This window comes from Chelon labrosus (genome assembly GCF_963514085.1).
Source record: "Chelon labrosus genome assembly, chromosome: 20".
NCBI lineage: Eukaryota > Metazoa > Chordata > Actinopteri > Mugiliformes > Mugilidae > Chelon > Chelon labrosus.
This window is the reverse complement of record NC_140353.1, coordinates 11,125,877-11,194,235: the sequence shown is the minus strand read 5'-3', so window position 1 is coordinate 11,194,235 and position 68,359 is coordinate 11,125,877. Positions and strand designations below refer to the sequence as shown.

At 42.0% G+C, this 68,359-nt stretch overlaps 8 protein-coding genes across 11 annotated transcripts in view; 5 read left to right on the top strand and 3 right to left on the bottom strand.

Moving 5' to 3' along the window:
* Positions 1-12,756: 12,756 nt before the first annotated feature.
* Positions 12,757-18,202, bottom strand: mtfr1l (mitochondrial fission regulator 1-like). 2 transcript variants are annotated; one of them, XM_084568402.1, is made up of 8 exons: positions 18,095-18,202; positions 17,154-17,321; positions 16,932-17,039; positions 16,716-16,825; positions 16,126-16,337; positions 14,753-15,134; positions 14,501-14,661; positions 12,757-14,353 (listed from the first exon to the last, which is right to left on the bottom strand). In XM_084568402.1, the coding sequence occupies exons 2-7, from the start codon at positions 17,166-17,168 to the stop codon at positions 14,544-14,546; spliced, it is 945 nt and encodes a 314-aa protein (XP_084424528.1). In that variant the 5' UTR covers positions 17,169-17,321; positions 18,095-18,202; the 3' UTR covers positions 12,757-14,353; positions 14,501-14,543. The 2 variants fall into 2 exon arrangements, with proteins under 2 accessions (XP_084424528.1, XP_084424529.1); XM_084568403.1 differs by having other exon boundaries at positions 17,154-17,235; positions 18,095-18,185.
* A 2,178-nt stretch (positions 18,203-20,380) lies between these two features.
* On the top strand, positions 20,381-33,589 carry LOC311505676 (oxidation resistance protein 1). Of its 3 annotated transcripts, XM_084569365.1 has the most exons (16): positions 20,381-20,608; positions 21,355-21,571; positions 22,744-22,940; positions 23,231-23,304; positions 24,323-24,460; positions 24,925-25,092; positions 27,545-27,676; positions 27,766-27,950; positions 28,040-28,419; positions 28,492-28,651; positions 29,806-30,004; positions 30,193-30,309; positions 32,040-32,192; positions 32,293-32,388; positions 33,246-33,319; positions 33,443-33,589. In XM_084569365.1, the coding sequence occupies exons 2-16, from the start codon at positions 21,477-21,479 to the stop codon at positions 33,576-33,578; spliced, it is 2,304 nt and encodes a 767-aa protein (XP_084425491.1). In that variant the 5' UTR covers positions 20,381-20,608; positions 21,355-21,476; the 3' UTR covers positions 33,579-33,589. The 3 variants fall into 3 exon arrangements, with proteins under 3 accessions (XP_084425491.1, XP_084425492.1, XP_084425493.1); XM_084569366.1 differs by having other exon boundaries at positions 20,381-21,571; positions 24,928-25,092; XM_084569367.1 differs by lacking the exons at positions 20,381-20,608; positions 21,355-21,571; positions 22,744-22,940 and having other exon boundaries at positions 23,113-23,377.
* Positions 33,590-35,802: 2,213 nt separating this feature from the next.
* On the bottom strand, positions 35,803-40,559 carry selenon (selenoprotein N; the record flags this gene model as incomplete). The annotated part of the gene is made up of 12 exons (XM_084569368.1): positions 40,148-40,559; positions 39,380-39,497; positions 39,153-39,283; positions 38,771-38,983; positions 38,549-38,673; positions 38,006-38,143; positions 37,835-37,916; positions 37,230-37,418; positions 37,032-37,137; positions 36,633-36,745; positions 36,449-36,550; positions 35,803-35,970 (listed from the first exon to the last, which is right to left on the bottom strand). Exons 1-12 carry the CDS (start codon positions 40,334-40,336, stop codon positions 35,803-35,805), a joined length of 1,674 nt encoding a protein of 557 aa, XP_084425494.1. The 5' UTR covers positions 40,337-40,559.
* Positions 40,560-41,673: 1,114 nt separating this feature from the next.
* znf593 (zinc finger protein 593) lies at positions 41,674-43,438 on the bottom strand. Its single transcript, XM_084569864.1, has 4 exons — positions 43,417-43,438; positions 42,862-43,077; positions 42,258-42,320; positions 41,674-42,152 (listed from the first exon to the last, which is right to left on the bottom strand). The coding sequence occupies exons 2-4, from the start codon at positions 43,059-43,061 to the stop codon at positions 42,026-42,028; spliced, it is 390 nt and encodes a 129-aa protein (XP_084425990.1). The 5' UTR covers positions 43,062-43,077; positions 43,417-43,438; the 3' UTR covers positions 41,674-42,025.
* Positions 43,439-44,085: 647 nt separating this feature from the next.
* Positions 44,086-59,518, top strand: rlf (RLF zinc finger). Its single transcript, XM_084568960.1, has 8 exons — positions 44,086-44,274; positions 46,263-46,417; positions 49,785-49,866; positions 51,392-51,527; positions 51,625-51,827; positions 53,588-53,724; positions 53,878-54,019; positions 54,364-59,518. Exons 1-8 carry the CDS (start codon positions 44,095-44,097, stop codon positions 58,978-58,980), a joined length of 5,652 nt encoding a protein of 1,883 aa, XP_084425086.1. The 5' UTR covers positions 44,086-44,094; the 3' UTR covers positions 58,981-59,518.
* Positions 59,519-60,548: 1,030 nt separating this feature from the next.
* zmpste24 (zinc metallopeptidase, STE24 homolog) lies at positions 60,549-65,336 on the top strand. The gene is made up of 9 exons (XM_084569731.1): positions 60,549-60,969; positions 61,809-61,955; positions 62,153-62,356; positions 62,707-62,859; positions 63,006-63,147; positions 63,247-63,422; positions 63,543-63,647; positions 63,778-63,921; positions 64,002-65,336. The coding sequence occupies exons 1-9, from the start codon at positions 60,862-60,864 to the stop codon at positions 64,224-64,226; spliced, it is 1,404 nt and encodes a 467-aa protein (XP_084425857.1). The 5' UTR covers positions 60,549-60,861; the 3' UTR covers positions 64,227-65,336.
* An 820-nt stretch (positions 65,337-66,156) lies between these two features.
* atp5if1b (ATP synthase inhibitory factor subunit 1b) lies at positions 66,157-67,612 on the top strand. The gene is made up of 3 exons (XM_084569756.1): positions 66,157-66,267; positions 66,832-66,944; positions 67,090-67,612. Exons 1-3 carry the CDS (start codon positions 66,199-66,201, stop codon positions 67,229-67,231), a joined length of 324 nt encoding a protein of 107 aa, XP_084425882.1. The 5' UTR covers positions 66,157-66,198; the 3' UTR covers positions 67,232-67,612.
* A 608-nt stretch (positions 67,613-68,220) lies between these two features.
* rpl13a (ribosomal protein L13a) overlaps positions 68,221-68,359 on the top strand; it is a 2,789-nt gene continuing 2,650 nt past the window's right edge. Inside the window, exon 1 of the mRNA XM_084568784.1 lies at positions 68,221-68,280. Coding sequence (XP_084424910.1) covers positions 68,260-68,280 — 21 coding nt within the window. The 5' untranslated portion in view covers positions 68,221-68,259. The remainder of the gene's footprint in view (positions 68,281-68,359) is intronic.

Sequence of the window (68,359 nt, the reverse complement as noted above, 5' to 3'; positions counted from 1 at the left end):
TAACAACATCTGTTGCCAGACACCACAGGACACCCTCAGAAGGCCGATGTCCATTCTCTGATGAGTGACAACTGTTTTGGAGGCACAAGGGAGACCTGCACAATATTAGTCATAATGTTATGCCTGATCAGTGTATATCCACAGTAAATCACTTGTTGAGTTGAGGCTACAGGTTGTTTGCATGGTGCTTTATTTGTCCAAAGCTTGTTGAATCACTGCCATAGAACAGATTCCCTAATACGTCTATTCATTTATTAAGATTCCCCCTGAGCATTTAAGATCAAACTTCAGCCCATATCTGGCCACAAACGAGCTGAGGTCTTGCGTCTTCAGACGATCGCCCACAACCCGGAGAGAGCACAAGACAATCCCCCGACGTAGTCAATCAGAGCATGAGTCAATGTTACGTTTGTCCCTGTATGTCCATGTGGTGTGTGTGCGGTTAGCGTGAATCATGTGCAGAAAGAACCAAACGCGGGGCCATTCGTGCCAGGAAGCCAGAGGAGAGCGTCGAGGGTGAAAGAGAGACTGGGAAAGAACATTATAATTTCCTCTCTCAGCTGCCGGACCGCCACAGTGGAAGGAGGGCGTGAAAAGATGAGGGAGGAAGATGGAGCGATGAAGGAGGATGAGGACTGGGAGCGATAGGGGTTAATTATTCCAAATGAAAGGTTTCATTAAGGCAACATAAGGGATTGCGTGGTGCAATTTCTTGGCTCACAGTTGTCGGATTTAAGTATTTTTCTTTCTTTCTTTCTTAAAATTACTGTATTACTCCACTTTATATTTTGTTTCCATTTACTTCTAAGACTTCTCTTCACTTTCTCAGGGAATATAACTATTTTATATATAAATACATACAGATCTGGTGTTATCTTACACACAATACTTCAAATTTGCTATTAAAAGGAGTTTAACATGTGTAATACTGTAAAATATCTTTAAATGTCTTTATTTGCAGCTGTTTTATGTTTTTATGTTAACACAGAAGCTGATGTCACTCAAAACACTGTAACGGCGCACATACGGTATGCACAAAATTGAACTCTCCACAGTGAGCCATTATTTGATCACACCTGCCGTCACACGTGTGTGGCAGACCCGTTGATGAGGGTGTATTTGAGGATGTGCCGGAGTGTTTGTGTCTTTCTACTTCACTAGCTTTTTGCAGGTGGCTGCCACAGATTTGTAAATGGCTGTAATAGTGTATAACCTCACTGCATATAGAATGATTTCACACACAAACGTGTCAAAAAAAAAAAGCCGCCACTGCAGATGCAAATACATGTCTTCGGAAGATTGTAAGGATCTACAGATGTCTGCACCGTTGCTGGCTAAAGTTCATGAAATTTAACAGCTGACCAAAATGATGACTTTCCTATAAATTATAAATTTATCCTGGGATTCTACAAATGCATCCAGTTTTCTGGATAATACATTTAATTGGACTGCTACATGCTTTCAGTTGTATTAGACATACAGCCTTTCTACCAGAGGCAGTGGTTCATGCTATCATGCTGATGTTTAACAGGCGTAATGTTCACAACCAGTTTATTGTGTCAGCATGCTGATATTTGGTAACCGTCACTAAACCCCTGTTCAGACATGAAATATACATGCGCTCCTGAGTGATCTAATCACAAGTGGCCGCCTTAAACCACAGGTGTGAACAAAACCAAGACACTTTGAGGACACACTCAGGCTCCATTCAGACCTTGCATTAGCATCCGTGCCGGGCAATCAGATCGCAAGAGGTCAGCTAAGTGTTTTCACCTGACGTTAAAACATGCGCCCCCAGCCAACACTTGAGATCCGATCTCAGTTTTCTCCCTCTATCTCTACCGTTATATCAGAACCACAAACAGTGCTGCTTGTTGCGCGTGCATTATGACTTGGGGATATGATACATGTTTTGGAACAATGCTGACTCTAGACTTAATAATGCAGATTACTTGTTAAATAATGATGAGCTCTATGAATATATGCTTCGATACTGACTTATAGCGACTGATTCGCTCAGTTCATATCGTAACAAATTAAAAAGGCTTACAAAGGTTAGTCTGATCCACGGATGCCACCTCCCCTCATTGTCTCTTGAACACCAGGAGGTGTCAGATTTTGTCACACTTGCATGTGCCAAACTCCACATTTTGCTTCTTTATGGTGCCGTCTCAGCTCCTCTGGGAGACTCAACATGTCAGGAAAGCTATTCTTGGAGTGTAGACTGTTGCTCACGCAAAGAGCGTTCGCATCACTTTCTGGTGCCAAGAAGACACGATCACTGTGGAATCCTGTCATCGGCTTTATCACATTCAGGGCTGAAGAAAAAAGGCTGATAAAACTAACGTATGGCTGTATCATTTATAACAACCCAGACTTTTAACAACACGGTGGAAAACTGAAAATGAAGGTGGCTTTATAGGAGCCGGGTTATTATCATCATGCTTTCTGATTTAACACAACAGCAATCCTACCATTTGCGTGGATCACAAGGCATTGCAATGCATTTCTACAAAGCATATGTAATGGAGTGGTTTCAGAGCAAACAGTAAATATGTGAAGCACATTAACGGTTGAAATGGCGCCTGTCATCTAAAAGCGAACACCATCAATTCACTCTCGGAGCTCTAAGCGAAACTGAAAATGTTAGCAATTACCAATGACCCAGCCGGACATTATACATTATTAAATACGTGCACACATGTACATGCAGACACACACGCACATGTCCCAGCATGTGTTACAGTAATGGGCAAATTGATTCCCCAAGAACCAAGGCTAATTAGCCCTTCTTATTATAAGCCTCCCTAGGACTAGTCTCTGCAGGGTGTAACAAAGTAATGAGGAATGGGAGTACAGTATGTATGTGTGTGCATATGTGTTTGTGTATGAGAGATTTCCCTTTAGAATAATGTTACTTTGTGAAATTGCAGCACATACTTTAAATAAATCATTTACACTCTCATCCGGTGTGCACTCCTGGCAAAAATGCAACTGGCGACGAATCCCTTTCAGTGGAATTGAAGTGACGTCTGACGCTTGTTTCGATTCCCTAATGACGCACTTTCACCAGATCATTAACAAACACGTGAGGACATAACAATGTCAACGAGCTCTTTAGCAACACTTCAACGCATCTCACGGACGAGGTAGCCGACATTGCTCGTTTTGGAACTTTTGTCGCTCGTAGGGCGAACGCGGTATTAATGTCACAATGACCAAATTAGAAGAACCGCAGGGATTTGGACTTGTCTGACGTTCTGGGGAATACAATTATCACCCATGCAAAAAAATAAAAAAAAGTCACTCTGATGTCTGCTATAGCCAGGAACCGGATATCTTTTAGATCAGTGGACCTGGACTCAGGCAAAACAGGAAGTCATCACACCCAGTCAACAAATATTCTGATCTGCGTATATCCATATAGTGGGAGTGACTGGGGCACCGAAACGCAGCCTCTAAATAACGCATTATCTGTCGCGAAACTCGTTCATTTCACCAATATTTTGTTATGATACGCTAGTGCTATTCCCCGCTGAGTCTGGAGTTACAGATAATGTGTTATTTAGTGGCTGCGTTTCGGTGCCCCAGTCACTCCCACTATATGGATATATGCGGATCTAAATATCGTCCGAACGATTCCAAATGACACCAAAGTTATATGAGGGAGTAAACGATCGTATTTTATTCCAGTAATTCCCCTTTAAAGACTGGAAACTGAAAGAAAATAGCCTTGCTCTGTCCAAAGATAAAAACAAAAGGAAAATAAATCTATGATCATCTCTAATTATTTCTTTTGGTTAACCTTTACAAAAAGCAAATAAACAACTAGTCATGGCTTTATGTTTGAGTTGGTCTTTGGCCAAACCTAAACGACTTCCTGGAGACTCTGCTGGTTGCCTGGCAACCTCCCATGACGACAAGACTTAGAAGAGTGGTGTCAATCTTATCCTCAAACCCTAAAAAGGAAACCAACATGGCCGTGGTGTGTGTGTGTGTGTGCTTGCAAGCATGCCCAGGTTTATATTTCAGGAACACCAGGTTTTCAAAACATGCTTCATCTGTCTCGGCTGATTCACAAATCCCCTGCACCTCACAGGATCTCACACTCCGGAGGTGTAAAGCTCAGCTGATCGGGAAACTGAACATCCTGTCCTTTCTTCCCGGCTGGACGCTGGCTGAAGCGAGAGCGCTGCTGATCATTCTTTCATCATCGTATTTAAATCCAGTGACGTGCTGCTGATCCCCGTGTAACTGGTCTCCTGCTGGTCATTTCTAAGTCCCAGTGTGCGCCAGTCACAGCTAATGAGACAACAGAGACTAAAAGGAGCACAGAACAGCAGCTGGCCCGCCGCCTCGCTGAGAGCCATGACCCTCTGGGAGGAAGAGTGAGGTTAATCAGTGTAGCAGAGGTTTTGATTGTTTTAGTTTTGATATTTTTAACATGAAGTATATTGTTGTTAATATTTGTATATTGTGATATTGTGCAGTCGTTTGAGATCAAAATGTTTCTTGATATAAATAAACCATTCGTCGGGTGTCATTTCCAGGAATTTACTGAGTCATTTGGATAACTTTGCTGAATAAAATCACTCTGACATTTGTCCATTAAAGACGAGAGTGTGTAAGATTTAGGAGGATGTCTGTCATAATAGGTAAACTGTATGTTCCTGTGTAACCGTGCCACTGACTTCAGCATTGGATGGACCAATAAAATATTTTTTCTACGTCTCAAGAAGTGAGGGAGACCATAAAATCCTCCTTAAGTCTTGACAACTCAACTCTTGCTTTTGTCTCGGTGTTTGCGATGAATGCAATAAATTTCACCTGGCTCACTGTTGAGGCCTTTTCTTCTCCATTCTTGAATTAGCCTGGAGGGATTTAGGCGGCGTTAGGTGCAAAATCCAAAATGGCGACATCCAGAGCCACTACACTGAGCTTCAAAACAGCTCTTTGGGAAACTTATGGGTTTTGTCTTGTAGGGTCAGTGTTTTTGACAACAATGGGGGTCTATGTGGCAGATTGAAAAGGGTAGTAAGACTTCGGGAGGTAATTAGTTCAGCATATATCCATGTAGTGGGAGTGACTGGGGCACCGAAACGCAGCCTCTAAATAACGCACCTTTACCTGTAATTTGCTACTGCTGGTTTTGTACAACATGGCTGAATATTTTTCCGATTCTGAGGTTGTGGACGAACCAAAGCAGTAGCAAATTACAGGTAAACAAGCCGACCGTCGCCGGTGAGTGTGACACTCAGAGACGACAGCATCCAGGTCAGAAGACATCATCTGGGGTCTGTAGGTCAATCTACAGATCCCGGATGATGGTAACAGCTAACTCCGGACTCAACGGGGAATAGCACTAGCGTAAGATAACAAAATATTGGTGAAATGAACGCGTTTCACGGCAGATAACGCGTTATTTAGATGCTATTTAGAGGCTGTGTTTCGGTGCCCCAGTCACTCCCACTACATGGATATACGCTGATCTAATTATCTCCTGAAGGAATACAAATTACACAAAAGTTATATGGGTGAATAAACGATCGTATCTTATGCTAGAAATAAGGTCCAGGTTATAAAAAACAGTAGTTCCCCTTTAATTCCCACCTGAATTGAGATGCTGGTGGAGGTCGAGGTTGATGGAGAGTAGGAACCCCCTAGACAACCAGGATGAAGGAGAGATGTGGCAGAGGAGGACTGTACGACAGACAGTCTGAAAGGCAGAGTACCAGAGTTGTAAAGAGTAGTCCACTATGAAATTGAGAATGAAGTGATTTTTACTGTGTGTAAAAAGAGCTTCCTAACTGAGCTTTCATCTTTTTTTCCATCTTTTCATTGAATTTGTCGTTAGAAACATGGTTTGTCCAACAATTAACAGATAAAACATAAGACATGTCAGTTTATTTCTGCTTTGGTGACTTTCACAGAGTGGAACGCTTTAAAATATATCACCACGGGCCACCGTTTGACTATTGCACTGTAAGGTTTGATCACAGGGTGCACAACACATCACACAACTCACGCAGAAAGCAACACTCTTTAATTCACACTGTTGGCCTCAAGGAGGATGTTTTATTTATAGTACGTGATCAGTCCAGCCAAACAATCTGATTTATTAAAGACGGATTCCAACCGTGCTGTTAATCCCCACAAAGCACGGCTAGCTCCGTTTTACCGGTTGCCATGCCAGTTTCTATGTTAACAAGGGAGCACGTTTGCTCTCTGTTTTTCTTTCTGCCTTTGATTCATATATATTTATATTATTTCTGAAGATGCTTAACATGAGCTTCAGGACATTCCCCCTCCAGTGAAAGCTTCAGCGCTGCAGACGCACGCAACGTGTATGCAATACCCGTATCCGCAGTCTTTAAAGTGAACTTTAAAGCGAATGACAAACACATTCCACGTTGTTTCCTCAAAGTTTAGGTCTTCCCTTTAATACTAAATCATGTTTTATTATTATTATTATTATTATTTTTTTGCACTAGTGGTCTATTTCATCTATTGTTGTAGCGTCATATTCAGGGCTGGATTACCCACAAAATGGGCAGCTGTCAACTGCAGGTTTTGTTATTTGAATATAGTTTGGTAATCACAGAAAAAATTTAATAAAATCTCAATTTATGGCTCTGTATTTGCACTTTTGTTTTCCCCAGGATCACATTGGCAGGTTAATCTGACCTGCGAGACATAATTATTGTTCCAGGGTTAATAATTTGGTCATATTTGGGTAAATTGGTCAAAATGGAGCAGGCGAAGAAAGTATGAAAAGCATAAAAATAACCCATCAGCTTAGCTTATTATTATAAATGAAAATGTATTAGTGGCAAAGGCGCTTGTAATTTTTTATGTTGTTTTGTTTAACTTCTCGGTAACAGTCCATTTCATGGAAAGCCTTGTTTATTTCCAATCAGTACCTGGGAATTGATGGACTCTAATTGAATTAGATTTTTATTTTTTTTTTTTTTTTAATTAACATGAAACAACAATATTCAGAAATCTAACATGTTACTCAAATACTGTGAACAGAGTGGTTCATAAATTAGAGAGCATCTTGGGAGCATATTGTCCTCTAGCTGTGACTTTCCCTTTTCTACACAAACCTCATCATTTATGAATGACTGCCATGATACTGGGGTACCATCTGGAACTCACAAACCGTCTCTCATCAATGTCTTATAAAAGACGTGACTTTAGATCTGTGGGGCAGTGGGTGAGGAAAACCACTCGTTAAAACATTCACATGCCTGTGATTCTTGATTTACCAACAGGTTGTTTTATTATATCTTCTACATATCTACACCCACCACCTGCTGCAGAATAAAACAAGGCCATGATGATGACGTACTCCAATTAGTGGTGTGAAATTATGGATTTCAAAACATATCTGGGTGCTCTGCTGTCCTCATATAGATCCTGACGGCATCTTCTGTAAATCCTCCTCATTCTTCACTGTTCATGTTCATGTTTTTTTTTTTTTTTATCTATCATCTATCACATAATTTCCATATTTTGAAGGCCTCAGTTAAAGTACAGAAATCAAACACACTGCTTCATTAAATACAAGGCTAGCCAGCAGGTGGTCATAGAGAGAAACCAGAGAAACTAAGAAATGCAGTACGTCTCATTTCAGATATTCTTCTAGTAGTGTTCTCTAAATATCTCTGCACTAATGTGCATGGCGCCTTGAATTTTGACAGGGTACTTGTGATGGACACGGTCCCCGCAGCCCACACTTACCATTAGTTTTATTTGCAGTCACCCTCACCTAATCTCAAGTTATTTAACACAACAGTTTGCTTAATTTAGATTAGAGATTGCATTTAGCTCTATAGTGTTGAATGACATGCATATATTAAACATTGTGAGGCTATTGGCAAGTTAGTTTTGATGTTTTGTTTTACATACGCTGCCTGGTCAAAAAAAAAAAGTCGCCACCTGGATTTAACTAAAGCAAATAGGTACGAGACTCCTATTGGATAATTACTGCATGGGCGATCATCTTTCAGCTGGCACCAGGCTATTTAACCCCAACTGACGCAGTGAGTAGATTCTCATTTCGACCATGCTGAGAGACACAGCTCGTGGTTGTGGAAAAGGGATCAAATTGTGAAAGAGTGGTTCAGGGAGCATGAGACATAATTTTCACACATGGATTGGTCACCACAGAGTCCAGACCTTAACTCCACTGAGAGTCTTTGGGATGTGCTGGAGAACGTTTTGCGCAGTGGTCATCAATACAAGATCTTGGTGAAAAATGAATGCAACACTGGATGGAAATAAATCTGGTGACATTGCAGAAGCTTATCGAAACAATGCCACAATGAATGCATGCTGTAATCAAAGCTAAGGGCGGTCCAACGAAAAATTAGAGTGTGTGACCTTTTATTTGGTGGCAACTTTTTTTTTTGGCCAGTCAGTGTATTAATCCTCAGTTCTTTGTCTTTGAGTTACCTGGTCATGGGGTCCTTCCTGGTGAGCAAAAGGTGTGGCCAAGGGTGGAGCCTGGATAAATACTGGACTATACCATGTGCTGATGTGGCATGGGGGGGTTGTACTTTGTATTTAGTTGTATTTCATGTTTATTTTTTTAGCCATTTGTGATTCATTTGGTTTGATATTTCATTGACCTCATTTGAAGGCCTCCTTAAGTTCGTAATTAGACTGTTTTTTGCATTTCAAGGGTAAATAAATTTTTAAAAATGTATATCAAAAGCCCCTGTCTCCATGTTGCCTCATGCTTGGTCCTTAACGCTGCTGTTACCATAGGAACAGCTAATGCTAGTGACTGCAATTTACTGAACAAAATCAGACAAACTAACCCAGTAAACTACATGTATCTGGCAACAGTACACACTGAACTTTTTGAGCATTATGATTGTAGTACACAGCATGTTGCCATAATCGTATAATGTATTAATGTACACTTTTTGCAAACACCCTTACTGTAAATAGCAAGGCTAAATACAGAAAAACGCAAAGGGAGACCACAATAGTCTTTGACGTAACCTCTGTTAAAGCTACATCGCACAAGATATGTTAATGAGCCATTAGTGTTCAGTCTTTATGCTATGCTAAGCTAGCTGCGCATAAACAATTGAGTGGTGTGAACTCTTTAATTTAGGTTAATTTGAAGAAGGGGGGTAGTTGTGTCTGTTTATGAATTTAGCACCAAATTAAAAAAAGATTATATAATGCTGAATAAATAATATCTAACAGAGTTACAGATATTTTGGTGTGGTGTTGTTGCAGGAAGATGGTGAGCTTCAACATTGGAAAAAAAATCAATAGGTTCTGACGTGAAAGGCAACAACACGGCACTTAAGTGCTATCAACAGCTCCACTTATGGACACAATTTACTTTGCATCACAAAGCAATCATGGTGAGAGGGCAAGCCCACTAATAAGATAGAAACTCTTACAAAGGCCCAAAAATAGAAACAACAGAGTGGTTTCAACGGATCTGCAGCCGCTCTCGTGGCGCTGTTGCCGTTGTGAGTCATAAGTGTTAGTTTTGTGTCTTGATGACGCGGGCGGATGCGTGGGTGACACTTGGGGCGGGTGGGCGGTTGGGAGCAGCAGATGCAGCAGCGCTTGTGTTCCCCCAGACCCTTGTCATCCACTCGGTCCCCGCTTCATTCAGAGGGTTGTTGCTACGATACACGCGGACGATGACACTCAAACTGAGCATCGCAGACAAACACATAAAAGCTGTTACGCTTTTACACATTCTGAGCTTTTTCTTTTCTATTTCAGACACAATTGAAACGTCTTGCCCACACCAAGTCGGTGTGAAGGCAGACACCATTGTTTGGCTGTTAGCAGATAACGTCTTGCTGCCATGGTTAACATAAATCACACTTTAACTGTGTTTGACGTGCGCGATGCTAATTTGAGAGTTTTTGAATGAAAATGACAGGACTTATGTTACCATGGGTTTCCTTCTCCCTTGAGCGTAGAATGAGGAGAACAGAGTTTGGTATTCCCTCTGGTATTTCCAAAGTTAAAGGCTATTTAGACTAGGAAACTGTTATATGCAGAAGAGGGTACAGCATCCACTGACAGGAGAAGTAAATCACATTGACTGAATAACATTGACCATCCTGTGACAATACAATGTTCTGCTGGGAAACTTTTAAACCTGGCATTCCTGTGGATGTTACTTAGACATGTACCACCCACCTAGACCAGACCAGGCACCCCCACCCCATAGCAATGACACTCCTTGATGGCAGTAGCCATCCCCAGCAGGATGCAGCCTGACACAGACACACACACAAAAACGGTAAAAACACAGCACAAGGTGTTGACCTGGCCTCCAAATTCAATAGATCCCAAACTGATCAGGACACCCTCAGAAGACCCATGTCCATTCTCTGATGAGTCACAAGGGAGACCTACACAACATTAGGAAAGTGGTCATAATGTCATCCCTGATCGGTGTATGTTACTTGTGACAAAATGTTACTCAGATGAATTTTGAAGCGTAAGCCATTTCCTTTTACTCCAAGGAAGGAGCAAATTATGTTGTGACACGTTCTCTTACACCTGACAGTGACGGCTACTGGACTGGCTTTTCTTACCCTACTAGCTGCTGCAGGCTCTCAGCACATTCGTCGAACAGATGAATCAAAACCAGTTAGCAACATTTCCACCCAAAGTAAAACTTCCTCCATTCTCTTGAGACAAAGGAAAATCTCAAAAGCAATCTCTTCGAACGCGAACAAATGCCGCTGGGCTGCGGGAGGAAACCACAAAGACGCTGTCACCATCTCCAGCGACAGGCCTCCTTATGAAGAGCTTCCAGCAACGTGAGGAGACACTGACTAAATGCTCGGGGGCTCAGGGACATGGAAGAGCCATGCTGAGCCGTCACAATGACGGATACGCTACCTGTTAGTTGCTTCGCTGCCACTTAACACAGACGAGAAATCAGCTGAAGACGGTGCCCCATGTGGCGGGAAGGGCCAGACAACCAGCAGAGTCCCCGCTGGAGAGAAACGTCTGCAGTTTCAAGTTGGTGTGAATGCTGAGTCAAGTGTAGACCAAGTCTTACTCTTTGTGTTTCAAGTCAAGTCATACTGCCACATTAAAGAAAACCACTACGCAAATACACACGTCATTGGTGTGAAAATCTAAGTTACCAAATCTTAAAGTATCGTCATCGCTTTCAGTACTCCTGGGAACGTCCTGCAGCTTCTCATTCAAGAGCGCATTAGCCCGCTTTGAAACTCTCCTCACAAGTGTGTTGAAAATGTGTCAATGTCACTCTGGACCAAGGGCCCGCATTTAGGTTCGACGGAGCCTCATTGTGACACTGAGCCCCATTAATTGAGCTCTCCACAGACATCTCCCTGCATCTAAAATAGGCAGGAAGTCCACCGTGGAGGTGAAGAGGGACAAAGTAGGCCAAGGACTCGCACAGAAAATAGACTGCGAGTCACCAAGGGGCCGTATCATCCTGGGAAAGAACGGGGAAATGGGTTAACAATAATCCTGGAAATTGCGAGCGCAATTGTGAGCGCAGACACTTGATGGGTGTAATCAAGTGAAGAGGTAGCGCGAGTTACAACTGTCTGTCAGGTTTTATTCAGCGTGTGAGGAATATAGGAACATCTTTTTGAGGAGTAGAGTTAAATTGGTGAAAGATAAAGTGTTTATTCATTTGGTGCACTAAAGTCCAATTTAAAGGTACCAGTATTTGAGTATTTTTCATTTAATGTTACTGTAATTAACATGTTCTTTAAAGGACATGTTAATTACAGTGCACATGTGCAGAGCATCGTCTACTCTATGATGCTCGTGCCAGTGCACCTCTCTTTCGTATATAAAAATGATCTCTTCGTAACATTGGTATGGATTAAACAGCCCTTAAGTATACACCAATAAAATCCTGCTTACCCTGTGCAGCATCCAGGGGGCAGTTTCGGTGGTTGGATGCATGCTCGGGGCACATCAGCAGAAGATGGGAACCTGTGACCTTTTGAGAACATGTCAAATGTCTATTGACCAGAAACCAGAACAGAAAGCAATGCGCTGGCCACCCGAACCTGGGTCAACTGCTTGGAAGGCAGCTATGTAAACTACTGTACCACCATCGCTATGCATGAAGTATCAATAATATATTCTGGTATCTATATCGATATTTTAGCAGTTCAAAAGTTCTCAATGAAAAAAAAGAAGTATAGTGATACTACCAGAGGTCATTCAGCAGTCTGGATCTTTAACATCAGCATTTCTTAGCACCGCTGCTGAGTTTCCTCCACAGTTTAATGGCCGCTTCTCCCCTCCATATCTCAGGAAATGTACATATTTTTCATTCTGTGCAAGGATTTTTGTTTTTCTCAAGTGCACATCTCCTGTATCTCTGGTATTTTACCTGTTTATCATGACATTATGTGCAATGATTTGCTCGAGAGCAATACTGTTATCAGTATTCATGATATTCATGACATCCATAGTGTGCACTTTACCTCCATCATTTCAAGTTTGGCTGCTTAAGTTTGACACAGCAGCTCTAAATATTTATTGCACAATGAATATATTTTATATTTTTTTTTTTTTGTTTTTTTTTTAAATCAAACTTCTATTTCTGAGCTATCTTGCCTGGCCTCAGTAACACCCACATTTCCCTTGTGAATAAAGTTTCATCCGATCAAATAATAAACCAAACACACGGTTAGTTTTGTTCACCTGCACTGCCCTCGTGTGGTGACATCAGTCGCTGCACAGTAATCACAGACCGATTCAAAACATCTGCACGTTCTTTATTTACAAGTCCTTACATGACAGAAAAAAAAACAAAAAAAACATACATGTGATGGTGAGCTCAATGCTACACAGAGGTACAAAGGTGACACTCAAACTAGGACAAAACAAAGATAGTAAATTTCCCCTCTACTTGTCATTAGTAATAGTGATGCAGCTGGTAGCGTATGCGCGTTCGCCATCCTTGCATATAGTATTTGCCTCAGCTGTAACCAGGCTGCACTTCATTGCTTTCATCGAAGAGGAAGGGAATTCATGAGTTCCGGGCAAGACGTAGCACACTTTAACTTCACTGCAGTGACACGGATAAGGACACGTTCTTGTTCAGTTCAAACAGCTTAGCAGTATCTTTTCACACAGCACAACTACACTAAAGGACTCCCAGTCGTTTGAGCTTAATAAATGTGACGGTGCATGACGGAGAAGTAGCACGAGGGGCTTATTTTTAACAAACGTTTTGGGAATAGTTGAGAATGGAAGGGCACATTTAGGAGAAACACGGGGCAGGCAATGAGAAAACAAACCCATGGCACTAATACGGGAATAAAATTAGGCATCTGAACAGGCAACAGATCTGTGGTAAGGCGTCAACAAGAATATTCATTATTATAATCCAAACTCATAACTCTTTTACCCATGCTACTGTCAATACTCTGCATACACATAGCTCAGTTGTGTCAGCCCAAAGAAAAATCACCTTTTTAATTAAAAATAATAATACTAAAATACAAAAACGTTATACAGGTGGTTTCCAGGTAGCACATTCTACATCACACAGGGAGATATGTATATAAACAGACCTGTACAAGCTTGTTGTTACAGCGTCAAACAACAATAGGTGAACATTTCACTCTAATGTTCTTTGATTTGCACACCACACAGTTCACTCTTCAAACTTTACCATTAATGTATTCACTCTCCTCCTAGTTTGGGTTCTTAAAGTCAGTGTCCCGCGGTTCTATCAATCTGTATGTTAATTGCAAACAAAGGAGTGTGAGAGGTGCATTGGAGCAAGCAACATGGAGCAGATGATGCTCTGCACATTTGCAAACATCAACTGCAAAGATGTGAAGTTATTATTCTCACTTTCTCACTCTCACACTCTCACACACACACACGGTGGAAAGCTACAGTACATCTCCGCATGTACACACAAGAGCAGCTTCATCTGTACGTGAATTATTTTCAAGTATGTTAGAGGACTTCTTCACACAACTGAAAAAAAAAAAAGAGACTTATTTGCATCTGTGAAAAAAAAAAAAGAAGAAGAAACTCAGGTAGGACTCTTGAAATCAAAATGAATAAACGCTTCTTAAAGGGACATTTCCAACTGAAGTCCAAAAAAAAACCTTATGAATCTGAGTCAGCCTCCTCTGAGCCTTTCTATATATATAAAAAACATCCCAGATATACGTGGCTGTTCATCATTAGAATCAAGTCAACCAAGTCCATGTCGAGTCCTTGAAATAAACATAAAGTATTTTTTTAGAGAGCTGAATGAAAACATGTCTTCTTGTTCTATTGCCTTGGGTCTGAGGAGCAGAGTTGTGGATCCATGGATACATATTCCACAGGTAAAGGCCTAAAAATAACGAGGAAGAGAGAGAGAAAAAAAAAAACTAAGTGAAAAAAAACTGCCACTGAAAACGATAACCTACCACTTGCCGTCAAAAGTTCTTTATAAAAAATTCTATAAAAGAAACTTCTGAGCTACTCTCTCCTGACTTACATGGAGCAGCAGGATCGGGTATTGACGAGTAACGTGTGAAAGGCTACTTCCTTTTCACGGTCGCGCCATCTTCTTCCTTCAGGACAAACTTTTTCCTCAGAGCTTCTGAAATCAGACTGGCCGAGTCCTCCTCTCTGAGGGACGTGCAGCCTCTATTGTACCTGTGACGTACCAAAAACATACAACCTGAGACTGAAATACCAAACAAGTTGTGAACTTTGCATTATTTTTTTATATACCAACGTCTCTTACCTATCTTTGCTCATCTTCATGCGGTTCATGTCCTTCAGGATGTCCATAACATCTGCGAAACTGGTGGACTTTGACAGGGACACCGTATCCTCCTCCGCCTCCCGGAAGTCCATGCTGGGCCTGTCCAGATCAAAGGTGGCCGACGCCGTCATGGAAACGGGCGGCAGAGGGTCGGGGACCAGCTCTGAAACCGCAGAGACTACATCTTTTTCATCCTCCTCTTCCTCTTCCTCCTCCTCCTCCTCCTCCGTTACGTCGCTGATGACGAAGGAAGCGGCAGCTGTGGCGGCCGGCTGGTAGGGCGCCGCCTCGAAAGGCGCCATGGAGAAACTCATGCTCGTGTCGTCGGGGGACAGCAGATCAGGGGTGAGGGGGTTGGAGCCTGGAGGGAAAAGGAAGGAGCAGAGCAGATAATTGAGTTAATCTCTGCAGCAGCTGGTGTTTAGGGAAGCTTGTCTGTCTCAGCATCGTTCCACACACACAGAACGAAGGACTCAACATCTCTAAAACCAGCCCATATGTTATTTTGGTTTCATCAGTTGTATCTAATTCAAAGCATGAACGTGGCTTCTGTTGTTTTTAGTTTAGCAGATCCATGCGTCTTGGAGCGCTGAGAGTTTACGGTCAAATGATCTCTTTCCAGGATTTGATTATTTCATGAGAAAAATATTTATTATTGTATACAGTCTGGGCTTTTAACGCTCATTCCACTGTGCATACATTTAAAAACTCGTCAAGTAAAACATCAACATAAGGCTGTGGATAGTAAATAGGCCGAGTCTTTGACACATACTCGTGCAGATAGGTCAAGCTGTTTATTTTTAGCTTTTCTTTCTCTGAAATGTGTCACATCGGTTTTCAGCGGCATTTCATAGTCCCTAAAATTTAAAATAAAGATTAAAAAAAACATTGATATGATTTATTCTATCTAGTTCGATTATTACATTCAAAAACCTGCAGTTATATCCACTATACCTGGCTTGTGTGTTACCATGTCTAACAGCCGCAGATACTTGTACACGCCTTTAAGATCATATCTGAAAGTCATTATTTCAGTTTGACTAGAGTGACACTTTCTCACTGGATCCTCGTTGAATTGTTCAAAGATTGGCGCCCAGCTGCCACAAAACCAGAGCTGATCTTTAGTCACTGACCTACTAACTGCTGCCAAGAAGAAGTCTTAATACCAAAGAGCTTTTGGAGAATCAGGGCGACTGACAAAAGAATCAGACTCACGTTCACATGAAGACAATAACACAGCAATCTTAAATCTTATTTATGTGGCACAGTCTTCAGAATCAATAAACAAACTATACATTTCTATCTACTGCCACAGTGTTCCTACTGGGTGCGTCTCTGGTTGGGTTACATACCAGAATCATTTGAAACAATCTTGGCGATCTGTGCGCGTAGTTTGCTGAGCTCGTCCTGCAGGGCTGTAGTGCGGTTCAGTGCAGTCACCCCGGGCTTCCTCAGCCCCTCCATCCGTTTGCCCTCGCGGCGGAAGTTGGGCACGGACGAGTTTCTGTGCAGTACCAGGAGTGGCGTGGGCCTCCACTCGTGCTTTAGAGGACGCGAGTCACTCCTGGAAACAAGAAAAGTGAATGATGAGTGTCACCAAACAGCAGCTTTTCATGTAAAACCTAATGTTTTTTAGTCTGGCTTTCACTATGTCCTGCCCTACCACCACTGATCTATGCTTGCCGACTGTTTATTTGTTTTTGAATGGTGTAATAAACTTCATCAAGTTTATATTGTACAGTTTTCATCATTAAAAATACTACAGAAATCCGCAAAGAACTCAATCAACACCAAAATAGCAACAAAAATGTGATACTTTAGCTTAAAGGACTGCTGTGTAATGTTAAACATGTGCACTTAATAAGTTAGAGTCTGATTTAATACAATAATGACTTGGCAACGCTCCATAAACTTCAGGTTTATCTCTCAGGCTTTGACTTACCTCACTCTGGCATATGTCTCCTCTTCATCTGCAACAATCCAGGCTATGTCCGCCAAGGTAGGAACCATAGGGCCATCCATAGGCCTGAGAGGAGGCAGGCCCGGTAGCTCCTAATGCACAACGACACCAGTTAATGCTGTACAGAGCAGCGCAGCATTACTGATGGAAATATAATTACTAGGCAGAAGGATGACACAGGAAGGATAATATATGTACCTGGAAACATGCCCTTTGTGGAGGTTTGAGTGGGAGGGTAGAACCTATTCTTCTCACGACACTGCGAGTGGATCCGTGAGGCTTATTCTGCCAGATTGGTATAACGTCCTGCAAAAATATAAAAAACGGCATTAGACTCGCCACATAAAAATACACGAGTCCTTTCCGCAGGGGTGAGCAAATAATATGGCGACAGCACAGATGCCACCGAGAGCCACTTACTGTTTCCGTTTCCATGGTGACGGCGGATCAGTCGCATCCGTTGGGAAAGATGGGACACCAAAGGCTTGGTGCTCGGCAGCGTCTGAAGAAGGAGCAGTTCAGTAAACAGATGCCATGTCAGTGCCACTGCCAGTTCTTGGAATATAAATTAGTGATAAGTTAGAGAATCTGTCGAGAGAGAGAAACAAGCAGGAGGAGAACTTAAAGCCACCGTTACTTCAACGTAGCACAAATAGTTTTTCAAATAAGTAAAAATCGTAAGTTTAACTTGAAAACAGAGGTTGCAGATTTGAGTAATTTGCAAAGTAAGATGCACACTGAACCTGTATTTGGTTCATCAGAAGTGATAGTTTGTATTATTCAGTTAAAATAGCTCTTATGGGCCTACAAGCAACCTATAATATAGCTATTCTTTACTTAAGCTAGCCCATAGTTTAAAAACCATGAGTTATAAGGTCAGATCGTTTTGACTTGGAGGCAAATCAATAAAACAATAATAATAATTGACATTAGCTCGTAGAGGATTGCCAAGCCAGCTGGCGATGCTACAACTTAATCATCTTATCGGGGGGGTTAATAAAAAACAACAACCTTTGACAAAGCCCAGAATAAAAATAATTGCTGACATAGCTAGATAACTAAAATTACGTGAAACGCTACACGCTGCTTTAAATCCACGACACTGGGAATAAAAGAAGATAGTGAATGCTTAAAAAAAACAAGCTTTAGTGCCGTGTATTTTGGCTACCCTTGCTCAGTTTATCATTAGCCGGTAGCTAACTTAGCAACGGGGAGCAAACACACAGAGACCGTCAGTTAGCTTTAGCAGCACCGTAAACGGTCCCTGTTTGACCCTCACCTACATTACATGACCGACGTTTACCGGTATTATTTCGCCTATATTCGGGAAATTCAATAAACGACGCAAGAGTTAAACTTACGGTATATTAAAGCTGAATCATGCAATGCTAAACCATTACAGTCTCCAGGTCTACCAGCTTCTCCTCTTCGTCTTTGAGTGTTGTCGTTACTTAGGCCGGAAACCTGTGCCTTCCTGTCCTGTGCTCTGATTGGCTGGAGCCTCATGCGCTTCTTCGATCAGAGCCGGCCCAACAGCGCCCCCGTCAGGCGGAGATGGGAAGTGCGGTGGCGACACTCAGTAAATACAACGTTGAAGTTTATTGCTCACCACAAGTTTAGGACATACTTTATAACTTATTGGTGGTAGAAGCTGTGGACTGAATGAAACAAGAAAAACCCATTAAAACATACACTACATCTGCTATAAGATTATATATAAGGCCATACAAGTGGTTGTTGTTGTTGTCCAGGAGACTTTTTGTATTTCTCAGCTTAAGAGGTCTAGTTCTGCAGGGTTTTTCATTATTGTAATGTCATTTGCATGTATATATACACACGCTGCTGTACACACATTTTGTTGTTGTTGTTGATTCATACTAAAAAACACTTACAACATACATGTACATACAACAACTGTTTATTTGTCAAATATCTCCACATTTTACAGTCATTTTAAGCATTTTTCCTTGTGTTTTTCTATCTCCTGAGATTCTTCAATGTGTGCAGCAAGATGCTGGAAATAATCCTTTCCCAGTCTTTTGTGGCCAGCACCCCTCCACTGTGGTCTGCTGGGGGAGCAGCATTGCAGCCTGTGCCACCAGCAGGATAAACAAACTGATGAGGATGGCTGGCTCTGTCACTGGCTGCAGACAGGAGACTTTTGAAGTGCTTGTGGAGAAGAATACACGGAACAAACTGTCGTCGATCATGGATAACCCTGACCACCATTTCCACCACATAACACACAGACAATGGAGCACCTTCTCCAAAAGGCTCAGTCAACTTCGTTGTCTCAAGGAACGCTACAGGAAATCTTTCTTACCACAAGCCATCAGCACATAGTTGTTTTTCCAAAACAGTTGTGACTCATCAGAGAATGGACATGGATCTTCTGAGGGTGTCCTGTGGTGTCTGGCAACAGAATGTTGTTAGTGGGGGCCTATGGGTCCTATGGGTTGAGGGGAGGGACCTCTGTGGCTCAGGCTTCTTCCAGTACATTCAACAGATACTTGAACAGTTTGGGAATTTGGAGGCCTGAATGTCAGGTCCAAGCGTTTCCCAGCAGAACATTGCATTGTCACAAGATGGTCAATGTTATTTACTTCTCCTGTCAGTGGTTTCAGTGTTGTGGCTGATCGGTGCATATGATCTCGACAGCGCATAATACTATAGGATCATGACCTCGGCACTATGTGACATCATGAGGCGAGGTACACCCTGGACGGGTCACCAGTTTATCACAGGGCTAACACAAAGAGACCAACAACTATACACACTCACCTACGGCCAATTTCAGAATCACCAATTAATCTAATGTGCATTTGTTTGGACTATGGGGGGAAGTCGGACCACCCAGAGAAAACGAAATATTACAGTGTGTGACCTTTTTTTTTTTTTGGTGGTGACTTTTTTTTTTTTTTGGCCGGACAGTGCATATTTTAAATATTGATTAAATATTGAAAAAACATTAAGTGTTGAAATCATAGTAACCATTATAAGGCAACATGAAATCATGCTTTGCATCTCATATACAAATGAAATACATAATTTTAGCAGTATTTTAGATTCCACAATATATATTTTGACGATACAGTGAGTTATAGCTGTAAGAATGTGTAGACTCATTCCCACAATATACTGTTATGTGTGGAAGGCAGACCTTTAATTTGTAAAATAAAAAGCATCCAAGTCTTTACACTATTATAACAAATGTGGAGAAAATGTTGGTGCATACAGTAGGGAAAAAGTCACAAGAAGGATAATTTATTTTTTATATCTATACATATGAATTGCTCAGGATTCAAACACGGAAAATATGTAGTACAAATTGTTTTCTGTAATTTATTAACGAAAAAAAAGACTATATGGGAACCAAAAATATGTATAAGGGACACTGATAAATCTGTCATATGTACATATATTACATGTATTTCACAACTGTGTAGATGATTCATTTGTGTAGATTCATTGACCTGATCAAGTATCCTACTTTTATTACATTAGCATAAATTAACAAATTAAGCCGCCCCTTTTGGCACGTAAATTTCCGACGACATTTCCCTTAGTGGGTAATCTGTGGCACAATCTATCCGCCATATCCATCAATCCTCGCTGTGGCACAATCCACTCACCGTACGTTCAAAACACAAGATGTATCACTCCCACTTACTTCCGCCTTCGCTGCCGTCGCCCTCCGGCAGGGGAAGGGAACTATCTTGACAGCTCGCTCTCAATCTGTGCGACGGCGCTCCGAGCTCAGGGCGGAGCGACAATATTGAACTTGTTACTGTTGTCTGCAGTGATATCATAACACTGCAATATGAAGACGCGTTCATGTGACCGCCACCCGTCTCCATCCCCGGGCCAACACACAGGTCAGTAGCCTAAAGATGCTGCTCACTTCAACCTGCTGCTCCCGTGAGCCCATCATCTCTGTTGCATCTGCTGCGGATGTAATTATTTATTTATTTTCCCTCACTGTCTCGATCATTCTTTGATGTCGCATTGAATGGTTACTTCCTCAACAATGACACAAGCGCCCGCATCATTTACAGGAAGCGAAACGTTATCTTTTCTTCACCTCATGACTGCTGCTGGGAGCTGCTCAGGTATGCAGGGTGAAGCTAAGCTAACGCTGCTAATTCAGACGTGATGGACAAATCACCACCCAGAGGGATGTGAGCCCCGGAATACAGAATGAGTGGCAGAAATCAGTCTTTCTCAGGATGTAGCCTGATGCATTTGTCTCATAATAAGATGCAGCTGTGTACTGTTCAGACTCAGGAAATACATCTAATAAGTTTTTAGACACTACATATCATAGGCCTGTTTAATATTATTACAGATATGAGAACTGTTAAGCTATGTGCAAGTGCAAAATAGATCTAATTTGTCCCACTTGGTCTGCAACCTTGTGCGGCAAGCCCATATTGATTTTAAGTGCACTCTTACACACATTACATGTTTCGATTTTATTGAATTGGAAACCTGGCTCCATTATCCTGCTGAGTGTCTGAGTTTCTTGCAGGATCATGTGGCTGCAGGAGCTCTCCCTCCCCACGTCTGGTTGGATGTTGGTAAAGAAATCAGCCCGCATTTTTTTGTGACTTGCCTTATGTAGGTGCTGTAACTGGGGCAGAAGGTAGGCATGGGGAATAAAAGGAGGAGGAAGGATGCCAGCTGAGCCCCCGATTCCCTTGCATCTGCCACGGCCGCCAGCATCCGACTGAAGAAAAACAGGAAATGGCTCAGTCTGTGAGGAGGCCTGAGATTTCAGGATCTATGGAGCCCAAGAGGGACAAGACCAGGACCAGCTACTTTGGCAACGTGAAGTCCAGGTCAGGCCTCTTAAATATGTGGATTACCGGAGAGAAAGCTAAAGAGAGAGCAGACATGTGACGACTTTGGCTGCCGTGTGTTTCTCAGATTTAAACATGCAACAATTCAGGCTTTGATAAGAACATTTTAGATTTTAGATTAGGCAGCTAGGAACGCACATTTCCAGCTTTATCCCCCGTCAGCGAGGGGCTCGATCACGGAGCATCATGTGGGTGAATGCTGCAGCATCTTGCCGGGAACTGTGGCACTCTCTCTAGTCACTGCACACGCAACTCCCACTCCCCTATAAATAACTCGAATTAGACTGTGAATGCTGCTCTACTCTTGTTATTCACACTTCAAATACTCTAAACAACAAAATCTTTGAATTCCTGTTATTTAAGGGGCCATAAAGACAAAGACCGGATTTAAGTGATGATGTTCGATCTTGAGCTTTGGGCTCAGTATGTCACTAAATAATCTTCAGGTCAATGGAGATTTTATGGAGCTGATAAGATTAGTTAATTGACCATTTATTGGCCCTCTGACTGGTCTTCTGGCCCACAGCTAGAGGGCTCCATACCCTCTGTCGGGTCCTGACGTCTTATGTTACTGTCCTATGCTAGGTTAGACAACAGCAACATGTGGGTCCGTTCCCATTGCGTGGGTACTGTTTATCTAACCTGGCAAAAATATCTTAGGAAGTCAGGACTTGGAAAAAGTGGTAGCCCTATGTTTGTTGGTCAGCAGACCGACCAGTTGGTTGATTAGTCCGTGAGCTTTTAAAATGTGTTAAATTGCTTCTTCATAGCTCAGTCCATAAAGATGAATTGAGAAAATAACCATCAGATTTATTGATAATTGCATATATGTTTTGTTTTGGCCGTTTTGAACCTGTCTCCCCCAAGCTGGGGAGCAGAGACGGTGTCAGCAAAAGATAAATCTGGTAGCTGCTTCACAGACAGACAGTCAATAAAGGATTAAATCTCACGCCGCTGTCGCCGTGTGGTTTTAGCAAATTTGCTATTGAATGAACAAATATACTGTGATTTACTCACCGATTCATTGTCACTATAAACAAGTCAAACTTACAGCAAGCAATCCAATTTCTGTTCCTTTTTATTAATAGCCACTGATTCACAATTATTACGTCAACAGTAGTTATATAACAACGTTTTTATCCGTCTCTCAGGTTGGGATCCAAGCTGCCTCCTGGTGTCTCTCAGCCTCCACAGTTTGCGAAGCCTCCTTGGGAGACACAGCCGCAGGCCCGGGCGATGCAGGGGGCCGCTGCCGTCTGCCAGCACCAGCGCCAGCCCGCTGTGGGGCGGCCGCTCAACCACGTCCCCCACATCAGAAATCCCAAGCTGCGGCAGTACTACTTGCAAGGTACTCCTGCAGCGTTGGACCTCGCGCAGGGAGGGAGGGAGGGAGGGAGGCGGGGTGCAGACTGTTTGCATCAGGCAAAAGCAAAATGGCTTGAATTTACATTTTATAATACGGGACTCGCCGGCAGCTTCAAGGCTTTGCATAAAGTTGTTCTCATCCAGAGGCAGGAATATGGGCGGTTGTGGCTTGCAGTAATCCATTTATCAAATACCGAAGAGGTACCACTTCCTCATACCTGCTGCACTCTGGGTGTTATGTAAGAAGGCCTGATGGCATTCTTTCTCCCACAGGGACTTCCTGGGACCTGAACAATACTGTTGCGACACAAAAGCGTGAGCCATCGCATGTCAGCACAAGCGGCAAGGTGAGTCACATGCTTTTGTCTTCGGCTTCGCAGGTTTCATTTTGCCTCTTGTGGGGCACAGCTGCAGGAGCAGGTAAGAGAGCGGTCGGCATTAATTGACGCTTTTATGTAACGTCCGATACGGTACGCTGGGGCCGGTAATTAGTTTTGCAATTTATGGCCCCCGAAAACGGGTTTGATAAAGAGCGTCCAAGGTTCAGAGGTGTCAGAGCTGCCTTGGCTGTTCTGTGACACCATGGGGAAACAGAGTCTGTTTCAGAGCCTCCTCAACAAATACAACCGGAGGAATGTATTCTCAGATGTTCATTCTAAGGTATTTGTCAGCTGGGTATTTGAGCTTGTAATTATGAGTCGAGAATAGAAAGAAAGTTGATTTTTCTGTCTGCTGAGAGACGAAATCTCGCCGTTATCATGCTTCTTGTTAAAATCTGTGTGTGTGCATGTTAAATGGTTTGACACGTTAGACTGATCAGCGGTGGAAGCTGAACCACTTTGTGGCACGGTTGTGTTTTATTTCAGTTTTTCAGAGCTGATGAACAACCTCCTAAGACACGGTCGCTCGCTCAAACCCACTCAAAAGCGCAAGTGATTTTCCACGGTCAAATAATCTGTCGGCCGCAAGTGATATAATTCAGGTCAGCAGATCCATCTGTCAGCGGATGACGGTTGCGATGTTCGACTCCCACAGTTTTTAACGTGATCCTCTTACTCGCAAACGATCACATCATTTGGGAACGGTTTCCCATAAGAGGCGATCTATTATGGGAATGAAAAACTGATTCAGAGGTCACACGGTGCCTCATGACAATTAGACTGACATTGCGTTTAGTTTCCTTTGCTACAGTGAAATTATTCCCTCCTACAGATGAAGGAGGTTGTTTTCCGGGCTTCAGTCTTGAAGAAGGACGCAAAAAAGCGTCTTCAAAACAAATTGTCTTGTGCCTAAATAAAGAATAACTTCAAATCTAATCTTCTACTGGAAAAAAACAATCAGATGTTTCATTGTTTGTCCACGTAGGGTCTCCCAGGGGACACGGTGTTCAGCGTCTCATCTAAGTTCAGCGGTTGCACCGCATCCTCGGGAGGAGACGGTAAAATGGGCCCGCCCCAGCCGTCCGCACAGCTGCCCTCATCTGCCGCCCTCATCCCCAGAGAGGTAAGAGTCGACTGTAAGCACACGAGCGCTCCTGACATGTGACTCCCATATTTGCTGTGTATGTTATGAGTGTCAAAGCATGGAAATAACACGCCGGCACAGCTGTTGATTTGAAATGCAAAAGAGGACCTTCCCTCTGTCTGCCTTATGACTGCAATTATTCAGCTCAAGACAGGAAGTATGCTCCGTCACCTCGCGCAATCAGAATCTCACCCAAAATCTATTCTCATGAGGAGGCTCACATAATTATATTCTCTTTAGATGCTGTCACTTTAGTGTCACAGATTGCAGTAAAAATATTTGTCCGAGCCCACAGCCCTCATTTGGAGCAAAGATATGACCACAAACAAACAGAAGGAGAGGGAGGGGGGGGATTCAGCTCTGTAGAAAGAGGAAGTCACCGGGTTACACAGTATCTCCATGTCAGTGTCACAGCTATTCTTATCATGGCTTCCACTCTGAAGCAGCTGGTCGTTCCGAAGGGGAAAGCCACCGCTCAGGGGTCGTTTCACCCAGAACTGGACTCCGGTGCTAAGGAGAAGCCGGAGGCCGAGGCAGATCAAGACCGCCTGGATGCACTCGCCGCTCAGCCGCCGTCCCCCTCGCCGGAGGCAGAGTATGACAAACTGTTGGTAAGCGCAAACCGCCTTTACTGTTTGTTCTGGAACGTGGAAAGCTTAGTAACCTGAAGTGGAAAGCAGTGCTGAAAGTAGCAGCTGTAAAGCTTTTGAGTGTTTTACATTTGTGCCATTTTACACTCCAAATCCCCAGAGGTTAATATTTGACTATTCTTAACAGCGGTACTTACTTTTTAAATTAAAATATTAAAAATCTATGTGTGTCTAGGTGGAGTGCAGTGATTCCCTCGCGTTTTCTTCTTTCTTCTTTTCTGCCTTTTTAATTATTTAATGACCTTTCTTGTTGATTTCACGACTCTCTAGGATGGGAGCTAACTCAATAAAATAATAATAAACACTGTAATAATGCCATAGGACGGTTTACAAAATCTAATTTATCTGAGAGGATTTATTTTCTTTACTGGATGAAGCTGCTTTGTGCTTTTCCTTTATGAACACATGAGTTTGGACGAGTGCTTCTGACCACACTCTGACCACATTTGTACACATCAAACAGATCTTGGAAGTGAATTTGATTTGATTTGTTAACACAAAACTGGTATTTGGACATTTGGCCAGTCAGACAAACCCCCTGCTAGCAGCCACCTAGCTTCAAATAAACTGGTGCTGGCACGTTGAGGCTGAGGAAGCTGAGGAAAATGTGGGCACACTTCGGTAATTAATTATCGCGTGTTGTATCATCATCGCAATACGGAACACGTTGTGCGAGGCTATTTTCAGGTTGCCAAGTTAAGGTCACGTGACACCTGCATATTTAAATGTAAAAATAGTTCAAAATTTCGTCTGATCAGAAGGTGGCCAACAGTCTAATCTTTAGACTTTCCCGTTTTGTAAAAGGTAAAACAAGAATACGGTGACATATTCATTTGTGGATCCTAAATTCTTTTCTTTTTTTTCAAATTCGTAGTCTGAATGCAACCTGATCCACATCTATTCACGCACTCTTAACGGTCTGTAATTTTCCATGGCAAACCTTCGAAAGCATCTTTTGTCAGATCTACAAACTATTTCATTCAAGGCGCTATGTTTTTGCTAATATTTGTAAAATAGTTTTACCTTCCTTTAAATTGCTTGGTATTTATTCATGGCTTGGACAGTGGGTCTTTGAATGACCTGCTCTAATCTTGTGCAGTTTGTCTGTTCCATTCTTGTGACTGTGATATCTCGCGAAATCCCTGATGGACTTTGTTCAAATATAAAGACTAATGTTCACTTGGACCCAATGATGACCTGATTACACGTCGTGTGCTAATTATGACAAGACGTTATGTCATTTTATATCAAAAAGGCCAAAGGTCAACTGCACTGTGACGTCGTAATGCTCCGCAAGAAACAGAGGCGTTGACGTAAACAGACGTTTCTCCTTAAACAGTTTGTGCAATACAACATGTTGCGTTGTTTTAATGTTAGACCGTGTCGGTTCTTCATTAAAATAATAAATGAATAACGTTTTAGAATTAATTTAGGAATAAATCCTAATTTGAATATAGTGTTACTCCTCAAACTTCAAATTAAAAGCTTCCTTCCTCAATAAATTAAATGTATGTTTTGAAAATTATTGATGTTTTTTAATATGAAACCAGTAATATATCGCTCACAAGACACTTTTTTTTGTACTTAAACATTAATTTCTCATAGTACTTCATACTTTAGTTTTATGGCCGTACTTTGATTTGTAATGGACTATTTTGAAATTCTAGTATTGGCACGCTAGTAAAGCTCCTGATCTGTTTAAGGGTTTAGAAAACTCAGAAGCTGCCCTGGTGCATCTGAGCAGAAAAAGAATTCAATGTATGAATTCATAGCAGAAAAATCAGAAGAAGATAAAAGAAACATATTAAAACCGATCAGTATCACACTACTCGCTGTTCATCTTAATGGGATCTGCGCGCATTTTCTTTTCCGGTTATTTTGGCACTTAGTAGCTGTGGCGAGCAAAATATTAAGCACGGAGGCTTTTATAATGAATGGAACACGTTACCGTGGAAACAAGCAACAAAACAAGACATGAAAACATGACGGCAATGAGCACCGGCTGAATTTTAGGAAGACAGAAACATAACGTGATCCTGCGCTATGCATGTGCAGAAATTATGTGGACACAAGGGAGGCGTCTGCAGACATAAAATTCACTTGATTTTCGCTTTAATTTCAAGTCTTTTAGAAAATAACTACACTTTTTTCTTGTTTTACTAGCTAAATTTGTAAACTGCAGTTCTGTCTTGGGTATAAAATCTCCAAAATCTCCACCACAACTTCCCAGTGGTCTTATTTTTTCTTAAAAAACAGTTAAATAACCCAAACGTAACCACTTTATTCCCTAAAACAAAGAAAATCAGCACATAGTAACACGTTTATACTAGAACTAGTAGCTTTTTATGACACATTTGCTGAAGAAAATATTATCGTTGTTTATTAAAATTGCTGTTAATGTTGGTGCTGACAGGATGTGGAGGCGGTGCCGATGCCCGACGGCCAGCTGTGCTTACTGGCCTTGCCACCGGAGTGTTGTCAGGGCGAGGGACCAGAGGCCATGCCGTACCTCAAACTGTTCTGCCGTTACATCACCGACCGCAAGGTGAGGCTGAAGACACGCTGATCCGATCTCAGTTTTTTTTGTTGTTTTTTTTGTGGACAAACGTAAGCTGATGTTTTTCTCTCTGTCAGGGTGTGGTTTCGGGTATCCTGTTGGTGACTTGCAATAAGATCTTCTTTGATCCGTGTAAGACGCATCCTCTGGTTACGGAAAATGGCTGGGAGGAGTACCTCCTGTCCTGCTCTGTCGACAATCTGGCATCCGTGTCCTTCTTCTCGGACATCTCGCACGTTCACTTCAACACCTCCCAGCAGAGGTCAGCAGTGAGTCACTGTCTCTAAACACACGACACAGAGTGAGTCAAGTTACATTAAATACCAATGTGGCTATTTTTTATTATTTTAGGAGAAAAGGAAAGAAAATTTTCCAGAAATTGAAAACCGCAACAGGCCGAGCAGGCGGCCTCCCAAACCACAAGGGCGAGTCAGCCCCGGCTCTGGTGCCGGTTTCTCCGGCAGACTTATCCAGTCTGGCTCTGAGCCTGACCAAGGAGGCTTCTGAAGACGAGGAGGCAGAGAGCAGAGACATGGCGGAGGTTGAGCGGGAGCTGGACAGCGGCCCTCTCGAGGTGCTGTCAGAGGAGTCTGTGGGCGGCCTGGGAGCGGCCGTCCTGAGCAGTGCTGCCACCTTCTGCTGCGTGGGTCAAGAGGCGGCGAGTAAGGTGAACACGGAGCTGCTGCACACCAATGAAGGGGAGAAGTCCTCCGTGAAGAGTCAGACTGCAGGTACAAACGTGAATTAAGATCCGGTCTGATAAATGTGTGTTACATTTTCTAAACCATATGTTTATCTCCCAGTTCCTCAAAGGTCATCAGCGGGCGGCCTTGGGGGTTTGATGTTTGTGCGGCTGCGGGTTCAGCCGTCTGCAGGAAAGAAGAAGGGCGTAGGGGGTCTTCAGCTGGGGGCAGCCAAAACCTCATCCAGAAGGGATGCCTGGCTTGCCCTGTCGCAAGAAAGGTACAGTTAATAAGATGTTTTTTATTTATCCCACAGGGGTTACATCTGCAGCTTTGCAGCAGAAGACAGTTTAAAGACTAATAAACATTAAATAAGAGCAACAAATAGAACATTAAATACAATAGAAATCATTTTTCTGTGTGTATTTTGCACATAAGGACACGCAAACATACGTTATTACACAAGATATAAGGATAATAAAGGCAAGATTGGAGTTTTAAAAAGGGACACTCCAACAATTTAGCACTCAAACGAGATGGAAAATCATTGCCCTCCACCTCAGAGGCTGACGTATTTCTTGACCTTTAGGGCTGAGGACGTGACAAACTCTAAAAAAAATCACTGCATTTCCCAAACTGCAAGCTTCTCATGAGACCTTCCCGCCAAATTCACACCCAACAGCTGCAGTTTCATGTTGACGGCCTGGCCGATCTGCACGCACCGATGTTTTTCATTGACTCTGTCTCAGTAAACATTTACACACAGTTACTCACGTGAACAAGGTCAAAGGCAGCGTGTGCTTACTCAAGTCAAAATCTGAGCCATTTGTGTTTGCGTATTATATAAATAGTCTGGGTGTTTAGAGTGGTATTTATTTCACAGTTGCAGGTACCAGTTAGTTATCAGAGTAAAAGCTGATCAACAAAATATTACATTTATACAGAATGGTCTTCATATATGAACGTTTGACCTTTGATCAACATCAATAATGCATCAGTAATGTTAAAATATAGCACGATTAAAGTTCCTGCTGCAGACTGACTACGTCCTTAAAAACACATCGATACTCGTGCATTATTTTGAATGCACGTGTTCGGCTTCACGTATCGCCTAGTGAGGTATTTCTGCTTTGACTTAAGCAAATGATCTGGACAACTCTTCCGCCCCTGTTTAAATGCTACACCTTTCCACCTAAAGCTGTCACTCTTTAACCCGCGTGATGGTTTTTCTGACTAAAAACTGGATGTTGAAGAGGTTCAGCGAAGCACAAAAACTGGAAGATCTGCCTCAGTAAAAGGAGAAGTTTTTATATAATAGCACCGGCTTGTCAGTCGGCTCGTGGCAGTGTCCCGTTTCCCACCGTGTTGACGCAGCTGTCGGTGTTGTTTGCCATTTCAACATTTCTGAGCGACTGCATTCTTCTCCCGCCGTAGCGCCGACGAGCTGTATGCCTACTTGAAACACTGTCGCCCGGACTTGTGTATACTCGAGGAAGGGGCGGATGAGGGAGAGGCAGACCGTGAGGAAGAGGAGTTTGTGCTCATTGAGGACAAAGGGGAAGGGGAGGAGGAGGAGGAGGAGGATGAAGAGGAGGTGTACCAGAGGCAGCACAGCTCCGGGGATGACTGGGAGGTGAGTGGCTTTATTCTGGTTCTCGCGGAGCGGCAAACAACGAGAGACAGAGGTCAGTTTGACCTTAGCTTAAATAATAGAAGGAAGCAGGTGTTTTTGTGTTTGTGAGTCGATTGTTCCTCTCAGTGCTCTACAACAAACTGGCTTGTCTGCATTTTCTCTCAAACGTGTCCACGTTTCTCTGGCAGATGGTGCTGATGGAAGAGAGCAGGGATAAGCCGACCCTGGTCATTGACAGGGACCCTGAAGGGCTCGGGAATATTGTAGAGATCAGCCAGATTTTGGAGGCCTCACATGTCAGAGAGGTGAGTAACGCGTGGATAGTGTGTACACAAACTGTTCGTGTACAGCTTTTTTTTTTTTTAATCATCTGTGTGCTGTGGATCCGATTGCTTGTAAAATCAATCTTAGTGACTTGTGGCTATGTCCAAAATAGAGGTTTCAATGAAAATTTAGACTTCCAAAATTAATATCCCAGTGAATCTGAAGGCTTTTAGTGTCACGAGACACTTGACCACCTCCACTTGGGGCAGCCACTCTTGCCAAAAACTTCCCGTGTTTTCTTGGAGGTCACCGTAGCCTCAGATTTGGAGGTGCAGACTCCCGCCCCGAGCGCTTTTCACTGGGTTGTAAACCTTCCCGGTGCGCGCTGAATGGTCCGTTGAAGCCAACAGGATCAGATCACCTACATAAAAGCAAAGACGGCATTTGGAGATTCCCATACCCATGTCACTGCGCCTCCAAGTCCATTAATCCTGAGAGAGAGGCAGCCACATAAATGTCATGGGAAATTTGTGTTGTGTGTAAATTCAACAATGTTTAGCTTTCCTAATTGGTGTGTTACTTTAAAGGGGAACTTCCGTTGGTGTTTAACTTTGGTGTCATTTGGAGTCATACGGATGATATTTAGATCCGCGTATTTCCATATAGTGGGAGTGACTGGGGCACCGAAACGCAGCCTCTAAATAACGCATTAGCTCGTTGAAAGGAGGATGCGGAGGCACAGAGAGGAACAGCTGACCAAAGAACAACAAACAGGTAACTCTGGACTCAACAGGGAATAGCACTAGCGTATCATAACAAAATATTGGTGAAATGAACGAGTTTTGCGGCAGATAATGCGTTATTTAGAGGCTGTGTTTCGGTGCCCCAGTCACTCCCACTATATGGCTATACGCGGATCTAAATATTGTCTGAATGACTCCAAATGACACCAAAGTTATATGGGTGAGTAAACGATCATATTTTATGCCAGAAATAATGTCCAGGTTGTAAAAAATGGTAATTCCCCTGTGTGTTATGGAGAAAAATAAAGGTTTTATTGAACAATATGCAAAATAGATAGGTAGGCGTTTGTATCTGCACAATATTCACATCTATTAAGCTGTGAATATCTCCCAACAACCCCCACTCACAAGGTAGAGCAGCGTACACTTGACAAAGCCCGGGACAAAGATAAAAAAACAAACAAAAAATAATTGTCTGGTAATTACTGGCAGCTGCAATTTCATGCAAATTTCAGTTTCAGGTTGCAGCAAATACGTCATTGTGTAAACTTATCAACAGTATTCTCTCATACATATTGTTTAACATATTGTTTTGGTGTTTTTTAGGTAAGTTGTGAGAATACTTTTGAAAGGAGGATTGTTTAAATCTTTTGAATAAAAACTAAATCTTTGTACTCACAAGCAATAAAACGTTTTAGCTCAGTACACTCAAGGGTTCCTACTCACTCTGGTTTGACCAGTATGTTTTTGTTGTTCGTGTCAGCGGCCTCTAGTTAGACGTTATATTAGTATGATAAACCTTATTAAACCTTCAATCAGCATTGTTATTACATGACATTTTGAATAGTGTTCATTGCATGTCCATGGGTCATTTATTAACATGCCGGCAGTTTACTGTAAATATTTAACATTAGAACAGTATTTTTTTGTGATGTAGCTTGTTTTCAGTTTAGAAACAGATGCTGCCGAAATGCACACCATAGATTTATGTTACCTTTGTTTTATTTTCTTCTAATTCCTCTTTCCAGCTGTGTAAGGAGCTTCCACCGAGGACAGTTGGCCACACGTGGCAGCTGGCTTACAGCACGTCCCGTCACGGCGCCAGCCTCAAGTCCCTCTATAGGAAGCTCAGCGTTACGGACTCTCCTGTGCTCATTATCATCAAGGATGCTCTGGACGAGGTAAAAACAAACAAACGGCGCGTCAGCTCTAATAATAACTGACCTTCGTAACTGGTGCGTTTTCTTATCGTGCGTGTCTCCTGGGATTCTTCTTCATCAGATGTTCGGGGCCTTCCTCTCTCATCCCCTGAGGCCCAGCGAGACGTTCTACGGCACGGGAGAAACGTTCCTCTTCATGTTGCATCCTCGCTTCAAGGTGAGCGAGCTGACAGCCACGCTGAGCAGGCTACTGCAGCTTTATTAGTTCAGTCAGGGGCCAAAGCTATTATGAAATTCAATACACCTCTAAAGTATGAAAGATGAGCAGCATGAGAAAAATGTCCACAACTCAGTACTTGTGATGCTTCCTGGAAGAAGGCACTTTCTGAACTGATTACGCTAAAGGGGAATATGAATTGACCTTTTACACGGCAAACGTTTAGACTTACAACGATCAGGCACAATATTAGGACCACTGACAGGAGACATAAATAACGTTGACCATCTTGTGACAATACAATGTTCTGCTGGGAAAAGTTTGGACCTGGCATTCGTGTGGATGTTACTTAGACATGTACCACCCACCTAGACCAGACCAGGCACCACCACCCCATAGCAATGACACTCCTTGATGGCAGCAGCCATCCCCAGCAGGATGCAGCCTGACACAGGCACACACACAAAAACAAAGACACAAACAAAAACAGCACAAGGTGTTGACCTGGCCTCCAGATTCCCTAGATCCCAAACTGATCAAGTATCTGTGGGATGATCCGCAGAGGCCCCTCCCCTCAACCAATATGACTTAAAAGGCCCCCTAATCACAACATTGTGATGCCAGACACCACAGGACAACCCCAGAAGGCCCATGTCCATTCTCTGATGAGTCACAACTGTTTTGGAGTTGATACACAATATCAGGAAGGTGGTCATAATGTTATGCCTGATCAGTGTATAAGAGTAGGGAAAGCACATGTGTATTAAGGACGGCTGCATTCCACTTGGAGGAGGCCATGCTTCTGTGCATGATTGGTTCATAGTTTTGTGGTGACGGTGTGTGTCGTCCCTCTGCAGTGTTTCAGATGGACTGGAGAGAACTCCTTCTTTATTAAAGGAGACTTGGACTCCTTTGCTGTTGGTGGGGGCAGGTAATATTTATTATTATTTTATTATTTATTATTATTATTATTATTAATACTTGTGTGTTATGTTTTAAAAAAAAGTCTCAGTTCCCTTTTTTTAACCACTGTCTCTTCCTGTATTATCCACAGTGGTCACTTTGGCCTGTGGGTGGATGAGAACCTGTACCTGGGCCGCAGCAGCCCCTGCTACACTTTCAACAACTGCTGCCTCTCATCTACCGACGACTTCCGAATCATGGAGCTGGAGGTGTGGACATTCAGCTGAGGAGACCGGAAGACTTTTCACCTGGACTACTCCCCCGCTGTCGCTCCTGATCGGCTTTAATCAAAGACAGCGTTTTACTGTATCACTGAGAAAAAAACTAAACTAAACTGTTGCAGCTGCTCCTTCATTTTGTGGTAAAATCCATATAAAATATCAGCCACAAACTGCTGGATTCATCCGTGTGATTAAGTGCTGTGGACTTGAGCTGAGCTGGAGTGAACTGAATAAGGCCGGCTGTCCCAGACTGATGGTGGACTGTCTCATGGTTGACTCATTCCTGTGGATTTGGCAGCCAGACTGAGTCCTGCTGCATTAAGCAGAGCTGAACTGTTACGAAACTGGATTCCTTGAAACTTCAAGTCTGAACGGAGAGAACACCAAGTCTCAGAGACTGCACTTTGCTGCTCACAGCGTACTGTAAATCAATAACTTAATGATATTTGTTCATTTATCTGGTAAACATGAACCTGTCTTCATAGGTAATGCATGTTTCTGCTTTCGTGTAACGGTTAGAAACAACACATTCGTCTCAACAGATTTGTAAGCCGCACGTAGTCTGGCAAATACCGAACCGCTTATTTTATGGGTTTTCGTGGAGCGTCGCAGATGGTCTAAATGAATGCTGAACATTTGGAGCTCCATTTGGAGAAACGCTTCCCGGCCGAGGAACATCTGTATTTGCAGTGGATCATAAGAGCCTCGTTCACTTCGAGGGCTGCCTCATGCATCGCCGTGCTCTCAGTCACGCTTTCACTTCTGGACATGAAAGAAAAGCTTGAGAATTACTTCAGATTCGTGCAGCTTTGTCTCTCAGCTGTATCCGTTACCCTCGTGCTCACTCTAATAGACCGATCTACTTTGCATAGATTGTACAGTACTGTAGATTAGTTAATAAAAATCAGCACAATGTGATTTTTGTATGACTGATTGTTGCACGTTAACGCAAAGAGGACGCAGTTCTTAAAAAAAACAAAAAAAGCACAACAATTTTATTTCACCTTTTGAGAAAAGCATGGCACTGGTAGGTTACAGGATAACAGTGTTTTACCGCAAAAAGGCTCCAAACAGTCACATGGACGAGTGCAAAACTCAAAGAGTAACCAATTCAAAGTTTTCCTGATCCCTGGCTGTTTGTGTTTTAAACAATCAAAACCGAAATCAGGACTTGAAAACACAAACCTTTCTGTGTTTGACTTTAAAAAAAAAAATAAAAAAGGGAGAATGTGAGATTTAGCCAACTGCAGGTCCAGATTGTCATCCTTTATCATTAAAACAAAATGATTTCCTTTCGTTCAGCCAGCTAAAGCTGACGACTACATGATGTGCCCTTCAGTTCAGGGATCGAAAAAAAGTTTATCAAGCTATGACCGCTTTCTTCCACCTCCTTAAATAAATACGAAGCAAGTAGGAGAGCAGTCCAATGAATTTAACTGCATACGTGTTCTTTGGTGTGGTTACATCTTCCTCTGAACATAAAACTTCCTCGACATTTGGTTTCAAACTATAAGGAAAAAAACAAAACAATTAATCGTGTTATGTGCCGCCGTCCGGTTAAGTTGCTCCTGCTGCTTTTTGTCCCCCGAGTCCAGAGAAGGGTGTTCCCTCCGGCAGCCTCTGCAAGAACATCAGGCGTTGCCCGGCTCGGAGAGAGCTTTCAGGCAAAGTCTTCACCAGCTGCAGAGAAACAACCCGGAGGCAGCAGCCGCCCCGTCTCGGGGGTACGCTCAGCAGCAGTACAACTCGCTCGGTCCTAAAATATTGCACGTGCAACATCGAAACATAATAAAACATATACTGGATACTATACGGTGTGGTGATGCCCTTAGCATTTGCCTCGTCATTAATTAGCAGCTACAAGCAGAAAGAGCAGGTCTAAATGTGTTTATGCATTTGTTTCTGCTCACTGTGCAAGGCCTTTGTATCCCATTAAAATATGCATAAGGATTGAGAAGAACAGTTTGCCTGTGGCTCATCTACATGTACTACCCACAATACAAATACCGTGTATAAAACTTCATTTGTCGACCAAGAGGGACGTCCAAATAAATAGTAACAAAAAGGACAGAAGGCAAAAACTTTTTTTTTTTCTTCCAGCTGCCGACACTGATGAGAAAACTCCTCCACTTAACTTGTTTTTCCTTATCATGGATCAGTACCCAGAGGAATGGGCGCAATTTCCTCCTGTTTAGTGTCTCAGACTCCTACACACACACACACACACATATTACTGTGCCATGTATTCCTTGGCTTTCTCCAACCCCTCTTTCAGGAAGCTGATGTAAGTGGATGTGGAGGGGTCCTCGAAGCCGCCAGAGAAGCTGAAAGTTGCCCCTTCCTCCTCCGGTTTCATGGCGGTTTGGTCCAAGAAGAAGTTGGCATTGATGTGGTGCACCTAAGACCAGGCAGAAAAGATGGATTCATTGCACATGCCATGGTTGACTGGTGATTTTAATTTCTTTGAGAATTTTATGAAATCAATCCCTTGACAATAGCTAGGGCTGCTATTTAGGGCTAGGCTTGGGGTACATAGTCTGTCATTGCTGTGCTGGTCTTATAATGCTTGAAGGAAAGAATTTAATTGCTACTTAAGCATTAATTAAATAAAATTTCATGTAAATGATACCACCCTGTTTACTATTCACTATCTAACATTGGTAACAGAAATGTATTAAAGGACCAGTGTCTGGGATTTTGTGGCCACTAGTGGTCATGTTGTAGATTGCACCCAACTGAATATCCCCCCTTTGGAAGGGTGCAGGGGAACCTACAGTGGCTTGAACATAGAAATGCAAAAGGTTCTCTCCAGAGTCAATACAGATATCCAGAGCTGATTGTAAGCTAACAAAAGCGCAAGATTTGATTATACTCACAATGGTGCCATTGGGCAGTGCCAACATCATCTCCACAGGGAAACTGTACTTTTCCAGGTGTAAGCGGGCCTTTTCACTCAACGCAGGGTGTTGCTCATCAGCCTAATAAAAGAGTCAGAATCGTATTAATGAATGCACAGCTGTATTTACTGAATGTGGGTGGTTTCCCCTCCTGACTGCTCACCTGCATGCTCTCAAGCTCTTTGACCAGAGACCAGCTGCTTATGAAGCTCTGGTTGAGCAGGGCCAGGACGGGCGAACTTTCCAGGACTGTCTCCCGGAGAGTCCGCCCCGAACCTGTAGGGGTGAGGAGGGGAGGCAAAGACGAAAAGTCTTAAAAATAGATACAATACATAAAACAGTCACTATGCACTGCTAGTTATAACAAAACGTATAGTGCTGTGGGTAGAAAAATGCCTGAATGTACTGGAATGAGAGACAGTAAGTTTTATTACTTATGATTTAGGTACTTAAGTTAAATGACGTCTCTTTCCAGTATCTGTGCTTTGTGCTCTAGTACAAACCCAGACGTCTAAATCTTCAAAGCAAATCATTCAGAGCAGTGAAACCATGCTGATCTCACCTCAGCAGGACTGGTCGTCCAAAGCTCCCCAAAGCAGAATGGAATGCACCAGCTTCTTCTCTGCTTCAGCTCGCTCAAAAGCCTCCGAGAAGGGCAGGTAGGACACCTGTGAAGGAGCACAGCGGCGACACATTTGTGAAACTGCCGTGCCCGAGCGACAACAACACACGAGTGGTTCCTCCATCCGTGGACCGTTACCTTCTTAAAGGGGTAGAGGGTGACCTCCAGGCGCTGGGCAGCTTCTTGCCGACTGATCTCCGAGGTCCAGTGGATGTCCTCAAAGACAAACTGGATCGGCTCGGCGCTGCCGTCGCGGCTGTCGATGACATTGCCCTCCTCGTCCACTATGACGGAGGGAGTGGATGGGCCAGAGGACTGCAGCTCCAACTGGAAACACAATTTCTCATTAGATATCTGCTGTTTGTTTTTCTGGAGAATATCTTTTGACGTATTTCTGAGTAAATTAGAATAAATTAGATTGGTTTTAGATGATAGATGACTGAAAAAATGAAAGACACTGAATGAGGCACTATAACAACTCAATATATATTAAACATGTGCGGGGAAAACTGTAGGAAGAACAGGAACTGGACTTGAATGCAGCTTGATGGCTAAATTGAAATGAAATATCTAAATAGGAAACACCTTCGAGAGGGAATCTGCCCTAAGATATGAACACACAACTAAATCAGAGTAAAATAAGGAATTATAAAATAAGGTTTCACTGTCTAGCTACACTACAATGAGAGCAGAAAGTGCTGGAACATCATATAAAGTAACAGAGACCGTAACTGCAGCCGCACCTGTGGCAGATATCCGATGTCCACCTCCATGTTGCTGCTCTCGCTGGCTCCGTAAAGCCACTCCATGTCCACGTTCAGAGACCTGAGACACAGCAAGGACAAGCCTTCAGCGCAGCGCACTCGCAGAGAGAAACGTGTGCGCACGTGCTACGGTGCGTTTGAGGGATTTACCGGTCGCTGGGGACGTAGAGGTGGAAGTGGCGGACGTGGGACGCGTCTTTAGAGAGGACGATGTTGCCAGTGAACTGGCCCGGCGTGAACCAGAAGGGAAAGTCTGGGACGTCGTTGAGCTGGAATTCTGCATGAATCCTGCAGAGGCGAACAGAATGAATCGCAAAAGAGCTTATTAAAGTGTGTGACATCAATCTTTAAACGCTGTCATACTCTTTTAATAGGTAGACTGTTTTATATATGTTCACGTTATATCACGAGGCTGTTTTGGAAATTCTTAAATGCTCTTGTTGGTAAGAAAAAGCATCATAACGTGTGGGATTTCAAAAACAGGCACCGGTTTCGGCTGCATTAACACAAAATAAAAATACAACTGAGCTGCATCAGAACTGAACCCAGCAGCTTCCTGCGCAGCTGCACAATAGCAACTCTTCGTATGTTCCTACACATAATTCTGCACTAATGCCAAGTACAAATAATTTAGTAGCTGATGAGCTAAAAGATGAAAAAGCACCGCTGTCTTCTTTTATGCCTCCTCCTCACCTGAACACTATGTCATAATAATAGTCGTTGCTGGCACGAATGCAGGCGACTGTGCCCTGCGGAGCAAAGCGCGACTTGATGAAGGGCCGGGGGTGGAACATGCTCAGCAAGGAGTGGATGAGAACCTGCAGCAGGAGAAGAACAGCCATGAGTATACGCTGTAATAATTAACAGATTAATATCCAACAAGAGAGGGGAAAAGGGGTGGACTTATAGGGGTACCTCTCTGCCCTTCGGCGTGGGAGGGTGGTACCGATTGTTGGGAAGGTACCCGGTGAAGATGTTGAGCTCGCTGGGAATCACCCACCACGTGTCTCCCACCTCTATCTTGTTCTTCGGGGGCAGGAAGACCCTGAACTGTCCGGCGGAGAATGATAAAGAAGGCACTGCAGGGCTCTTCCAAGACCGCAGTCCGCTCAGAGAGCTGTGGGACACCTGAAAGAGACGGAGGACGTAAATTCTCCTGCTGAGTCAGGCATTCAGAGGCTACATCGGCATATTTCACCATAATAATTGCGCGAATAATGGTGGTAACGCGAGTCTTCTGCAGTGCCTTTGCAGCAGTCGCGAGGAAGAGAGAACCTGCTGCATTGCATTGTCTCACCCCAAGAAAACCATCCTTGCTTTTGGTCATGGAGTCGAGCACCAGGGGCTGCATTGTGGCCTCCAAGGTCAGAGTCTCTCCGTTGGGATCGTGGATCAATTCCTCTTCGAAATCCACCGGGGCTGTAATCCCTGTGGGGGGAGATTGGGGTTGTATTTATTTCCAGGGAGAAAGGATGGATAAAGTGGAATGAAAGAAAGAAAGAAAGAAAGATGACATGATTGCACCTGTGAGTTTCTCTGCGATAGGTTTGAACTCCTCCGGACTGAGATAGAAGTCACGGTCTGTGTCTAAGGAGGAGAAGAGAAAAAGGCCCTCGGCGCCCAGAGTTCGAACGCTCTCTTCCTATTGGAGGGACACATATTTTAGAGACTCATCCTTATTGTCATTTAACACGCTCCAGAGACTTTGAATGCAGCATCGAAACTAGGACAGTAAGCCACCTCCTCGTTTAAAACATTAATATTTACACGGATAATGACACAAAACAAGTATAATATGTTTTGAGTTGTGCAGTGCTGCAGTAGCAGTACTAAATCCCTGTTGTTTGAACATTCATCCTGGATAAAGATCAGCCCAGAGGCCACAGATTCCTAGCATGTGTCTCAGTCAGACCACCCTTTCCGAGGCAGATGCGTGCCTGCCAGCGGCTGTACAATGGAGGGACAGAGGGGGAGGGAGAACAACTTGGGAGACCCTCTGAAGCCAAACAAGTGTAGATTCAAACAGAGTTTAAACAGCTGGGACAAAGACCCACCCCACTAATAAAACACCACGGAGTGGAAAAACTGCAGATGTGGCGATGAAAGGCGTCGGATGTCTGACAATTACCCCAAAGGTTTTAGGAAAATACAAAAAAAACAAATGCCTCTGCACTAATGTAATCACAGGTCATTGAATGCACCAGAAGGTCAGTGCAAAGTTTCTGCTGAATACAGATTAAGTTCAGATTAAGATGAACTATGAGGCGTTGTTATTACAGATGTGGATCTCACATGACGTTTGATGAGCTGGGCATCTTGGTAGTACTTGATCCCAAAAGCGAGAAGAGGGACAGCACAGACCACCAGGAGGGTCCACATCCCCCGGTAGATCCAGGACCCAGAGCCCGGGGTCCGGTGCCCATTCTGCGGCGAAGTCTCGCCCGCTTCCTCGGGGATTCTTTTATCCACGTCTGCGGCCATCCTCGACCTCCACCACGGCTATTTAGACGAGGGCATGGTCGTAAGATAAGGTCCAAAGAAAGCCTGCCAGCAGTAATCCTTCAGTGTAAACTTTCTCCTTAAAGCGTGCGGAATCCGCCGGATCTTCTGTGATCCTGTAGCCGGGAATCGCGGGTCTTTTTCCCGGCCGTTACCCTCGCTGGCAACGGCTGTGAGACGTTAGCTAGCCGCACAGATTTCTTATTTCCCACATCTAATCTGGAACCATATGGATGTGGTTAGAACACGTCAAGCTAGCGTGTTAACCGACGCGTTAAACCGGATATCCAGGTTTTCGAGGGCTCAAAATAAAAGCGCGGATGTTTGCGCAAATACAGCGAGGGGCGTTAATTTGTGAAGAAAGTCAAAATAAAGTAACACAAAGTACTTTCAAGTGTAATTTTTGTGATTTCAGATTAACTAGTGAACAAAATGCCGAGGACGCAGTGGCTGTGGCCAATCTATCCCACTTTGGTTTTATTTTGAAAGAATTCACCGGAACTTGTAGTTTACATTCTCCCTAACTTTGCGCGCTGGCACGGTAGCACCATTTAAAGGGGCAGGGTCGCCTTGTTGATCCAAGGAATGTCTGCTAACAAGCTTTAATTATACGGTCTCTGCCAAGGAGGTCTATCATTCATTTTTCCCCTTCTTTCCTTTTGTAAACTGTGCTAGATATATAGCAACAGAGGTGAATACTCTGTTTCTGTTGGGTTTACCTTTAACATTTTAGTAACACTTCAGTAAACACAATGAAATAACAGCACAGAATACAATTTGAAGCATCAGCAAAATGCACATTTATTTTTACTTCGACCCTTCCGATAGAACACTTCAAATATAACGTGTGTATGTTGTAAAATCTTAATCGTGTGGCTGTCAAATAACCTTCTGAAACGGGCCTACAGTGGTGTAGAAGTAAGAAGATGCAGAGAACGGCAAAGTGGCTATCATTTAAAATCATTTTAAACCTGATTTTTATTGATTTGTTGGTCGATAGCATACAGCAAAGTCAGAAAATGTGGGAAGAAAGACGACCTCACCAAGCTACAGAACAGAGAGGTGAGACTTCCGTTATCTAATTTCTATTTAACCATAATCTAAAATCTTTAATTGAATTGAATGTTGCCAACACAGGTACATGGACCAAAGCCTCCAGCTAAAGCACACTCTGGGTTACCACCTACCTTTTAGGCCTGTACAGTGAATCTTATTCAATATGTGATGACCAAAGTGTTAATGGCTTACCAAAAGTGTATTTATGTCAAATAATTTCTCTGTAAAAATTCACAAAAGAACAACAAAATAAGGAAAAGTCATTATTTTACAGAAACATATCTGTGCCATTTCTTTATTTAAGGTTGAAGAACATCCCTCTAACCTCATACATGCCTCTGAATCCACTTCAGCATGTAATTCAATATTATTCCACACAGTTTTATGGAATCACTACACAGATATGCGTATGCTACGATTAGATTATAGTGAAAAGCCTTTCTGAGTCTGCAGATCAAAGTAAAACAACCAGATCCATTTCACAGCTGGCTGAAGAAATGACATCATCTGTCACAGAAACCATTTACCAACGCTTCTTGACTTTGTGACGACAATAAATATACACAATAATCCATATTGTTAAATCAGTCCATCGTGGTTCAATTTAACCCATGCTCACTCCATTTCCTCTTCTATTGGCTGTGTCTTCACTTCAACTGTTTTCGCAGGGACGTAGGAGCCCATGCCTGCTGCTCTCTCTGCCTCTGCCTGGGTGTAGGGCTCCTCTCTGAGCTGCTTCAACCTGGAGGGAGACAGAGAGATAAGGTGTGAAACTCACCGGATTTAGGACAAAGAACTGTCAGTCAAAATATGTGACTATGTGCCTGTTGGGATAGTTGGGCCTTACCGTCTTTTGTGCACTTTAGTTTTGAAGTGCTCTTTCAAGGATCTCATATCCACAAAATATCTCCTGCAAGATAAAAATAGAAGTACATGATTAAGTAGACAGCAGAGGTGAAACAATTTCAGTGGTTCCAAAAAAGTCTAAATACATTACTGCTTTGCAAACTTTTCTTACTAAATTTAGTTTAGTCCACCCTCTACAGTTGTGAGAGAGACCAAAACATTTAAATGGCTAGTGACATCAGGTGTCAGAAGTAGACACTAAAATCACAACAATTTTTTTTGGTCTAATGTGACAGTTAATGCAATATATTTAATGTTTGTAATTTAATTAACAGAGAAAATAAATTAATGCTCATATAACCTCCTGATATGCTCACTGGACACTAGTGGAAAAGTGAATGCAATCTGACCGGTCTGTTATAATAGAATGAATTGCGTTTTCACTAGTGTACCTAATGTTTTGGAAATTGAGTGTAAGTGCCACTATCACTGTCAGAGCATCTGCTGCAGGTTGTGCAGTGTGATGGTTATATTTGCAAACCACTTCTCAGAAAGCCTGATTCCAGACAGGAACCGTCAGATGTGTGAATAGGTGCGACACCTACGCGCAGTGCAAGCAGTAGTGTTGTGCGCATCCTGTCACATCATAGTCCACCTCCTGATGCAGCAGTTTGGTTGCCGTCTCGGGCTTCATGTCTGTGTGGATCTGGTCCAAGTCTTTGGTCCTGCGTTTCGTCTTCCATGTCTTTGCAATGTTCTTCTTCTTGTCACTCTTGTGATTTCCTGTTTGTTTAGACTTCCCCATGGTAGACCCTACAAGACTGGGTCAAACGAGACTTGTTAGTCTGCCGCAGAGATCAATACAGAATAAACAAACATCTACAAAGTAATAGTTTATATCAGGTTAATGACTAGCAGTAGATTCCAATGAATTTCGACTAAAACCTGCGCTTCTGTTTGTCAACAGCAGTACAGATCGTCCAAATTTTACATGACGAAGCTTTAAAACCGAACTGTCTATTTTGTGTCACGGTCACCAATGTATAGCTCTGCTGGATAAAACAACAACAACAACAACAACAACTGATCGATAAAACCTAGATCGTTCAGTAAAACAGTTTCTAGAAACCTTCGCAGATGTGATTTCAGACTTTGCTTACCTTTTCCACGTGCGGCCGAGAGGAATAACATCTACTTCCGGGTCAAGAGTGGAGTTGTTAAATACACCTGCTCAAACAAAGAGGGCGCCAAATATCAGTTTTTACAAAGGCTGGTAGGGTAATATTGCAAAGAAATAACAATTAAATTATATTATTAATGATGAAATAGCGTACAAACATATATAATTACGTTTTTAGTATTTATGTTTCCCTGCTGCTTCAAATTCTACAATATAATAGAATAATTTGAGTAAAAATTGCATATTTAAGTGAAAAACCTCCTGTGCTTTGTATATGTTCAAAATAAATTGCATATTTGTGTTCAGTTTTTATTTTTATGCTTCCTATTAAAAAGTATTCAGGTATGCTTGAGCTAACGTGCCATGTTACCTTCCTGTGCTTTTTGTAAGTTACCATTTTCAATGTCACCCAAGTTGAGCAGTTATCTGTCATAGATCGTATCAGCCTTTATTGAAATGCCAAAATAAAGCCTGTGACTGTGGTTAAAGTTGTGAAACATGTGTAAAGAGTTCAGGGCGAAACATAATAGTAAACAGAGATAGAGGGGGGGAAAAAAAAAAAAAAAAGAGGCTGTTCTACTGACAGCTTTAAATATTCCGACAGCAAGTGAAGGCGGCGTCAGACTGCACTGCATACGCGCCGTGGCGGAGAGCGAAGATGGCGGAGAATAATGTCGAACCAGAGTACGAATGGAGCGACCGGGCCCTGGACACGGCCGAGGACACTCTGGTTGCAATGGAAACCCTGCTGGCCACGCTGAGAGCTTTCGACGACGTACTCAGGCAACAAGAGATATCTGTAGCATCTTCCACGGAGTACTGCGACAACTTCTGTCAGGTAATGTGTACATACAACATCGAAGCTACAATTAGCCTGACGTTAGCTAAACCAGAATTGTTTTTTTTTTTTTTTTTTTTCCTCTAGCAGCCCGTGAGCTAAATTAATTTGCAACGGCTGTTAGCCTGCTATCCACCAGGTCAAATTTAAACGAGGCATGAAAACCAGTAAGAAATTGCACAGCATATATATATATTTTCTTCCTATCTGCATTTTATTGCACGGCCAAAACATCTCTCCCAACACTGGGCTAATTGCATTGACAGATATGTTGCCTGTGTGTGTCAGCTCAAGTTAAAACTGTCAGGTTGAATTCATTGATACAGCTCTGATTTAGCCCTATTTTTATTCTAAATCTGAACACGCTGGCAAAGCAGGAAGTCTACAACAAATGTTTGCATGCACATGACATTGCCACTGTTTGCAAATCATGCAGAGCTGCATGTATGTGGGGCGGGGCATCACCGCGGTATGTTTATGCACATTTTCCAGCTAGTTGGGGCGTAATGCAACAACAATAATACATTTTTTTTTTTTGTCATCTTAAAGAGGCACGCTGATTCCTTTACCTATTAAATAGTGCATTTCCTATATTTGGTGGTATTGTCATAACCTGCGCAGCAAAGTGGTTTTGTTACTGTGCTCAGCTCTGCTGTGCATCTGCTTCAACCCAATCAAACATAATAATTACTGGATTTATTATAGTATAAAGTGCAATCCAAATTACAAACATAGCATTTCTATTTAGTAAAAACATTATGGGGAATTCCTTTGGCTTTTACTTTGCAGACTCCGCTCGTTGGAGAAACTCCAATCTAGTTATCACACTAGGGCTTTCTAGTGAAAGGTGGTTAGCAGCCAAAGTGGATGGCAGAGGAGAGTTATTCATTAGTCCCGTATTTAGACAGGGGCTGCGGTTAATGGTCTCCGTTGGTCTCGGACGGTAATCATTTCTCTTACGGGTAGTGGTCTTTAGTTTGAAATAACCCTTTTGTGTTTAGCTGTAGAGGAGGGACAGCGATAATAGGAGGATTATTTTGTACTTAAAAGTCAATGGCTTTTAAAGATGCCCTATTTGAATAAACATCTTCAAGCTGCGGAGGAACGTTTAGTATACCCCATTTAAATAAACAGTTTCAAGCTATGAAGCAGCCTCTGCACATACATGGGAAGGAAGTCTAATTTAGACTCCACATAGGCACGCAGCTACTTATAAAATATAAACTATAGTAATTTCCAGTATGTTTTAGAGAAATGATTGTGTGTCTCTCATTTTGAAATCGGAAGTAGTCCAGGTGTAATTAGTTCACTGATGTAGGTCTCAGGAGTCAAAACTTCATTCTTGGCTTCCTTGGAGAGGAGGCTGTATATTTAGGCAGAGGGGAATTAATTTTGCGCCACTGTGGACTGAAAAACCACCCAGCAGTGTTTTTGCTCTCTGGCAAATGAGACTCCTGGGATGTTGATAGTACTACCCTCATTTAACTTGTATGCCTGACACCCATGTACAGGTGACTAACTTGGTTAGATGCTGACTTGTCTGTATTTACATACTTTCTTGTCCATTATATTTAATGGACGAATAAGAGACCCTACTTGTTTTCTGTTTCTGGTTTATTTTGAGGTTGTCACTAACATTAGTTTATTTAAAGTGAGTGAAACCAACACACACACGCATTTAGATGACAGCGTTGTTTTGGCTCATCAACATGTATATTAAAGTGTGACAATAAGTCAGTTTTTAGTGCAGATTTAGGATTCCCATATGTTTTACAGTCAAGTCCCCTCAGGCCCAATCAGGAACACCTGTCACACCAGACAGTGTCAGCTGGGATCAGTCAGGTAGAGGCTGATGTCTCCCACTGGTGGAAAACCCCTGTACATCCAGCCAAATGTCACCTGCTTGATCTTCTATCTTGTTCATATTTTGACTATGTTGACACTCTTAACTGCTTTATCTTAATTTTTTGACATCTTGTTATTTACAGGCACTAATGCACTATGCTGGGAGCAGGAACTCCATGGAGCATGGTCTGCCTCTTCTAGAGGTCTACTGTCTATCCATTAACTGCTTTGCCGCAGCCCGATCCCACCTGACTGCAGAGTCCGACAGAGTGGCCCTTGTTTTGAAGAGACTAGCTTTGTGAGTACTGAAAAATATTTCAGTAAAAATATACAGTATGAGACTCACTTACCAGTTCATTTGATACAATAGTGAAAATGAATCTTAACGGTCGTGAAGGGGGATTTGGTGCAGGTTTGTTGCACATGAATGGGTTCGTTTCGTTTTCATGTTCCTAATGAACTGGCAAGTCAGTGTGTTTATACAGCGGATTCTTTTCTTTCATGTTCTTATTTAAATGTGGAACATCCTGTTCTTGGCTTATCTTGAGAAACACTTTATTGGTCATTTTAGAGTTGGATGATATGACACAAGATAAATGAAAACTCTCAAGACAAATCATGATTCAAAAATGTTTTTCTTTATGAAAACTTATTGGAACATGTAATATCAGTGTATTGCTTGGCAACGAGTGGAGAGACATTCACAATGAAAACAGCCAACATTTGAATTTTTGTTTATGAAAATTTTCTCCAGTATGCTCTCTTAGACCACAGTGTGTAGTTGTTTGACGTGACGCTGCTGAGCAGAACAATAACATCAGAGCAGCATCACTTAGAGTCCTTGTAAGTAAAATCATGTCAGGCTGCATGGTGCTGCTGGTCCGGAGATCTGTTGCTGCTGAGTTCAACAACACTTTTTCAGCTTATGTTTGCAATCCAATGCTTCACACTTGCGATGCATTATTTTCAGCGCCTTTATAAACATTGTAAATGAGTACCACCTATTTTTCTCTAATATAAAAATGCCAGTGCTTCTATAATATAACTCTATTTATCCAATAAAACTTTGCTTATATAGCTTCAGTTTTGCTGTTTTTTTTAATTGTGGGTCTTGGTCGGACACTTTCATCAGAATCTCATGAAGACAAACATTCGCCGCTTTAGTTTGAGGTGCTGCCACAGGTTTGTTGTAATGCTTCATTTGGTTTTAACAAGCCTTTACTATGTCAGTTGTGTCAGATATTGCAAAACCAAACCATTTCCATATCAGCGAAGTAACTCCACTATTTGGTGTGGTTTCCTCTCTTCAGTGACTTCCTATTACTTCACTTTATGGTGATATAATGACATTCAGTCTCCCTTAATTACTTTTAAGTCCTTCGTAGCCTTCCAACACAAGCCCACAATTTTACCTGATATTGTCTTAATTTAGACATTTCCTCCAGACTGATGCCATTTCACATTCAGCACGCTAGTACTGATCAGCGCAACTGAAGACACCAAAGCTAATCGTTTTTTGCAAGTGGCAATAATAACTATTTATCAGCGGTGACTCTGTCCACAACCCTGACAGGAGCACAGTGCAATCTGACTAAAACCTGTATCTTCAGTCTCCATATGCTGCAGCTTCATTTAAGTAGCTCTGTGCGTGAGGCACACATGACCCAGTGCTCTTTTCTCCACTCTGCTGTCTTTAGAGTTCGACTTAATTTTTTTAGATTCCACTTCTGCATTGCGTTTACTTATTTTGTCTTAACACGTAAACAGCATTGCTAGTTTTTGTGTGTGTCTCCTGTCTGTTAAGGAGACTTTAGCTGCAGGCTGTTTTATTATTTCATGTTCACTACACTGTCAGATATACTAAAACAAATTACAGATTAATGACAGATGATTGTGTAACACTGCTCTACAGCAGTTGATTGACAGTTGTGTTTATCACTCGGATATAACTAGGCTTCCTATTTAAGGCTGAGCGACAACACATCGAGCAGAGCTGTTTATTGTAAAAGTATGGTAACTGTTTTATTAGCTTCCTTTTAAACAAATTACTAATGCATCTTTAAGTCAGTTGCAGAATTTTGCTTCAGAGTTGTACCTAAATGCTGGACAACAGTAGCCAGAGGCCTTATATTTTGTCCATTCTTGTGAATTTCTCAAAATTTGGTACAAATGTTGGATTCAAGGATTAAGGGGTTAGAGTCAAAAAAATTCTAGGTCACCTGACATAACACGTTATTTATTTCTGACAAATGTTTCATGGAATGTAATAATAATATCAGAGACAAACAGATAAGGGAATGGCTGTTTGGGGAAAGTGGATGGAAACTGCTTGGTTTGGTGAAAACGAGGATATGATTTTAGTGTTAGATTCCAAAAATGCTATGGGGACCTAATTAAAACCGCTCTAAAAATGAATGTTAAGGGAGTCGGGGTATTACCCAACATCAACATTGGACCCGGAGGTGTTGTTTGGTGCCGGCTTCGCTCACAATCTCAACTGCAAGGTACGCTTCCTGGGATGCGGTGGTTGCCTGGCAACAGCAAAGGTCCAATAGGTGCTGGTCAGCTGATTGGGGATCTCTTTGAGACGGACTGAAGCGCTGCCATTGTGATGTGCCTCTGCAGGTTCTTGGTTCATTTCATTTAAGTTGTATCGTTTCTAACCCTGTTGACTAATCTTGAAAGCTCAACGTCTTGTTACACAACTATAAATGAAACTTCGCCTTACTCGACATGGAGTTGTTACCTGAGGCAGAAAATGATTAAAACTAAGTAATGGTCATAAAACTTTCTTTTCTTCAAATCAAATTTAAATTTCAGGAATATCTTAGATGTTGTAGCCTCTAAAATGGCACATGATTTAAATAAAATTAATCTTTTAAAGTATAATTTGATCATTCAGTACGATTTAAATTACTATACTATAGTTGTCAGTGTCACTAATTGACTTGATATTATATTCATGCAATGTGAGTGTTTCAGATACTTCAGTGACCTCCACCAGCTTGATTAAACACCTACAGGAGAATAATAAAAAAGAGTTAAAAATGTATAAATGTGTTATAGACTGGTTAGTTGTTGAAGAGACGGAAAAAGATGGTATTGGCAGAAACTCAAAGTCATGGTTTTGTTAGTGGACATAAATTTATACAGATCACTTATTCAAATGTGGAGAACTGTGTTGTTAAGGATTGTGCATTTGCTCTTATCAGCGTGAGAGAGCAAAGAGGGAAGTGAGAGTGTGTTTGAGAGAGAGAGAGATAGGTGAGAACAAAGATTTGATATGTTTAATTCAAGTGATATTTTTGATCTGATCTATTTAATGTGAGAGTTAAAGTGTTTCATATTTCTTTCCACAGCAGGATGACCAACAGGTTATTAATTGATCCCATAATTTGCGTTTAATCGTATTACATGTCAAAGCAGTGTTTATTCTTGACACCTTTAGGTGAAGTGAGAGGACCGTTTTGTTTCAGGAAGTATCCGAGTTCCCATCCTTTGCGCAGGGATGAAGAATTCCAAACCCGCCTTCATCTTCTCAAAGGAATTAAACAAAGGAGGTCAAAGTGACGTCCTTTTGACAGTAGTTTGGATTGGATTGTGCTGCTGTGCTAGGGTGTGATCATAGTTCAATGAAATCGTCATCTTGTTTCTCTTTCTTGCAGGAGCTGTTTTGAACTGTTGCTGTCAGTGCCTGAGAATGAAATCCCATATGAAGCCTGGGTTCAGTTCCACCACTCTGTTCAGGTAGAGAACATTTTAAAACAGGTTCTTGATTGACAATGCAGGGAAATGTACATTTGAGACTGCTAAAGTCAATGATTGCTTCAGCTATAACAAAAATCTGTTGTGTTGGCCTCATTAAAGGCCTTCTGATAACAATGCTGCAGACAGCAATGTTATGTTTTTATTAGCCCCTGGTTCAGTCAGTCTGTAACTCTCCAGTGGTGGTCAGGTGTGTACCGATGCACAGGTGTATAAGTACATATCAGGCATAAAGTATCCAATCCAATTGTGCATCCAATAAAGAATCACAATGAATCAGTGTCATTTTTATATGACAACACTTCTGCCTTGTTTGTGTCAGCAGAGGGATGTAGTCCACCAAACCAAGACCCTGTTTTTCTTTCACTTTAAGGTGTTGTCTGATGATCTGTACACAAAAACCAGACATTATGCTACATTGCTGCTGTGTGTGGTTAATAAACACTCACATTTCACACTGGCGTAATGTGGTTTGGACTGCAGCACGTCTGTTCCGGTTCAAAACCTCAAACAGCGATTACAGTGTCTTTGTTCTTCTCTGTCATGTCATATTACACAGTGTAGTATACGCACATTCACTATGCACTGACCAAAACATTAGGTACACTTGTGAAAATGCCCTGCAGTCCTGCACTAACTCTAACTATCTCTTCATGACTGTTATAATGTTCAGTTCGTGTTGAAACAGCGTGAGACAGGTGATCACTCAACTGTATGATCGTTTTGGAAGATGTAACTTGTGGTGATCTTAATCTATACTGATTTCAACACAAAAGTGTTTCTGTGATTCAGCCTGGCACACTGACTAAAGTCAGGTTGCCAAAATAATATAAACATGTGTCAGCAGAACACAAAACAATTCAATAGTGCTACAAACCACAGCCTCCAAAATGAAACAACAGCTCTCCCTGTTATTTTAAACAAACGCTGAACACCATAACCTTAATTAATCTAGGGTTTAGTGCAGGACATTAGAATGCTTTCATTCACTGGTGTCCCCAATAAATTGGCAACTGATTGTTCAGTGATTTGTTTGCCTTGCCGTGCAATGTTTATGTGAAGTTCGCATTTCCTTTTCTGTTTTTATCAAGAAAATATACAATGCGATTTCAGTAAGAGAGTATATTTCACTGAAGAACCGTGTGAGAATTGTGTCTCGCGGGTTGGTTTGTGTGGCTGTCAACTTTCTTTGTTGTGGCAAATGGGCACCGAAGTGTCTATAGTATAACTGATAAGCTATAAAAAGCTACGGGAACCTTTTACCACACTACAGCTGCTATTAGATTTAATATAGGTTTTTAAAAAGTGCTGCCATTTTTTCTTATCTTCTTTAGATTGTGCCTTGGAACATATTAAACACAGTGGTTTATATTTGTTTTATTTTTTTGATGTCATTTCAAATAAGGTTTTTCTTTTAGCAGGCCTTTAGCAGTTAATATCCTAGCCTTTCAAGAAGGTGTTTGTTTTATTTATTGCAATAGAGTTAATTTTAGTGTCTTTATTGCAGATTGCCCATGACACCTTGTTACAGTTTGGAAGCACAGACCTCCAAGCTTTACTCCAGATCACAGGAGAGGGAGGGGCGTGGAGCAATCCAGTTCTTGCTTCTCTCCTCACCGGCCAGCCCACAAACCCAGAAGAAGGTTGGGATCAAATTCTTTTTTTCCAGGTCATGGGCTTGTTGCTACTGTGTGTTTAACTTGGTGTGCTACTCTGATGTCGTTTAAATTCTGTCTTTAGTTGATGCATACATCAGCTTGGAGGGCGAGGGCTTCATGGAGATGCGGGTGAAACATCTGGAGAAGATGGGCGAACTTGCCAAGGCTGTGGTGTTGGCTAAATCTTGCACAGAATGCAGCTTCATTTCCAACCAAGCCACGTTTCGTCAAACATTCGTCTCTTTGCTTTGTCACCTGCTGCCCAATGAAGAAGCCATAATGGAGGTATTACAGCACTTTTTTTTTTTTTGAATGGGCATGAAATTCTTTCACTACTCTTTTAGTTGTCTTTTAGTGCATTCATTTAGTGCCTCCTGTTTTGTTTTGTTAAACCGACCTGAAGGAGTTCTTAAAGGTGAAATAAGTGAATTGTGAAATAAATTTGGTGTGACACACTCTGAAATAATCATGGCGGTCAGGGCGTTTCAATTGTAGGAAACAGATGGTACTGACAAGAATTGCTGAGGGTTCACAGCAGGCCATCATGAAGTGCTGTCAGAGAACAGATCAGACCGCCTCTGGTCTTACAGTTGAAGTATTCAATCACACAGCATTTCTCTCTCTCTCTCTTCAGACAATATATAAGTGATACTGGCTGATTAATAACAAAATGGGGACATATTTGCATGATGACAAATATTAAAAAAACAAAAAGCATCTATTTATAAAGTTATCTGTACTGTCTCCAAAAATAGAGCCCCAAATTCACATGCAAATTGAGCTTTGTTTTTGTCTTGGAAGACCTTCAGCTTGCTCAAGACAAAAGTGTTCTTTGTGGCATATATTCGGTTTATTTTAATGTGTTATACATTAAATACTCTATATCAAACTGCATACCGTTATACACTCCTTCTTTAAATAAATTGCTAATAAGAATGCAGATTAAGGCAGACAAACTATAACATAGTAATTATTATTTTTAACTCAGTCAGTGAATATGTGATAATCTGGTGTACAGGGTTTGGCTTGGTTTAACACTGCAAATCCACAGGATAGGTTTGATGTCTTAAATCTCTCTATACTTCTGGACTATCTGAACATCTTTTTATACAAAAAATTCTCAAGAATCAGTCAAATCCAATCGAATTTTTCTCTCTGCATGAACTCATGACAGAACATGCCTTTCCTCTCAATATAGAGCTATGTGGAAAAAGGCCAACAAAAGAAGAGCACCACTGTAAAGAAAAGATGTGTCAGGCTGTGCACACATTGACAAAATAGGGTCTTGCTGTGCATTATTTGACTGAAAAATAAAATTGTAAATGAATAAAAGCACAAACCTATAGAAGAACAAATAATAAGAGTACAGAGGTTGTGTTTTTTGTTGCGGAGGCATGTGCTGATATTGCCCTGCGTGATTCCCAGGCACTAGAAATATTTTCTTTAGCACATTTTTGATCACATCAGCAAAAGTTTAGGGAAACGGCGAAATTTGATAAAGTTTGAGTTTGTTTTGGCCATATAACTGTTTGTTTTCACAACCTCGACTTTTCCCACTGTTTATTACAGCAACAACCATGGTTATTAACTCCCAAAACATGAATGGAAACTCATTCTCTTTTTTGCAACATATCTAAACTTTACTTTAAATTTAAATCTACCTCCTCTGTAGTGTCATGTATTGTGGTATGAAGTTGAAAACCTTTACGGAGCTGTAGCTTCAGACAATTATCTGACCTTTTACTGCCATAAAGGTTCCCAAAACTTTTCTAAATAATTTATAATCCTGTTAACACAGTTTTGCGATAAGGGAAAAATGTGAATCAGAATTCAGATTGTAAGCATGTGACTGCTTCCTGAAGGGCGTACATATATACATTAATTAGGTTTAATTTCTTCATCTGATCAAATAGTTCATATTTCACTGGAGAAGTAAATTATTAATCCACGTTTGGTTTCGTTTATCTATGTTTAGAAATGACCAGAGATATATTGTCTATTGTATGGGTTACTTAGCAGTTGCTATTGCATTTTTTCCTTGATAGATATCCAGACTGGATTGTAAAGATATATTGGAGATCACATGTAATTTGGAGACGGAGGGGGAGGAGAATACAGCCTTCATCCTGTGCACAACCTTCCTGACACAGCAGCTACAACAGCAGAGTCTTTACTGCTCCTGGTGAGTAGGCTCTGTTTGGGTTGTAATGTACATGTCAATAGTGATTGTTCTGAAACATCTTTGATCAAATAGTTATTATATTATTTTAGTTATTGTGTTATTCAGAGGGCCAACTCTTGAGTGTGTAATCATCCTTGTCCTTTTTGTTCAAAGGGAGTTGACTCTGTTGTGGAGCAAGCTTCAGAGGAGGCTTGATCCCTCATTGGTGTCTCTTCTGGAACGATGCCTTCAGCTTGGTGCCATTGCCAAAACGGTCCACCATTTGGTTTACCTAGTCCGTGTGATTCAGGCAGAGGTGAGTGTAAACAGTTGTACTATAACTTTTTGATGGAGAAGATGTATATTTATACCATTTTTGGCGCTAATACCTTTAGGTACATTACTATTTGCTTTGGAATTAAAGCGGTCTGGCCTCTTATTTGCATATAGCCTGAGAAAACAAAGCCAGATTGAAATCAGGTTTGTGGTCTGTCCAGCAGAGATGCATATGTGTGGTTGAATGTAAATTAGGCTGTCTTTAATAAAATTTGTTTTTCATGTAAATGTACGTTACTTAAAATAGCAAAACCAATTGGACCTGTTTTGACTTTTGCAGCACTGTTTGGTATGGTATGGTAACATATAACTATCTTTTCTTAGACTGAAGAACATGGGATACCAGCCTCAGTAGAACTTTGCGTCAAAGCCCTTCAACTTCCGAAACAGGATGACTCAGAAATGAGGATCTCTGTCTGCAAGACCATGTCCTGCCTTCTTCCAGACGACCTTGAAGTGTTGCGTGCCTGCCAGCTCACCGAGTTCCTGCTTGGCCCCAACCAAGAGGTCTTCGGCTGTCTTGAGGAGCTCTACTTACGCCCAGACCAAAAGTATGACCAGGAAAACGAGGTTATTCCCAACTCGCTACGCTGCGAGTTGCTACTAGCACTAAAAGCATACTGGCCTTTTGACCCAGAGTTCTGGGACTGGAAAACTCTCAAGTATCACTGCATCTCCCTTCTCGGGTTGAAGCCCGAGTCAGAAGGGGAAGAAGAAGAGACTGTAGATAAAGAAGATATGGATAAGCATCATGAACTACACAGAGTTGCAGTGAAAGTAGAATCTGAGCCCCCAGGTAGGATAAATGGAGGACTTGATGATGGTCACGAGCCGGACAAAGAGAAGCAGTGTAGTAGTGACCAAACAGAAATCAACCAAGAATTGGAGACAAAGAAATACAGGTTCTGCTGTCAGATTTGTAAGAGGTCAGTCACTGACACTCAAATCATTCACCACTCCAGAAGACATGCAGAGGATGACAGCCACCCCTGCCCTGTTTGCTTGGAAACTTTTACGAGCCGAAAGGAACTGGTCCCTCACGTCAAAGAACACATTCAAAGTGAATCACCTTTTTACAAAAGCGATGGACAGAGAGAGGACGTGCAGAGACCCATGGAGGAGGATGATGACATTGAGCCGGGTGAGATCACCATAGACCCTTCCTTAATGCTGTATTACAAATCCACACACGATCCAGATGTGTTGCATCACATTGTGGAACAAGCCAAAACTGTGAAGGAGAAGCACATGGACGAAGATGAGCATGTGACATTCGATTACATAGACCATCACTTCAAACTGCAGAACCGGGATGAGTATCCGTGTCCAGGAACCGGATGTACTCGGATATTTAAACATTCCAAGTACTTATATGTCCACTTAAAGTCAGAGCACAAAAGTGATGAGAATGTGAAATATTTTCATCAGATGAGAGACAAGCGGGAGAAGTGTGTCTTTTGTAGACGTCATCTTGTCTCAGCGTACCACCATCGCAGGCATAGAAGAGTTCACTATGGTGATCGGCCTTACATGTGTGTGGTTGTAGGTTGTGGTGCGCAGTTTAGTACTTCCAACGAACTTGTCAACCACAAACAGACTCATGGCTTTCAGCTCAACTATCAGTGTGAGCTCAAAGACTGCTATGTCACATATTCTGACTTGGGACAGATATATCACCATGAAGCGCAGCATTTCAGAGATGCTGCGTTCACCTGCTCTAGCACTGAATGTAGAAAATACTACTTATCCAAAAAGGAGTTTATAAAGCATTTATCCACACACAATATCACTTTCTCTGAAGATGACTTCGAGGCTCAGAGGAAGGCAAAGCGGAAGCTTTTTAAGACTGAAGCCACATCCCGGCTTAATAGGTCACTTGACTCGAACAGCAGTGTAGATGGAAATGTCGTAAACTCTCCTTCAGTGAGTTGCGCTTCCACTTTGCAGGAATCAGACAGCAAGGAGCCCAAAGCAACAATGACCTTGGTGGCTGTGTGTTTTGATGGAAGTAAGTTTACTTGTGGTTTTGAGAAGTGTGGTATGACTTTTTCCAGGGCCAGAGATGTCCAAAGACACCTGAAATGTGCTCACCCAGAGCATCTTAAGCTGGAGAATAAAGAACACAAACATGACAAAGAGCAGGGATCCAAGTCCAAAGGGATAAAGACTGAAGATGACCCAAATGGGGAGGAAAGGGAAAAAAATGAGCTCTCAGCTCCAATACAACCTGTGGAAGCTGGCAACGAAAAAAAAGCTCCCACTCAACCCAAAAGCAATGAAACAAACTCTTTAAACTTTCAAACAAAAAGTGATGCTCTGAAAGAAATTCTTATTGGGCTGAGTAAACTGGACCTGAATGCCTCATCGCCTCAGAGTTTGCCAAGTGAGCCCTCTCAGTCTAACACAGACTCTAATACATCACAAATGTCTCTTCACGAGGCAATTATGGCAGCACCTGTGGTGATGTTGCCTGAGGAAAAGATAAAGGACGAAACCGAACAAGCATCAGTAACCATCGAAGGAGGCTGTGTTGAATTATTAGCCAATGCTAAGCCATATGTCTGCGAGATGAAAGGTTGTGGCTTTAGGACTGCTCAAAGTTACAGCTTACTGCGACACTATAACAATAAACATGGCCGTACCATTGAACAGGCTAAAAGGTTGACTTCTTTGAAGACCACCTCTTTTAAACCTTACGTGTGCCAGCTTTGTTCCAAGAGTCACAGACAGAAACATGTGCTGAGAGCCCACTATCTTCACATCCACAACCTGAGTGTGAATTTAGTAGAAAAAATAAGCTGTACATCTGTGCAGCACAATGAAAAAAAAGAAGCCACATCGCAGCTTTTGACTAACCACGGTCTGAAAGTGTGGAAGAAAGAGGTCCCGAATATGCAGCACGAACATGAGACCAAAAATTCAACCACGACAAGCGAAAATGGATTGAATTTTCGCAGTCATTCCCCATCTGACGAGGAAGGAGAGGATGAAGCAGACAGTAGAGAGAAAGATGAGGATAAGAAGGAAGAAGGCGAAAAAAAAGACGCACAACAGGTCAGAACGACAAGACGTTTGGTAGCCAAAAGTAATCACTGCTATATACTGGATAAATTCAGTAAACCGTTTCATTGTGTGGCAAAAAACTGTGATGCAGCTTTTTCAACCCAGGGAGGCCTTGTGCGCCATCTTCAGTTAGTACATCATTACAATCGCTCCCAGCTCTTATTGGAAAAAGATTTTGAGGCGCAACAAGGACCAGAAGTCAGAAAAGAGCCTGCCAAGAAAAGACCTCTCCCAAACTCGGACGAACCTCAGCCGCAATACAAATGTCATTTTGCAAACTGTAACGCCTCCTACCACCTGAAGAGCAGCCTGGTGCGTCACACCCGTGATTACCACTCGCAACCACCCGAGCTTATCAGGTGCAGATATGACGGCTGCAAACGAGTGTTCAGCCACAATGAAGCGCTTAAAAAACACACACTTTATAGTCACTGTGAGTACTACGATTCACTGGTGGTACGTCTGCAGAGCACTCATAAAAAGTCAATTACTGGATGCCAAAAGAAGCTTATAGTTGCACCACAGAGTCCTCAGAAAGAAGAACATGGTTCGCCTGCCACAGAGGCTGGGGAGTCGAGTCCGACACCTGAAGTGGCAGCCCAGTCAGAGGAAGTGAGTGACAAGGGTGTCGAGGAGAAAGAAGGGTCAGGAGAAAACATGAGGGAGAAACGATATTCCATGAATCGACATGTCTTTAGATCTCATGAAGAAGCACTTCAGCTGTGCCAAGACCGCTCCATGCGTGTGGCCTACCCATGCATGGTTCAAGACTGTGATTCTGTGGTCACATACATGCACAGCTTGCACCGTCATTACATGAGGGTGCACCGTATGCGCCGAAAGTATATCGTTAGGAATGAAGATAAGCTTGTTTTCAACGCCGAGCAGCTAGAGGAACTTATTCAGAGGAATTCAGCTCGGCCAACTGTTGCAGAAGCATGTTCCCCTAATGGGGTTCACAAAATGGAGTACCAGTCAGAGCCAGAGAACACAGAGGAACAGCCTGCACCCATGAGCCTGCTTTCTATAAACACAGAGGCACAGGATGAGGGTAATCATGATCTGGGTTTCCCAGAGGAGGAAGAGGAGGAGCTGCCACCTGTAGAGAGAAATGGCGTCCTTGTAGGGGCAGATGAAGTGCTTTATGGTGAACCAAGCACAGGTGGTCACACTGAAGACTCAGCTGCAGGAACGCAGAACAGTCAGAAACAAGAGGAGAGATTAAGTTTGGATAAAATCAAGCCTCTTCTTCGCCCAGTCACTGTCGACCTCTCACCTCCATGTTCGCTTCGCTTTAGCACTGAAGAGGGCTTCCAAGATGCATCAAACAACAAAGATGGTGGTAAAATGTTAAACGGGTCTACTTCAGTATCCTCTCCTCCTTTTCGCCCGCCACTGAAACGGAAAAACGAACAGTCCGAACAGCCTTCAAATGTAAAAGACTCTCAGCCTCGTAGCCCCTCTCCACGCACTTTTGACATCGATGCCTATAAGCCTATCGGCTTTGAGTCCTCCTTCTTGAAGTTCATACAAGAAACAAGTCCAAAAGAGAAAAACAAGACGCCAGTGAAACGGCGAGATCCCATCAGACGCAGCTGTTCCGTCAAAGAGAACAACCAGCTGGGAGTTTCTCATACCCGCAGCAGACGCACTCATTCCCCACTGCTGAAGCCCCACGCTATGACTGGGGACTTCACGTCAGTCCAAAACTTGAAGTCCATCCTGGACAAAGCTCTGGCTGGGTGTGGGGACCTGGCTATCAAGCAGCTTCAGTACCTCAGACCCGTGGTGGTGCTGGGGCGACCTGTTTGCACGACCACCCTGCCTGAACTCTTCCCATCAGACACCAACAACAGCAAACTGATCCTTGGAAGTTAGTTTAACCGATCACATTTTTAACACAGCTACGGCAAAGTTCTTTGTATCCCCACTCACATATCAGTATTTTTGTTTCCCAAAAAGGAAGGTGTTCTGTTTGCTGTTTTTTTTTTTTTCAATTAAGTTGCCAAACTGAAGAGTTGTAGAAATTAGCATAAGATTAAAAACAAGTTTAACAGTGCACATGAAACCCAGTTTTGACTGTGTTTTTTAGACTCGGCTCATCACCAGTGTATATACTGTAGTTCAATGAGATAAATGTACAGCTTTTCAGATTGTTAGAAATGGTCAGTAGCGTATTGCGAGGCCTTTTCTCTCGAGGAATATGGTTATTTTTCACCTCAGTTTATATTAAGTCAGTGTTGGGATGCTGTGGACAGATGTTGACAGACATGTATGTAACCCTTTGTAATAAAATAAATGTGGGAATTAATACAAAGATTTAACTTTATGAGTTGTGTGATTGGCTACCTTTTTTATAGGTGTATCTTATTAAAGTGGCACTTAAATGAAAACTTTGGACCTTTTTGCTCAATTGTAATCCAACCTAAGGAGTATTTAGTATATCACAGTATTGTGTGTGTAATTTCCACAGCCTGGAATCTAGAAATTTCCATATTTGGAAAAGCTAATTGTGCATTATTAGCAAAAATTGGCAAAGTGTATAAAAGTCAACCTTTAATAATACTATTATTAGTTGCCTGGTTTTGTACATGTTTCTTAGGCATTAATCCAACGCCACATCTGGATTATCGCAAAGTCATAATGGGTCCATGCTCATCCCCCCGGTCCCCCAGCAGTCCAAAAGCCCCGAGTTCACTGTACAGCAATTAAGTCTGTGATAATTTATACTGTAATGTTGTTTAGTAATAAGGGACTGCTCGGCACTGAAGCACAATATCAACTGAACAGGAGCCTTTATGATGTGTCCCTCTGGAAGTGTGAATACTTTCATCAGTTCATGTTCATATTCCACACACATCAGACATGAAGTCATGGAGTTCTGCAGCACAGGGGTGACGCCACTAATCTTTTAATATCTGTCCTCAATGCAAACTAATGAAACTCACTCACTAGAAATATTTACACGTTTTTAGTGTTCTTGTAAAAGTTGGGTGTGGCACAATTTCTGTAGAGGTGAGAGTACTCTAGCGCCACCTGGAGGCTTATTTGTGTGCTTCACTGACACCTCTAGTGTTTTGCAAAGGTTGCTTTTATGGTCGCCTCTAACTGCTCAAAGACACATCGAACAGGAAGTTAGACGGCAAGTAATGTTACGTTATGCCTACACTTCACACTTTTTTTTTTTTTTTATTTACACTTTTTTGTTGGTGAAATGTGTAAAGATTCACACAACTAGCCACTGTTTAGCGATGAGATATTTGAACACAAAATTATTTTTATTTTATGAAAGAAGAGTAAGCCATTCGTCATCTCGAAACGGCACCATTTTTTTGTGGTATTGTTTAATAACAATTAGGATTCAGATACTTTTTTGTTTCGCTGCATATTTGTTCCAAAATTAAAATAGTCCAGCGCGGAACCAAAGTTATGGCCGACGTTTCTTAGGGGTCAGAATTCGTTGATACGCAACACCGCCAGGCTCGCATCTCGCCTTACTCTCACTGCATGAATGGAATGATACTAGCTGTAGAAGCCTTTGACCTAGGAATGGAAACTGGATGCAAAGATTTCATTTTTCTGTAGCTGCCGATTCAACGTGAGGACCGTTTCCTCATAATTCAAATTTGAACAGTTGTCTTGTCTCTTTGAAGAGCGGAAGTTAAGTAGCCGCTAGCATAAAACTACCAGTTAGGCTGCCGTTATCTTGTCGAGCTAGCCCGACTTCCAACAACAACATAGACCAAAAACAGAGCAAAGATGATTGAAATTATATTAGACCTACCGGTGGAAAAGCAGATATTTTATGCTGTGTTGGGATTTTCATGGACGGTCTACCTATGGGAGGCATACCTTTCTCACAGACAGGTAAGTTAATCAAACTCCACCGTTTTATAACAGAAATCAAGTTTATTGATTAAGAAAAAAAAAAAAACTATTGCTAACTTAAAATGTGTAATTTCAAGGAGCACTGTTAGGCGACATTAATGCAGTCTGAATAATTTAGATTAATGTGTATTCTGCTTGTTAGTAATGTCAGTGGCCTAGTTCATGGCCTTTCACCTGTCTGTGAACCATAAAAACATTTTAAAATCAGTTGTGCCTGGTTAGCTATAGTCACATTGACATGGTATCTTAGGGTGGATTAACTTCCTCTTGAAACCAGAACTAATTCTGAGAATGGTACATGAAAAATAAGAACCATAATCTACTTTTTTTTTAGCCATGCATGTTGACACAGACAGACCATGGCTCTAGATGTACTTTGACACAGCGCAGACACCACATTTGAAACAGGGCGCACATACAGGCAGCTGCAGTGCACTGCACACACACATGGCTAGTATCCATGGAGATGCAACATGAAGCTGCTTGTACAGATCATATTGTTACAACACTGTTCATACTGCAGGACTGTTTAGGACTTTATAGGTATTAAATTTATGTGATGTGCATGTGCTACATCTTAGAAGAAGCTACACACATTAACAGGGTTAAAGTTGCTTTTTGGTGCACACATCAGTAGAAAGCACCGTAGTATAATTAGCACTGAGTATGTTATATCTGTTGCATGATAGTTAACAAAGCTGGAGTTAAAAATACATATATAACCTTGTATATCTGCAGCTCATGAGTCTGATTTTACTACCCATATGAGTAGTCACAACTAAAATTTAACATGGTGTTCATCTCTTTCCACTCTCCAGAGGAGGATATACAAATTGACAACACATGTACCGCAGGAGCTAGGAAAGATTATGGATTCCGAAACCTTTGAGAAGTCACGTCTATATCAGCTGGACAAAAGTAATTTCAGCTTTTGGTCTGGACTCTATTCGGAGACTGAAGGGACGGTAAGGCAACCTTTTACAGTGTTTACGTCTAATTACCAAAGATGTGTTTAGGTAAGAGGTGTGAAAGTTTAAATGCACAAGGATGAGACCGATGAAAGAAACAACAAGAGTATTGTTTAATGTTCGTCTTTACACAGTCTCTGTCATTCTTTATGTTTATGCCACATGTTAATATCTTGCTCTTCGAAACCTTTTAGTTGATCCTGCTGCTCGGTGGGATCCCCTTTCTGTGGGGCGTCGCCGGTTCTGTGACGGCTCGCATTGGATTCAGTCCGGAGTACGAGATCACCCAGTCCCTCGTGTTTCTGACGCTTGCCACCCTTTTCAGTGCCTTCACCGGACTTCCCTGGAGTTTGTACAACACGTTTGTCATTGAGGAGAAGCACGGGTTCAACCAGCAGGTACGCCGGCTGAGCATCACTCACTCCCTTTCTGACTAGAGAGGCTCTTTGTGGCTGTGTGAGGGGAAACTCACTCTTCGATTAGCTTGGCGTCTTAATGGTTACAATGGTTTGCAGCCAACATTAATTATGGTAATATCTGTTGCTATTACCCTCATAGCCTCAGAAGCTGTTGTGGCTTTGGAACCCTACAGAGCGATGAAAGAACAAATGATGCTGAAGTTTCTCCACGTTAAATAATTGTCGCCGTTAATTTTAGTTTTATCTGTACATTTCTCTGTGAGGATGAAACCTTTTTTGCAGTGAAATCTGTTGTCTTCTTTCCACATAATGTCCGGTCCTCCTCTTAGACATTGGGGTTCTTCCTGAAAGATGCTGTGAAGAAGTTTGTCGTGACCCAGTGCATCCTGCTGCCTGTAACCTCACTGCTGCTCTACATCATAAAGATTGGTGGAGACTACTTCTTCATCTATGCCTGGCTCTTTACCCTGGCTGTTTCTCTGGTTAGTGCTGCATTCTGTGAACTTGGAAAAAATAATTTATGTAACAAGAGAACATGTAGCTTGTTGGGTAACCAGTGAATAAATCAAAAGAGATAAATACTTTGTTCAAGGCTGATTGTTAATTCTCTCTTCTCCTATGTTCTTAGGTGCTTGTAACCATCTATGCTGATTACATTGCTCCACTGTTTGACAAGTTTACTCCGTTGCCAGAAGGAGAGCTAAAGACAGAGATTGAGTCTATGGCCAAGAGCATAAGCTTCCCCCTCACGAAGGTTTATGTAGTTGAAGGTAAGTTCTTTGACGTCATTAAGTCAAGGTTTAAGTTGTGTGTGTTGAGCAGGCCGTTTGTAGACGCACCACTCTTAACTCATCTTCAATGTTCTCCAGGCTCCAAACGATCGTCGCACAGCAATGCGTACTTCTACGGGTTCTTCAAGAACAAGCGCATTGTGCTGTTTGACACTCTGTTGGAAGACTTCTCACCGCTCAACAAAGCTGGGGAGCCGCAGCCCGAGCAGCCAGAGAACGACGAGACGTCCAGCGAGGCAAAAGCCAAGCCCAAGGTTTCAAAGCCGTGCATTTGATTAATACACAGAGTTATTAATGTTCAGGCTGGTTGTTTTAGGTGACCGTAGGTGATTGATTTTGTTTAATCCTGCGGTGTTGCTTTCTTACTTTCGCAGAACAAGAAACAGGGATGCAACAACCCAGAGATCCTTGCCGTCTTGGGCCACGAGCTTGGCCACTGGAAGCTTGGCCATACTGTCAAGAATATCGTCATCAGTCAGGTGCTTCATTTTCTACATTAATATAGCTGTCTTCGAGTGTCTTCTTTCAGTGTCTAAACCAAAACATCGAAGTTACCTTGATTATTTATGATAATGCACATGTAACACTTGCCGACTTTTCTTTCTACAGATGAATTCCTTCCTGTGTTTCTCCCTGTTTGCTGTTCTGATTGGACGTAAAGAGCTGTTTGAAGCTTTTGGCTTTACTGACAGCCAACCCACATTAATAGGCTTGATGATTATCTTCCAGTTCATCTTTTCCCCTTACAATGAGGTGAGTACGAGAGCCCACAAACTTTCTCAACCAGTTATTTTTGTTTTGAGTTGCTCAAATATTGCCCTCTTCCTTTGCAGCTCTTGTCCTTCTGTCTGACAGTCCTGAGTCGCAGGTTTGAGTTCCAGGCAGATGCCTTTGCACGCGGTATGGGCAAAGCCTCTGAGCTCTACTCTGCTCTCATCAAGCTCAATAAGGACAACCTGGGTTTCCCCGTCGCCGACTGGTTGTTCTCCATGTGGCACTATTCCCACCCCCCTCTCCTCGAGCGCCTCAGAGCGCTGGGCAACGTCAAGCAAGACTGACGGGGCTGGAAGGGGGAGCAGCGACCGCCGCCTCCTCCGAAGGGCCTTCGCAGACCGCTCCTGGCCTTGTGATGCACCTGTATTTTTCTTCTGATCTGCCCCCCCTTTATCTAGTTTTATCTTATTTTAGCCTTTTCTTCACTTGCCATACTTTCAATTTTGTTCCCTTTTAAACAAAACCAAATTATATCAGCACAAGGAAGCCTAAAAATTGTAAGCCTGTACTATCTCAGTCTCTAGAAACGCCTGTTATGCACTGGTTGTGTACATAAATAAGGATATTGTCAGATTTTGAAGGTTGACCAGATAGGTTTTTTTTTTTTTTTTTGTAGAAATTATTTTATTTTTACACAGTTTGATTCTAACTCCGAGATAATTGACAAAAAAAATCCTGGTCCTGGGGACATCACTTCTAACTACTGATCACATAAGAATATTTTTTAATGATTTCTTTATCAGGTCAGTACTTTACTGGTTGAGCATTTAAAAGAAAAGCCCACAATACGTACCCTTGACAATGCTTTTGATAGATACACAGGCCATATTTTGATTTAAAAACGAGTTAAACTTCTTTAACAGCATTTCCAGGTTTGGGTTCAAGAGCAAATGTTCATTTAGTCATCAGCTCAAATTCTAAAACTGTTTTAGAGGACCTCTGTAGATGTTTTGTCACAGTGACAAAACGTGAGCGCCTCCAACTATTTCTGTTTTCGTTCCGATAATGGACACATGATGAAGAATTTATGTTTTAAATTAGATTTTCATTTTCTACACGCAATGGGGGGAACATTTTACTTTTCTGAAGCGTTTGCTTTAGGGTCCAACCATACCTGTATATATGTAACTTTGGTGATTAGAGTAAAGCTGTATGAAGTGAATTGTGAAAAAAAACAAAAAAACATGTGATTTGAAATTTTTAAGTTGGCATGATGTTTCTTTACTTTTTTTCATGGTTTTGGGCCAGTGTTGTCTGGCAAGCAAAGTATTTATATTGGACTTGGGGGGAGAGGGTCTGCAAGGTTCCTTTCACCACGTGAGCCTGAGTTTTGGTTTGTTCTAAGAGGGGACTCTATGCTTTCTTTGCAGCGTCGAATAAAATCCTTCAAAGCATTTGCATGGTTCTGGCTGCTTGTTTAAATGAAAAACAACAGTGCACGACAGCTTTGGCTGTCATCATCAAAGGACCAATGAATTATAAGAGCACATCCTTCCATGAGCTGAGTCTTGATAGAAATTTGGTTATGCAGCAAGACGACGACCCCAATCACACAAGTTGCTTCAAAAAACAATGGTTAAAGAACAAAATTAATGTTTTGACCCTGGATCCAATAGAAATGTTGTGGAAGTATCTTATGGAAGCAGTTAATGTGAGCAAACCCTCGTTTCTGTACTGAGGGAGGGGCTGAATATCCTCTCAGCAGCTGTAGACGACTGATCAGCAGTTGCCGGAAACGTAAGTTTCAGACAGGAGAAACCAACTCAAATGTATCTCACAAGTATAGTATATAGAACAAGTGGGTTCTTTAGTTTTTAAACATTTTCAAATACTTTTGATCTATAGTTTTAATGTAATGTTTTAAATAATAATAATTGGAATAATTAGAATAAAGCATTCTGTCAATGGAAAAATAAAAACGCCGTTAAACAACGTAAGGTCAGCAGTTACGTAAAGAACGTAAAGTATTGCGCGATCCATTTTTTGAGACCATACCATTACGGAAATGCTGGAAAAACGCTGTTTTTTTCTCTTTACACTACTTTATTAATTGTTGCGTTCGTATAATTATTATACAATCGTACTATAATTAACACACCCGCATATGAATTTATTATGTAACGGTGCCCTGTCATTAGACGAACATGACTCTCTCGTCACCGCCCCCCATCGTGCTAATAATGGCGCCGTCCTGTGGTATATTTTTGTGAGCAAGGGCAAAGCTGTCAGTGTCGTTGTCTCATGTGAAAACTAAACATGGCGAGGTTTTTGAGGCCTAGCATCAGGAGTTTTGTCACCTCACAACTGAGAATGTCAGCCGATCAGGTAATAGCCGTTAGACGTATCAAAACACTCCCTCTGTGACCGTTATACGGTCGTGGGAGAATAATTTTCTGTTTATTAGCCTAATAGTTTTGGCTAGCTAGTATCATGGATCATGTCGTATTAAGTAAAAGAGTTATGATTACATGTCAGATTATTTTTCTTTTTAGGTATTTCATTTAATTTAAGGGTAGGATTGTAGTAATTTCAAGTTTTGTCTATATTGTCACATCACACCACTTAATTCAGAAAGGACAGTCCAGGTGTGTGTTTGTCCTTTGAGGGTGTGTTGCTTTGTTTTTGGACAGGCACTTTCTAGTCTGGTCTAAATACCTCCATTTTCACCTAGCACACAAAGAAGCCATTTTACTTCCTTTTGTATGAGGAAATGAACAACACAGATTTTATTTGACAGGGTTTAACTTGTTCTACCTTCATATAAGCAAACACAACAAATGAACCGTCTCTGAAAGTGTGTAATTTGAAGTCCTTCTCTACAGAGTAAAGACACAATATTTGATTTACTAAACTTGTTTTTTCTTTGCACTGCTCCCCACCCTGTTTCAGCTGGGTGAACTAGGTAAAGGGGCAGGGAAGGGCGGCGGAGGTGGAGGCTCCATCAGAGAGGCAGGTGGAGGCATGGGGAAGAAGCAGGCTGCTGAGGAGGAGATGTACTTCAAGTATGTGTCACTTTATTCTTCACCAAATGTGGGCTCGATTATCATCGTGAAAGAACCCCACTTTATAAATTACCTCTTGTCTTCAATCCTGTTACTTGTGTCTGACTAATCCTGTCTGATATCTGTCTGTCCATCTACACACAAGGCGTAAGGAGCAAGAACAGTTGGCTGCACTCAAACAGCACCACCAGGAGGAAATTGATCACCACAAGAAGGAAATTGAGCGTCTGCAGCGCGAGATTGACCGCCACAAGGGAAAGATTAGGAAGCTGAAACACGACGACTGAGTGCACCCATCCAAAAAAATAAAAAAGTCTCACCGTCCCAGACACCTTTTAGTAATTACTCTGACTGCAGCATGCACTGTGTCACCGGGCCAGCCATGAATGTGTGTGTGTGATGGTTGTTCTGTAAATGCTTGAAAGTTATTAAAACTATTCATAAAAAGAATATTGTTTCCATGGCATGCTGTGACGGAAGTTGTCCAACTGTTTCAACCTTTCCCTGTGTTCTGTAGTTCATCAGTGCACTATATGCTGCAAACACATTGTCAAAGTGGGAAAAACCTAAATATATTCAGTGCTTCACATGGCAACATCAGCTTTTTGTGTGACATATAGACAAGTTCATGGTCGTGTAAGTGGCATTGGTACTTCAAAGTGCTGTAACGTAAAATTAAAACATTTTTATTACCTGTTGTCTTGCAATGACATTCTCTAATTTCTCAAAAGTGAGAATGCTTTTTGTTCCATGTCAAGGCACATTCATAGCAGCTGTCAGCATATTGACTGATGAAGTAAATTAGTTGCAGCCCTTATAGCTTTAATGTGAAATGTAATAATATTAACATTAAAGTTAATATATATTAGACTTGTGACTTGTTGCAACAAATGACAGAATATTTAGTATAGTATAGTAATATGCATTGTCTCTAAAAGCACCAGTCGGCATAAGCACCATATATCCATTTATAATAAGTAATTAAAAGCAGCATAACCTGTTGACTTTGTGATTATTGATATTTGCCCTTCAGGAAGCAGTGCTTTCATTAAAAGTCCTTGCTTCGATCTGTCAGCAGCAATTGTGGAGAAAGAAACTTGAATATATTACTTCTTAATTGTGGAATAAGCACATTATCGGCTTATTAGAAAAAAAAAATAACTTATTTAAAAGCAATGAACTAAAATTCCTCCTATGAATGGTGGCGCTGGAAGCCGTGTGTACATCCCACAAGGAAGAAAAACACCAATCGTCACTTCCGCCCACCCCTGCCTTTTACCACGAGCAACCCCGTTCGTCTTTCTTTTCGCACATCATGGCGGACCGGTTCAATAAGGTGGGCAAAGGCTGCGGATTAATATTTTAATTTTATGGCGATTTAGGCTCAACCATATCCCGATTTTTATAGTTAAACA

What these genes read in the sequence shown, in the direction of transcription:
- mtfr1l (XM_084568402.1), bottom strand. An exon ending in CACAAAGGGCATGTTTCCAG is followed by an intron (nt 16,826 to 16,931) that starts GTACATATATTA and finishes GTTGTGCATTAG; the next exon opens with GAGCTACCGGGCCTGCCTCC. An exon ending in ATGAAGATGAGCAAAGATAG is followed by an intron (nt 14,662 to 14,752) that starts GTAAGAGACGTT and finishes GGTACGTCACAG; the next exon opens with GTACAATAGAGGCTGCACGT.
- LOC311505676 (XM_084569365.1), top strand. Translation starts at nt 21,477, where the DNA reads ATGGCTCAGTCTGTGAGGAGGCCTGAGATTTCAGGATCTATGGAGCCC. An exon ending in TTTGGCAACGTGAAGTCCAG is followed by an intron (nt 21,572 to 22,743) that starts GTCAGGCCTCTT and finishes TCCGTCTCTCAG; the next exon opens with GTTGGGATCCAAGCTGCCTC. An exon ending in ATGTCAGCACAAGCGGCAAG is followed by an intron (nt 23,305 to 24,322) that starts GTGAGTCACATG and finishes TTGTCCACGTAG; the next exon opens with GGTCTCCCAGGGGACACGGT.
- znf593 (XM_084569864.1), bottom strand. Translation starts at nt 43,061, where the DNA reads ATGGGGAAGTCTAAACAAACAGGAAATCACAAGAGTGACAAGAAGAAG. An exon ending in CACTACTGCTTGCACTGCGC is followed by an intron (nt 42,321 to 42,861) that starts GTAGGTGTCGCA and finishes TTTATCTTGCAG; the next exon opens with GAGATATTTTGTGGATATGA. An exon ending in ACTAAAGTGCACAAAAGACG is followed by an intron (nt 42,153 to 42,257) that starts GTAAGGCCCAAC and finishes GTCTCCCTCCAG; the next exon opens with GTTGAAGCAGCTCAGAGAGG.
- rlf (XM_084568960.1), top strand. Translation starts at nt 44,095, where the DNA reads ATGGCGGAGAATAATGTCGAACCAGAGTACGAATGGAGCGACCGGGCC. An exon ending in ATGAAGAAGCCATAATGGAG is followed by an intron (nt 51,828 to 53,587) that starts GTATTACAGCAC and finishes TTTCCTTGATAG; the next exon opens with ATATCCAGACTGGATTGTAA. An exon ending in TCCGTGTGATTCAGGCAGAG is followed by an intron (nt 54,020 to 54,363) that starts GTGAGTGTAAAC and finishes ATCTTTTCTTAG; the next exon opens with ACTGAAGAACATGGGATACC.
- zmpste24 (XM_084569731.1), top strand. Translation starts at nt 60,862, where the DNA reads ATGATTGAAATTATATTAGACCTACCGGTGGAAAAGCAGATATTTTAT. An exon ending in ATTCGGAGACTGAAGGGACG is followed by an intron (nt 61,956 to 62,152) that starts GTAAGGCAACCT and finishes GAAACCTTTTAG; the next exon opens with TTGATCCTGCTGCTCGGTGG. An exon ending in AGAATATCGTCATCAGTCAG is followed by an intron (nt 63,648 to 63,777) that starts GTGCTTCATTTT and finishes TTCTTTCTACAG; the next exon opens with ATGAATTCCTTCCTGTGTTT.
- atp5if1b (XM_084569756.1), top strand. Translation starts at nt 66,199, where the DNA reads ATGGCGAGGTTTTTGAGGCCTAGCATCAGGAGTTTTGTCACCTCACAA. An exon ending in TGAGAATGTCAGCCGATCAG is followed by an intron (nt 66,268 to 66,831) that starts GTAATAGCCGTT and finishes ACCCTGTTTCAG; the next exon opens with CTGGGTGAACTAGGTAAAGG. An exon ending in GAGGAGGAGATGTACTTCAA is followed by an intron (nt 66,945 to 67,089) that starts GTATGTGTCACT and finishes TCTACACACAAG; the next exon opens with GCGTAAGGAGCAAGAACAGT.